Source organism: Lonchura striata, chromosome 15, assembly GCF_050655825.1.
Source record: "Lonchura striata isolate lonStrDom1 chromosome 15, ASM5065582v1, whole genome shotgun sequence".
In the NCBI taxonomy this organism is placed as follows: domain Eukaryota; kingdom Metazoa; phylum Chordata; class Aves; order Passeriformes; family Estrildidae; genus Lonchura; species Lonchura striata.
The window spans coordinates 3,560,236-3,630,975 of NC_140717.1; the positions used below are offsets into that span (position 1 = coordinate 3,560,236).

The 70,740-nt window shown below is 52.2% G+C and overlaps 1 long non-coding RNA gene across 1 annotated transcript; it reads left to right on the forward strand.

Moving 5' to 3' along the window:
* The first annotated feature begins 1,468 nt into the window (after window positions 1–1,468).
* On the forward strand, window positions 1,469–13,759 carry LOC146765983 (uncharacterized). The gene is made up of 2 exons (XR_014958627.1): window positions 1,469–2,476; window positions 7,648–13,759. It is a non-coding gene; the product is annotated as an uncharacterized LOC146765983 (long non-coding RNA).
* Window positions 13,760–70,740: the final 56,981 nt, after the last annotated feature.

Here is a 70,740-nt window from a genome sequence, read left to right on the forward strand (position 1 = left end):
TGGAATTGCATCCCAGGGTATCTATAAATAGGGATAACAGAGGCTGGGCAAAAAGAGGCACAATGAAAATAACGGTGCACCCTGCCCACTCACTGAAGGATGAGGCGCTTCCAATCGCAGAGTGACCCACCTTCCGTGCCGGAGGAGAGACTTGTTCTAGGTCAGCAGGTACCAAAACGGCCCAACTGTCACCGAGCACAAAAACAGGGCCGTTTTTTGGGATGAAATCATCGCTTTTGATAGCCTGCTGCACTCCACATGGCAGCGACACGGGCGCTGCTCGCATGACTCACGGGCTGGGCTCCTTCGCAGCCTCTCGCGGGTGGGCGGCTCCATCTGCAGGGATTTACTGGAGTCAGGGTCCTCCTGCATGGATTTACTGGTGTCAGGGTCCATCTGCAGGGCTTTACTGGTGTCAGGGTCCTCCTGCAGGGCCTTACTGGTGTCAGGGTCCTCCTGCATGGATTTACTGGTGTCAGGGTCCATCTGCAGGGATTTACTGGTGTCAGGGTTCTCCTGCAGGGTGGACCTTGCTCCAGGTTCCACCCTCAGGGGTTTATTTGCTCCAGGTTCCACCCTCAGTGGTTTATTTGTGCCAGGTTCCACCCTCAGTGGTTTATTTGTGCCAGGTTCCACCCTCAGGGGTTTATTTGCTCCAGGTTCCACCCTCAGAGGTTTATTTGGGCCAGGTTCCACCGTCAGGGGTTTATTTGCTCCAGGTTCCACCCTCAGGGGTTTATTTGTGCCAGGTTCCACCCTCAGTGGTTTATTTGCTCCAGGTTCCACCCTCAGGGGTTTATTTGTGCCATGTTCCACCTTCAAGGGTTTATTTGGGCCAGGTTCCACCCTCAGGGGTTTATTTGCTCCAGGTTCCACCGTCAGGGGTTTATTTGCTCCAGGTTCCACCCTCAGAGGTTTATTTGGGCCAGGTTCCACCGTCAGGGGTTTATTTGCTCCAGGTTCCACCCTCAGGGGTTAGCTCTGGGTCGGGGCTGTGGGCAGGGCTTTGCTGACTGCTCAGCTCCTCTCTGCTGCTGTGGGTGCCATCTGCATTTGTTGTTCTGTGGCTGGTCTGGAGTGTTATCCCTGGAATTTCAACTAGGAAGGGAACAACTGCAGGGCCTGGTGTGAGGAGGGAGTGCTGGACTTCTCCGTGGGAGTGCGTAGCTCACGTTTTTGAAGCAGTGAGGCTGCACCTCTCGGGTGGTGGTGGTTGCTGGGGTTTAAACTGGAATTCCTGCTGAGCCGGGACATCCTGCTCTGCTTTCTGCCCCAGCCTGTGCAGTGCAGGCTAACCCAGCAGCTCTGGAGGAGGAGCAGGAGTTTCCTGGCATGGCAGTGGTACAGGGAACCTTTCTGCGTGACAGGAGCACCTTTCACCGCCCTGACGGGCTGGGGAGCCCCTGGGCCCAGGGGCTGTGCTGGGCTCTCCTGGACCTGTGGCTGCCAGAAGGGGCCCAGCACCTTCCTTCACAGCACCCCAGCCCCTCAGCCATCATCCCCAGGAGCTCTGTTTGAGCCCTGGGGGATGCTGCAGCCCGCAGCAGTGTCACAGCCCACGGTGACACCACGGGTGTGCCCTTCAGCCCCTTCCCAGGGCCCGGCTGGCTGCGTGGCTGGCTCTCCACACATCCCAGCCTGTCCTGCAGCAGGAGAAGGGCAGGACACTGAGCTGCTGCCACAGGAGCCCAGCCCTGGAGTGGCTGCCTGAGGACTCGGATTGAGCTGCAAGCTGCTAAATAAGGGCAGAGCCGCTCTTTCCTCCCCGGTGTTTCCATTCAAACCACAACAACAATGGAATATTTATGAGCTGTTTGCAGAAATGTCAAGAAGAGGCAGCAGTTGTACCAACACCCTCTCGGAGCAGCGGGCTGGGAGGGTTATCCTGAGTGATTCTCGCTGCGTGTGATGGTTACAAGGGCTTTACAAACCCCTGTGACATTCCCGTGTCCTCACACTGGGCAGGAATCGATCACCATCGCTCCAGCAGCAGCATCCCCACGCTCTCCCCAGCCAGCGCAGGGCTGGGGTCTCTGCCTGCCCTGGAGGTGCAGCAGGCTGGGCAGCAGCAGCTCCTCACCCCCGCCAGGCGCTCGCACCAATTCCAGGCTCACTTCAGGACTCCGGGACTAAATGTTCCCGTTGGCTTTGGGCAGTAAAAGCTGGAATTCTAACGAGGTTTCCGAGCCAGACTGTTACACTCTGTATTGCACTAAATGCCTTTTCTTTGCTCTTTTCCTGCCTTGCTGCCAGACTGACCTTGCTGGGATGTGGGGACGGAGAAGAAGCAACTTGAAGTCTGGGAATGCATAGCCACACACACCCAATCCCTGTGAATTAGCTGTGGGAGTGGAAAAAACCCAGGACATTTAGCTTTTCTCTGTATGTTTTAATTTGCCTATCACTTTTAGGAATTTTCCAACAATTCCAGCTTACCAGAGGTGTTGAATCCCAGCTTTCTCCACGCTTCGTGTGGGTAAGTTCTAAACTGTTTCTTTTTTTAGGACCTGAGAGGTGCTTTGGACTTTGAGCCATGTTGCTCTTGGCCAGCTCTTGTCAGCTGGAGGGGTCGGGAATATTTAGGTGACATCAGAGGACCCTTCAGTTTTTGATTAGTTCTCTCCCTTGGAATATATTCTTAATTTCCAGCAGATTTGAGGGCTCTATACAACCTAAGAGATGATTTCCAGCCACTGGGGGAAGCAGAGCCATCCCAGAAGGAATGGGGGCTTTGTAGAATCACGGAATATCCTGAGTTGAAAGGGGCCCACAAGGATCATCAGTCCAACTCCTGGTCCTGCACAGACACCCCAACAACCCCAGCCTGGGCTTGGCTTTCTGGGAGAAAATATTTGGGAGAAAGAGTGGCCTGGGAGCTGAGGGCAGGAGCACAGTGACCCTCAGCAGCCCTGTTTTCTGTTGTGTGGTGGTGCAGCTCCCACCTTGCCGGGGCCCTGCTCTAACTCTGGGTGCTCCTGGTCCTGGCCAGCCTTGTTTGGTGTCTCCCAGGAGCTCCAGTTTTGTCCAGCCTGGTGCCTCCAGGCCATACTGGGGAGTGCTGCTCTTCACTGGCCATTGTCATGTCCCTCCTGGCTTCTGCATGGACAGATTTTGTGGCTTCCCCTTGGAGCTCTGTGGGCTCCTGGCTGGACCTGGCCAGCAGCCCTTGATTTGCTCCCTCACCCAGGTCCTGTGGGGAAAGCTGTGTCTGGAGGGGCCTTTTCCAATCATGGCATTCTATTCCTGGCCTTCCCTGAGGGAGCAGCCGTGCTCTGACACATCCCAAACCTCACAGACTCCAGCTCAGAATGGGTGAGCAGAACAAAAAGCCACCTAGGTGGCCGAAAACTGGTCTGAAGCAGCCTTAGCCTTCTCCAGAGCTGCTAAATTCTGCTGCTTGCAAAACCTTTTGTGGTGCTGGAACAATGCATGTGTATATAAGGAGAATCTAGGCAAGATTTCTATTTTCCAGGTTATTTTTGGTTTGCTTGGGGAAAAAATGAGGAGGAGAGTGGGCTCCAAACCACGTTCCAAAGGATGGAAAAGAAGCATCTGGTGTGCCCAGGGGTTGTCATAGTGAAGATGAGTGACACATAATAATGATGAATCCAGAAACTTTCACCTTGATTTCCCTGCCTGGTGGAGCTTTGAAGTGAGCCTCTCATATTATGTTAGCAGTTTATTGTGTGTGCTTCATTAAAAATACATCACAGGCCTCTCGGAGCTGGAAGGGACGCAAATTAGGTCAGCGAGTCCAGGCTCCTGCTGCTCTGCCAGGGCTCTGATCCTGCTAATGACTCCAGCCCAGCCCTGGCAGGTGCTCGTGTGCTGCCAATTCCAGCTCTGGGCTGACAGGGAAAACACGATTTCACTCTTTAAAACGTTCAGTTCTTGTTAAAAGGGGTTTCTTTCATGTTCCCTGCCTGGCTGGTGTTTGAGTGTGAGGGGGCAGCTCAGCCCCAGCCCTGAAAGCTCCTCAGCCCTGTGCTGAGCCCCAGCCTGGGCAGCAGGGCAGGGGGGTTTCTGCTCCTCTGCCCCACCTGCAGAGCTGCCCCAGCCCTGGGCCCAGCACAGGGAGGAACTGGAGCTGCTGGAGAGAGTCCAGAGGAGGCCACAGAGATGCTGCAAGGGCTGGAGCCCCTCTGCTCTGGAGCCAGGCTGGGAGAGCTGGGGGTGCTCACCTGGAGAGGAGAAGCTCCAGGGAGAGCTGAGATGTCTTGCAGCTCCTTCTGTGCTTTCAGCCAGGCCGGAGCAGGCTCTGCATTCAGCCCTGGAGCAGTGCAGGTGTTGGGGGTGTCACATGGAGCTGCTCTCCTCTGGGACATCGCCTCCAGTGGAGGAGTGAATCCAGGAATGTGGCCATGGTAGTGTTCCCTCATGGCTTGTCCCCAGCCCTGCTGCTCCCTTGGCCACTCCTTTGGGATATAGTGCAGCTTTAGGTGCCGCAGCACAAGAATCCTTTTGTTCTGAGTCCTGTCATATCGGAGATAAGGGGTTTGCCTCCAACTCTTTGTCCCTCTGAGCTGGAGGACATGAGGGCCTGAGAAACCCCAGGGCTTGCTGCGACCCCATTGTGCTTCTGGGCTGACTCTGGAGGGGTGAAGCCCTTGGGGTCGGTGGCCCCACAGCATCACCCACTTGGTGTCTGGCCTGGGCTGCTGGTGCTATGACTGAGCCCGGGGTTAGGTGGGGTGTTGGGAAGGAATTGTTCCCTGGGAGGCTGGAGAGGCCCAAGCAGAGGTTCCCAGGGCAGCTGTGGGTGCCCCTGGATCCCTGGCAGTGCCCAAGGCCAGGTTGGACAGGGCTTGGAGCAGCCTGGGACCATGGGAGGTGTCCCTGCCATGGCAGTGGGTGTGACACAATGGGCTTCAGGGTCCCTTCCAACCCAAACCATTACTTGATTCTGTGATTCTGTGACCCACCAATTCCATCAGCTCTCCTGTGGGCATCCCAGGGAGTCCGGGCACCAAGGCCTGCACCTGGAGCTGTGGGTACCCTGATGTGGGTCTGGATCTCAGCAGCCTTGGAGGTGCATCTGAGACGTGACCCAGGGCAGAACAGTCTGAGACAGAGTTCTCTGCTCCCGGCCGGGCTCAGCGTGGGGCTGGCACCTCTGGGTCTGCAGGCAGGGCACCAGCGGGGTTTGCCCTGAGGGACCCTCACACCCCAGAGTGCTGTGCTCTGCACTGAGGCCATGGCCAGGGACTGATCCTGTGGATGCTCAGAGCCCCAGGGAGCTCAGGGACCCCTCATTCTCCATGCCTGGCAAGCCCGAGCAGCCTGAGGTGTCCAGCCTGGCCTCTGAGGCACAGGACACCTATTCCAGCATGAAGATGCTGCTGTTTTCCACCCTGGCTCCCCGGGGGAAGGACAGCACAGCCCTTCATTAGCTGTAATGAGTGTCTGTCTTGGGCTGGGGCCACGGGCTCTGCCAGAGCTGTGCTGAGCCCAGCCTGACCTAGAAAAACCCCTTAATGTGGTGTTCGTTCTGCAAGGGGCAAGGCTCTTATCGAATCACCAGCCCCATCCTTCAGCAGCACAGCCACTGCAGCCCAGTTAACTCAATTAGGAAATCGCCACGCCGAGCTATTTACAGGCTGGGTTGAATGGCTGTAGCACCAGGAGGACAATAACACGCAAAGACGGGCTGTGATGGGATAACCAGCATCCCCCCTGCATCCCCCCTGCATCCCCCTGCACCCCCGGGCCGTGGCCAAGCCCTGCTGGGCTCTCTCCTTCCCACCGAGCCTCTCTCTCTGGGGCTCTTTCTTTGTCATCAGCCTCAGAGAAACTCTCACATTTCCAAAGCACTTCAGTTGGAGAGGGGGCGTGGTGGGTTGGTTTATTTTTTTCCTTTTTTTTTCTTTCCCCAAGAATCTTATTTTAAGGCTGTTCTCCCCGCTCTCCCCAGCTCCAGGTCTGCTTTGCCCACTGGAGATGTCACAGGTGCCCCGGGGTGCTGTCTCCTGCCCGGGGGATGGAGCCCAGGTGCTGTGCTGGCCACGGGAGGGTCCCCAGGGAACGGGCTCAGCCCCTGGAAGGTGCCTGCACCCTGGGAAGCTGCTCCTTTAGGGCTCCTGGGACTTCTGCTTCCCCTGTGCTAGAGCTAAACGCAGCCAAGGCAGAGTCACCAGAGCCCTGTGTGCCAGGAGTGCCACAGAGACAGGCAGAGCCGCTCTCCCACGCCCCATTCCCTCCAGGAAGGGCTCAGCCTGTGCTGTCACTGCTCACAGGGCAACGGAGGGACTGGGGGCCTGAAATGCCCCAGGTGGCCTCAGAAGTGGGATTCTCCTTCTCCTCAGGAGTGGGATTCTCCTTCTCCTCAGAAGTGGGATTTGGGCACAAACTGTTGTGTTTTCATCCAGGGCTCACAAAATCGTCAGAATTTAAATCCCGAACTGAGCAACAGTCAGCATCTTTCCCAAATATATAAGCTCACTTACGTATGTTTTCTCCTTTGCGTTTCCTCTCATGTCTCACCACCAGAGGAATATATCAGGTCTGAGTGGATTTCGGAGACCTTTCCCCGCTGGGGATAGGCAGCTGGAGCTGGAAAGCCTGGCCCGGGGAGCGGCTTGTGGTGGGATGAGGCAGGAATTCCAGGGCTGCCCCCCGTGGGGTCAGAGTCCTGGCAAACATTCCTTCGCATGAGGAACGAAATGGTCGCATCGTTTTCCCCGTGGCCTCACCTCGCTCAACCTCGAGAGCACCGGGGGTGGAAGAGCAGCTCTGTTCTGCTTCCCACAGGCACCATTCCATGTGTGCCCTCTTCCCCCCAGCCTTGCTCTGGATACAGCACTAAAAATGGGCTGCTGCTCATCGCCGTGGTGCCCAGGCGCTTCCCAGCATCCGGGAAGGTTTGTAAACCCTGGGAAATAGGGAAGGTATTTTATCAGCATTGTTTTTTTCCAGGTGCTTGGAGAGCAGGTTGGGGTTGGTGACCTCTCATCTGCCCAAAATGCACCTGGGTTGTTGGGTTATTAGAGCAGCAAAGAGCCAGGAAGCTGCTCCCAAACTCCTCCTTTCCAGCAAACAAAATACGCGCGATTGGACTGCTCTGAGGATGACACACAAGTTAAAAAAAACCCAAACAAAAGCCACAAGAATAACGAAAAAAAACTTCAAAATTGTGGCATTTCTATTCTTTCCATCCCAAGCATTCAGCTAACAGGCAGCATTTATAAAATCATAGAATGGTTTGTGTTGGGAGAGGCCTTTAAAGGACATCTACTCCCACCCCTGCCATGGCAGGGACACCTCCCACTGTCCAGGCTGCTCCAAGCCCTGTCCAGCCTGGCCTTGGGCACTGCCAGGGATCCAGGGGCAGCCACAGCTGCTCTGGGCAAATCTCCCTGTGTGTCTGATTGAAAGTGTTTTGGGGTGCAAGTTCATTCCCTGAATTTGGACCCCACACCAACCCTCAGCATTTCCATGGCCACATCAGTGTCTTGAAGCTTTTCCAGCATTTTTTTGCTCCCAGTGCCACCGCCCAGGGCAGTTTGGAAGTCTCAGTGCTCCTGCCTCAGTCTCAGCAGGGAGCTGAGCCACCCAACATCCCGGTAATCCTTGAGGCCAGAAGAGTCGACCCAGTGAAAATATCAGCATTTTTCTAATTTTTTTTTTTTTTTTTTTTTTTTTTTGCCTCAGGAGGACTGGAAAGACAAAAACTGTGTGTTCAACAGAAAAAAAATAAAAAAAGCTGTGGGATCGATTCTATTTCAGTTTTGACACTGGAAGCAGAAGCTCAGTAACAGCAGCCTGCAGTGAGGTGCCAGTCTCTGAGAGAGGTGGGTGGAAGCCACCTCCTGTCCCCCAGGCCAGCCCTGCGAGCTCTGCCCAGGGTGAGGAGCACAGGCTGGTCCCTGCTCTGCTTCTGCCCCTCTGAGAGCGATCCCAGCAGTGCCAGGCAGCAGAGAGGGCACTGGAGGCCAGTGCAGGTCCCAGGGCGTCCCTTTGTTCTTCTCACGGTGCGCGGTGGGCTCGGTGTGAAATCCCAGCTCCCTCCTCCTCTGGGGTCATTTCCTCACTGCAGCGCCGTGCCAGGCCCTTCCCACGGCCATGCAGGTGGGCAATCCCACCTGTCCCTGCAGCCTGGGCAGCACCTCGGCCTTCCCTCCCCTCTGTCCAGAGCCCTGCTTTCCCACTTGGAGCAAAGGTGGCGTTTGTGCCTCAGTGTCCCCGTGGTGCCACATCCCACACCGGACTGGTGCTGAGGGGCAAACTCACCCCTCCTCAGCACCACCCTCAGCATTCCCATGGCCACACAGTGCCCACGTGTGTTGCAGAATCATGGAAAAAACAATCCCAGAGTCACCCAGTTCGGAAAAGACCTCCAAGACCATCAAGTCCAACCTTCGACCACGCCCGGTAGTCCCCAGGTACCACCTCTGCTCATTTTTTGAACGCTCCACCACTGCCTGACCATCCTTTCAGGGAAGAAATTTTCCAAATATCCAACCTGAACCTCCCTTGAAAGACGGAAGCTTTCCAAACATTTTTGTGCCCAGTGTCACCACACATGGAAGTTTGGAAGGCTCAGCGCTCCCACATCAGTCTCAGGGAACTGAGTCACACAAAGACTAAAATGTCTCCAAAACTTCTCAGTTCCTTTCAGGAGCTCCTTTTTTTTCAGCCTCAAGAAATGCTTTGCATGTTGAGAACAGCCTGGGTGCCTCCTGCCTGAAATCAATGGGCTTTTGGTCAAGATGGAGCTGAGGGAAGAAAATCCCCCCCCAAAAACCAGGCTTTTGCCCAAAATGCCTGTGGACATCTGTGAATCTGCTAAGAGTCTGGATTCCTTTTCCTCAAGTTTTTGCAGGAAACATTTGCAACAGGAACATGCTGATGGATTTCTCACAGGAGCACAGAGTGACAGGACATAGGGAATGGCTTTAAGCTGGAGGAGAAGATATTTAAATTGGATACTGGGAGGAAATTCTTGCCTGGGAGAGTGGGCAGGCCCTGGCACAGCTGTGGCTGCCCCTGGATCCCTGGCAGTGCCCAAGGCCAGGCTGGATGGGGTTTGGAGCAGCCTGGGACAGTGGAAGTGTCTCTGCCATGGCAGGGGTGGAGCTGGATGGGGTTTAAGGCCTTTTCCAACTCAAACCATGCCATGATTCCATGAATCCGCAGCACTGTAACTGTCACTGAAAAAACCAAAAGACAACAGCTTTAAAAAAATGAAAATTTTAGTGGAAAACTGCAATCCCTGGGTGATTTCCTTTCCCAACACTAAGGGGAAATGTTGAAAAAAAGTGGAATTTTGCTGCGAAGGAGTGGGAGCTGTTGCTGTTCCTCAGGCAGCTGGAGCATGAGCTCATAGAGGCAAAATAGAAGTGGAGCCTGTGCTCTGGGGGCGAAGGCGTCTGGGGAACAGGAGCAGATTGTTGCACCAGGGAAAGGCATTAGGATTCAACAAGTGCAAACTGACAATCACGAGGAAGGAGCAGGGAGGGAGAAGATCAGGTTAATTAGCAGCCCGGAGGAATTGGAGGCCACGAGCTCAGCAGAACTTTGTGGAGGAATTAATTGAAGGTTTGTTTGGAGCTGAGCTCGACGATAAAGAAAAAAACCTAAAAATCCCCTGTTGCATCCTGACACTGGGAGCTGGTCCTGGAGCGCTGCCAGGCGCTGGCACAGCCCCTGTTTACACCTCCAGGAGCCGGTGGACAGGAGGGAGAATTAATTGCAGAGAGGCAGACGAGGCTGTCAGAGGCAGCCCGGCAGAGCTGCCTCATCCCTGCTCCCTGCTGGGTGGGCAGGATGGGGAGAGGGAGGATGGCAGGATGGCTCCAGGGAGGCTGGGATGTGCCAGGCAGTGCTGCAGCACCACCAGGGACAGGGACAGGGACGGGGACAGGGACAGGGACAGGGACAGGGACAGGGACAGGGACAGGGCCAGGGCCAGGGACAGGGACAGGGACAGCCCGCCTTTGGGGACAGGGCAGGAGCTCCACTCCCTGTTCCCCATGGATAATCCACTGGCCGTGCTGGAAAAAGCACAGGGGCACGGCAGGGACTTGCAGAACGGCTGTGCTGCTGCTGGGGCACCAGGAGATTTCCCTCAGGAGGAGCAGTGGGAATAGAGCTCCAATCTTCAGGGCAGAGGGAATTCCTGACTGGACGTGGATGAGAGAATCCCAAAGTGGTTTGGGTCGGAAGGGGACGTGAATCTCATCCAGTTCCAAGCCTGTCTCAGGGCAGGGACACCTTCCACTGTCCCAGGTTGCTCCAAGCCCTGTCCAGCCTGGCCTAGGACACTTCCAGGAGCTCAATTTTTGCTCTGAGCTGCTGTGAGGTTCCAAGACCTTTGTGTGTGGTGTGACAAAAGCAGGACAGTGACACAATACTCGACTCCAGGCCACTGAGGGCCCTCTCAGCTTGGAGCTGACAGATATAACCATGAAAGAGACCTGACATCATCCTCTGTTTTTAAACATTAGCATTGGCCATTACCTAATCCATGTGAAATAGGTTGGGAAGTGACAACAAACTCCTGAACACGAGTAATCAACACAAAACTGTCACTGAATGGGGACATTTCTGCTGGCATCGCAAGGAAACACTGAAGCCTCTGTACTTTTCAACTTTTCTATCAATTATCTAAAAATAAATGCGAATTTGCAGATAACACCAGGCCTAGCAGGATGGATGTGCAGATAAAAGCAGGCAGCTCGGCAGCCTGAGATAATTCCCGGGAGCAGAGCGGGGCTGCTCCATTAAAATGTGTTTTCTCACCAGCAGATGAGTGTGGGATGGTTTGGGGCAGGGCACCTGGAGCGGCTGGAGGCTCCAGCCCTGGCAGGGAGCAGGGGAAGGGGACAGTGACAGCTGGGTGTCACTGCCAGGCCAGCACCTTGGCGTGGGATTTCACAGCATCCAGGGCAGGGGAGCAAAGCTGATTTTGGCTTTATACGAGCCACTAGTGGGACTGGTAGAAAGCTGCTTTTCCTCTGACACTCTGCTTAGTGAGTTCCAAGGAATATTGATGCTGTGGGGTTAACAGCTGGTGTTACTGGTGTTACTGGTGTAACTGGTGGGCAGCGTGCTGTCAGCTCGCAGCCAGACTGGGGCACTGCTTTGGACAGCTCCCCGTGCCCTCGGGGTGATGCAGCTCCCCTCAGGCAGGAATCACAGGGAGATTCCATCCCCGAATTCCTGCAGGATATCCCTGCAGGGGTGCTGGGTGCTGGGCTGTGTGCCAGGGAACACTCAGGGTGCCCTGCATGGATCACTGGAGGCATTTCCACCAGGCTTGGATGCACCAGGACAGCTGTCCAGGTGTGACACAGAGCCCTCAGTGGGACCCAGCCCTGGGGTCCCTCTGCACCTCCTGGGCCAACAGAGGAACGAGTCAAACACAACTTTGCAGCTCCTTCTCTCTTCCCAGGGGATTTATGCCAGATTGGACCCCGGTGGACACTGCTCTGGGGTCCCTGAGGAGCAGCAGGAGTTGGGAATGCTCCAGCCTGGTTGTCTGGATGCAGATGACTTTAAAAATGTCCCTCAGCGCATCACAGAATCACAGAAAGGCTTCGGGGTCCAAGGGACCTGAACAAGGCTTTGGGAGGATCTATTTTGTCTCGGCTCTGTTGCATTTAAATCATTTCAATTTTACACCTGAGTAGGAACAGCCCTGGCTGAAGCTGTGTCCCAGGGGCTCCTGTAATTCTGCATTTCAAACCTGTTCCTGCTCCGTGGCAGGTTACAAATGTCCTGTGAGGGCATTTATGTGACATCAGGCACAGCTTGTCCAGCTCTGAGGCCAGAGCTGGACCTTCCCTCTTGCCTGACCAGCAGAGGGATGGAAGGAAACTGCCATTTCCATGGATGCAGGGCTCCAGCACAAGCAGGTGCCTGGAAAAGAAACAGCAAAGTTCCTCTGGAAGAGGAATTTTAGTAGGAATATCACGTTTTGCAGGCTCTGTCCATGCAGCCTTAGAGGTTACAGAGGAGGGGCAGGGTCTGGCTGCAGCCACTGCTGCAGAGAGAGCTGCTCCATCAAACCTGGGTGGGAATCCTTCCCCAGCCTGTCCAGAAACATAAATAAAGGGAGCTGAGGCCAGAGGAGAGGAAGGTGGGGATGCTCTGGGATGCTGGGCTGGTTTCAGCTCTGCAAGGAGGCTTTTGTCAGTCATCTGTGGAGAACTAATGATACATGTAAAGAGGGAGCTGGAATGTTACAGCAATCCTGAGATCAGAGGGAAGATAAGCAGATGTAAACATCTCCAATACCTACAATAGGGAGATACTTTTTCTGGAGGTGCTGAAGAGAAAAGAAGAATTTTACCAGCAGCCCCGGAGCTGATTGGGGGTGACACAGCAGCCCCGAGCCTCCTGAGAGAGGGGGATTTATTTAGAAGACAACCAGAGGCAAATATGTTCTTTTTTCTTCCCTTGCTTTTTGATGAGGAATATTGCTGGAATCAGCTCAGGGGAGGGAGGCTTTGATCATCCTTTCGGAGAGTGAAAAAGCTGCTTTGAATTCTGCTGCAAGGCAGGTCCCAGGAGGGGCTGTGGGAGGGATGCTCACCCTGGGGCACAGCCCTGGGTAGGTGTGAGGCTCTCTGGGGACAGGGAGCAGCCCCTGTCCCCATCCTGCCCTTCAGACAGACCTGCAGGGGCAGAGGAGCCTTGAGAGCACAGAATTAGGGAATTGTTTGGAATGGGAGGGACCTTAAAGCCCATCCAGTGCCACCCTGCCATGGCAGGGACACCTTCCATTATCCCAGGCTGCTCCCAGCCCCAGCCAGACTGGCCTTGGCTGTTTCACACCTTGCAGATGAGGAGTGAGTTTTTATGGAATCATGGAATAGTTTGGGTGGGAAGGGACCTTAAAGCTCATCCTGTTCCACCCCTGCCATGGCAGGGACACCTTCCCCTGTCCCAGGCTGCTCCAAGCCCTGTCCAGCCTGGCCTTGGACACTGCCAGGGATCCAGGGGCAGCCACAGCTGCTCTGGGCACCCTGTGCCAGGGCCTGCCCACCCTCCCAGGGAACAATTCCCAATTCCCAATATCCTATCCATCCCTGCCCCTGGCACTGGGAGCCATTCCCTGTGTCCTGTCCCTCCATCCCTTGTCCCCAGTCCCTCTCCAGCTCTCCTGGAGCCCCTTTAGGCCCTGGAAGGGCTCTGAGCTCTCCCTGGAGCTTCTCCTCTCCAGGGGAGCACCCCCAGCTCTCCCAGCCTGGCTCACCCTCAAAGGGCTGCAAACCAGGTGAGGAGCTGAAGGTGCCACACAAACCTGAGCTGCTCCTTGAGAGGAGCCCAGAGCTCTGGGCACCTCCAGAAGACAACACAGAGCAACCATTTTGAAAGGTTGGTCTCTATTTTAAGCTGAAACCATCCAGAATCCAATCCTGGTGTGGAGGAACCCAAGGCTTCCTTGGTGCTAAAGCCAGTGCCCAGATGAGCTACTCAAAATGAGAGGGAAGGGAAGAAAAAAAAAAACAAAAATCTGTCAAGAGCAGATTCCTGGCAGGAGCTGTTACATCCATCCCTGCTCTGCATGGAAAATCACCAGGAAATGTCCCAGGGGAACAGAACTTTGGTTTGAAGTGGGTCAATGGAAAATGCCCTTGGGGTTTTTAGAGAGTGGCTGAGGACAGAGAGGAACCAGTTCCAATGCTGTGGGAATGTAAAAAACCCAATGTTTGTGGATTTGCCTGCTTTGTCCTGCTCTCAGAAACAAGTGTTTGTTTAGATGGTGCTAATCGGAGGAGCATGGAAAAAATCCCAAAATAAATGTCTTTCTTAATTGAAGAGCCAGTGTTTCTCTGAAGGAAATTGCTTTGAGAGACTGACACTAATTTTCAATATTTTTTTCATTCTCTGGTCCTATTTTAAGCAAACAAAAAGAAAACTTCACAAGACTTTGAAAGTGCACTTTGTTGAGTGTGGGTTTTTTTCTTCTCTTTGGCTACTTAAAACCCCATGAAAATGAAGACAACTCAGCATCTCCCATGTGGATATTGGCTTCCACCTGATAAAATCAGCTTTTTTCCAAAGTTAGCTTTATGAAATCATGAATATTTCAAACCAAGACTTCACTTGTTAAACATGAGGAGCTCTCCTCTGCTTGCCCGTGTTCTTGAAGAGGACAAAGTTCAAACAAGAGGGAAACTCCACATGTGAAAATGAAATCCTCCTGTGAAAGGAACTGTAAGGAGATTTCTTTGCTTCCTGAAAATGCTGTAATTGAAAAAAAACCAATCAGACACCACCTCAGTTCTCTTATCAGTTTTAGTGTTATTATTTATCTGAGCCATTTTCCAAGATTTTTCTCTGACTGCTGGTGGAGACAAACCAAGGAAAATTTATTCCCAAGACCTGCACATTGTGGCAAATGGATCCTGCTAGGGATCCCAGATAATTGCTAAGGAATTGTTTCTTTTTGGGAAAAGCCTGCTCTGGCACCATAGGTGTGGGCATTAAATCACATTTATCTCCCTCCATGGGATTCAACCCTGGGAAGGGTGGTCTGAGAATAAGCCTGGGATAGGAGCTGGGCAATTCCACAGCTCAGCCTGGAGAAAAGGAGGCTCAGGAGGGACCCTGTGGCTCTGCACAGCTCCTGACAGGAGGGGACAGCCGGGGGGTCGGACTCTGCTCCAGGGAACAGGGACAGGAGGAGAGGGAACGGCCTCAGGCTGGGCCAGGGCAGGCTCAGGGTGGATTTTGGGAAAATTCCTTCTCTGAATGAGTGGTTAAACCTTGGCAGGGGCTGCCCAGGGGGATGGCAGAGTCCCCATCCCCAGAGGTGTCCAAGGAAGGAGCAGATGTGGCACCTGGGGACAGGGCTCAGTGGTTGAAGATCAGGCTTGGTGACCTTGGAGATCCTTCCCAGCCTGAATGACTCCGTCATCCTGTGGTTCCATTCCTTGTGGGCTCAGAACCAGCTGGGCTGGGCCACCAAGCTCTTCCTCATCTTCCCACAGCCTGTGCTGGAGCTGATCCCGGAGCTGCTGCTCGGAGAAGCCAAGGCCACGGTGGGAGCCCAGAGCCGCAGCCCCGGGGGGGCTTTGGGGGCAGCCCCGCTGGCTGAGCCAAAGCCAGCCCTTCCCCGGCACCACCGGGCTGCCTGCGCTGCCACGAGCTGCTGTGACACGGCTCTGTCCCCTGGCTGTGTCCCCTGGCTGTGTCCCCTGGCTGTGTCCCAGCTGCGTCCTGGCTCTGTTCCCATCCCTGTCCCTGGTTCTGTCCCCATCCCTGTCCCCATCCCTGTTCCCATCCCTGTCCCCATCCCTGTCCCCAGCTGTCCCAAGCCCTGTCCCCATCCCTGTCCCCATCCCCGTCCCCATCCCTGTTCCCATTCCCTGTCCCCATCCCTGTTCCCAGCCCTGTTCCATTCCCTGTCCCATTCCCTGTCCCCATCCCTGTCCCATCCCCGTCCCCATTCCCTGTCCCCATCCCTGTTCCATTCCCTGTCCCATTCCCTGTTCCCATCCTTGTCCCCATTCCCTGTTCCCATTCCCTGTTCCCATCCCTGTCCCCGTTCCCTGTTCCCATCCCCGTCCCCATCCCTGTCCCCATCCCTGTCCCCATCCCTGTCCCCATCCCTGCCCCCATTCCCTGTTCCTGTTCCCTGTCCCCATCCCTGTCCCCGTTCCCTGTCCCATCCCTGTCCTCATCCCTGTCCCCATTCCCTGCCCCCATTCCCTGTCCCATCCCTGTTCCCATCCCTGTCCCATCCCTGTCCCCAGCTGTCCCCACATCCCCGCCTTTGCCCTCTGCCGCTGCCTTTGTTCTCCTTTCATCTCGCCTTTATCTCGGCTGCCAGGCAGCGCTTCCAGCCCCGCAATTAACAGCGCAATTAAGCGCTGCCGAGGTAGGTGTTTCCCCTCCGAAGGGACCTGATGTTTTCCGTGCTGAGCAGGAGAGATTCCCACTGAGGGAGCTCATTTGTGCTGATGAGGAAGTGTTGTCCTCGCTGGAATCTGAGCTCAGGATAAAAGTTGCAAAGTATCAAATTGTTTTTTTTTTTTGTTGTTTTTTTTTGTTTTGTTTTGTTTTTTGTTTGTTTGTTTGTTTTTTTGTTTTTTTGGGTTTTTTTTTGTTTTTATCTACTGCCAGTCCCGATCCCCGTCAAAATATGAAAGCACAGAAATTTCAGGCGATTGCTGCCCAGCCTGTGCTTTTCAGAGCTCAGGAAATCAGGTGAGCAACGAGGAAAAGCAGCAGTTACCCACCAAGGCCCCTTTTCCCACATCCATGGCAAGGGAATGCTTGTTATGGATATTAGAGTCGGGCACAGAATGCAGCCACTGCTAAGTAAATGCTGCCTCAAAAGGTGTCTGTTGAGCCTCTCAAACCCTTTAGTGAATGATCGAATGGAAAAAGCTGGGAAATAATGGGAAAAGATAATCTGGACCCAAATGGAAAAACCCATCTGCAAAAACCTAATCAAGCTACCAGTGACACTGAGCATTTCCAGGGACTTTTAGCTCGGAATTCAAACACTCCTGGTGTCCAATAATGACGTTTTATGTCCTGTGCACTGAGTGCCAGTGTGGAATTAACCAGGAAAATATGGATTTTTATAAATAAGGCTGGCTTTCACGACCTGGAAAATAAGTTTAGGTCTCACCCTGCTTGTTCTCAAAGTGATCTAATGTTGAGAGGGAAACAAGAACAGGCTCCACCATTGTCTGGGTACTGATGAGAAATGATTAATCCAGTCCTTGCTGGAATAGCTTCTTTGGCATCCCCAGGACAGCTGGATGGATGGGGCACTCCACAGAGACAGAGCCCTGTGCAAATAAAACAATGAGGAAATAAGGGAATGTTATTGATGGAGATTATTTCTCCCCTTACTCCATCATAACAGTTTTATATCCGTGTAAAAATGAATTCTGCTTGGTAATGTGGTCTCTGGGAGTTGTATTTATCCTGTTTATTGCCATCAGGAACTTATTCCTTTGCATAAATTATTCATGGGAATTAGACGTGCTTGGGAGGCCTCATTTGTGTGGGGAGGGATGGGGAGCAGGGAGGCAGCAGGAAACTTCCTGGCCGGGGTTCTTTGGAGGAAGAGCACTGGGGATCCGTGGAAGTGAGGGGATGGATCCCAGCACCACGATCTCCTGGCACAGGAGCCCTGGGCTGCTGGGGTGCCTTTGCCACTGGGGCAGAGCTCTGAGGGGGCACAGAGAGGCTCTCAGAGCAGAAGAGGAGGAGCTGCCCCCCTTAAAGCGGCAAAAAGTTCATCCCTCAGCCTCCAAAGGTGCAGCATTCTGTGCAGACAGAGCATTTGGGGTGAATTTCAGGTGCTGGAACAGCTGGAACAGCTGTTCTCCCTCAGCCATAAAAAGGGGCTGGATGGCCACTGGGGAGAGAAGGGGATGGGAGAAGAGCAGCACTGGTGTCCCCTGTGTGTGACAGGGCACTGCCACCACAGGTGCCAGGCAGGAGCAGCCCTGGGATGAGGGATTTGTCCTTCCAGACCAGCTGTGGGTCTGCTGGCAGATAAAACCAGCACTGAGAGATAAAAGAAACAATGGGGAGGATTCCACCGACTGATGAATGGAATAAAGATATTTGCTTTTACAAACAAACTGTGGGTTGGCTGATAATGAAATTGGATATTGAAAGAGGAAAGAACGAATGGGGGGAAAGCATACATTCCAGAAGAATTAAAAATTAAAAGGGAGGTTATAGTTAGAGGGGAATCTTTGGTATGAGTTGTTTTGGGAAGTACCTCTCAAGTACCTCAGCCAGCTGGGAAAGAGAGAAGGGAAATGCAGTCAGGAATTAGGATAAAAAGGTGGCTGTGTCCCTCAAAAACTGGAGAGACCCCAGGGGAATGCCCCATGGCCTCTCCCTTTATTTGAATAAAATAAAAGGACTCCTCTGTCTCCTTTTTGGACACAAACGTCTGGAGTTTGTGGGTTAATTTTCCTGACAGGCACAAACTCCTGGGATTGTGCCTTCATCCCTGCCCACCTGCAGGCAAGGGGCTGCTCTGCAAACCAATTGCAAATCAATTCTCTTCTATTTTAAAGTGCATTATTATACTTAAAAGCAAATTTCTCCCCTAACATGATGGGATTATGATTTCAGTACTGTCCCAGTGTGGTGTTGGTGTCAGGAGCTGGGTTTGCAGGGCTGCTGCAGCTGGAGGGGATGGAGCTGCACCTCTGGCCACAGATCTCTCCTTCCCTTGGCTGCTCCTGCAAAATCCTCTCCCAGGTAGCTGCTGTTCCATGTCCTCTTGCCAGGTGGTAATTCAGGAGCCTGGGTGATATGCATTTTTGGGGAGAGCTCCTGGCACTGCTGGGGTGTTCTTGTGCCCTCCTGAGCCCCGTGTTGTCCTGCACGGCTGGGCCTGCATGGATCAAACCCCAGAGCCATGCTCAGCCTGGCTTGACATCCCACCTGGAGCAACGCTGGGAATTCCCCTGGATTTCTGCAGCTGCTGGGTGGATTTTCTGTGCAGCACTCCCAGGGCTGTGGTGCACACAGAGCTATGGCTGAGGAGCTGAGACTCCCATGGCTTTGTCCTTGGAAAAGAGCAGCTCCCTGTGAGCCCTACAAGCACCAGATTGCAGCTCCGGGGCCTGGGTGTCACTTCTGAGCTGTCAGGTGTCACTCCTGAGCTCCTCCAGGAGCCTGGGATGCTGTGAGGGAAGTGGCCAGCTGCTCTGGGACTTGCTCTTTTCCAACTGGCAAGGGAAGAATGGAATATCCTGGTAAAAGCCATGATGGAAAACACAGAGCAGGGCAGGAGAAAGGTGTGATATGAGTAACTGGCAGCTTCCTCTCAATGCACTTTAAATTCCTGCACAGGAATCACTTAGAATCCTCCTCTCACTGAGGAAGAGGGTGAGGAGTCACTTTTTTCCCCATGGTGTCATTCTGCATGGGAAGCAAATCCCCACGGAGCTGCCAAGCCCCAGCTGGCAGCTGCCCCCCACCCTCTGCTGCCCTGGGGACCTTTCCAGCCCCAAACCTTTCAACTCCTGCCTAGCTGAGCTGGGGGAAGCTACAGGAAAAACACTGAGAATTCCAGGTCAGCTGGGAAGGGTCAACTCCTTGTGGAGCAGCTGAGGGGACTTGGAATGTTCAGCTGGAGAAGACTGAGGGGTGATTTCACAGGAGCTGCAGCTCCTCCCCAGGCAGCTCCCATCTCTGCCCTGGGATAGGGAATGGCTGGAGCTGGGCCAGGGCAGCTCAGGCTGGAGATCAGGAAAGGTTCTTCCCCCAGAGGTGCTGGCACTGCCCAGGGAATGGGCACGGCCCCGAGGCTGCCAGAGCTCCAGGAGCCTTTGGACACCAGGGAAGGACAGGGTGGGGTTGTTGGGGGGTCTGGGCAGGGACAGGGGTGGGACTGGGTCATCCTGGGGGACCCAGCTCAGGATATTCCATCATTCTGTGATTGTGTGATCGATGTGCATCACCAGACACAAGAGCCTCAATCAAGGCACAGACAGCACAGATCAGATTGGTGATATGAGAAATGATGAAGCCATGACCCCACCAATGACTGCAAGATGAGCAGAGATAGCAACTTAATGGGAGCTCACTCCCAGATAAGGAAATGGGGATGGTGAACAGGAGCCAGGAATTTATTCATAGGGAAATGCCAAGTGGAGAGAAAGAGGTGCTGTGATTTCTGCATCCAACAATGGGTAGAGATAAACTGTGCCCCTAGAGTTGATATCCACATTGTTAAAACACGTTGTCATGCTGCAAAAGGCAGACAAAGCCTCACAAGGATGAGTCAAGGCTTGGGAAACCGAGTGTGCCAAACAGAAGCAGCTCCATCCTTCAGTTTATTAAAGTGAAGTTTGTGAATAATAGTACAGCACAAAAATCCCCCCGGAGGGTGCAGATTCCTGATAGCAAAACAATGTCTAATTTTGTAGATAAGCACAGATCAAGATCCAGGGGTAGGAAATTGCAGGCATGGGAGGCTGAGGCTGGGAATGACGCAGGGACTCCGCTCCTGATAACAGGAGCTCTTTAAAAAGCTCCGGATCCGTTGTTAGAACCTCTGAAAACCAGACACACTCTGCACCAGGGGGCCAGGCTGGAAGGGCTGGATCTTGCACAGAAATCCAGAGCCCTGGGGCTACAAAGAGCCCAAAGTGAGAGATTTTTAGGCAGCAATCCGAGATGACATTTTAGGAAATTTTGGATATTCCTGAACTATAGCCCGAGGCAGGGCCACCCACATGTTCCTGCGTGTTGCTTTGGTGGACCCCAATCCTTCAATTTTCTCAAGGAAGGAGGGAATTCTGCCATGCATTCCCATTTCAGGCAGAAGGAGCAAGGTCATTCTGTGTCTGATGCCAGGCTGCTTCCCTAACTCTGAATCCCAAATATTCTCTGCTCGCTGGGGGCATCCTGCTGCCAGCATTCCACAAACCATGAGGAATTAGCTCCTGATCATGGATATAAAAAAAAGAAAATGCTGGTGTCAGTCCCTCCTACCAAGGTGTGATTTGGTTCCTCCTTTCCATGGAGATGGAAATTAGACAAAAAACTCCAGGGGACACAGTGGAAACCACTGGAAATCAATCCAAGAATGAGCAATGAAAAGGAAAACCCACCTTCCATCCGTCCTGCCTGGAACCTGCATCCCCATCACCACTGCACAGGTGCCAGGGCTTGGGCAGACATGGAGCTTCCTCTGGAATCCCCCCATGGAGGGAGGGATGTGGGATTTGCTAGAAAAAAGATGGGATCTGGTGGAATTTGTGGTATTGGTGATTCTGAGATTGTAGAAAGTCTCTGTCTTTCTGCCCCGCTGCCAAAGCAGAAGCCATAATTGGTCTGTGCTGGTTTCCAGGTTGTTTATTCTGTTTATCTCTCACATGTTCTGCTGCCCTGCCCAGCTCTGTCCTGCAGGGCAGCGTGTGGGGCTCTGCCCTCAGTGGGATGTGACAAACATTCAATACCAGAAACTCCCTGGGCTGGATTTACAAGAACGTGCCAATATCTGTCACCTACGTTGGACAGTGTGTCCCCAGCCTGAACCAACAGAAAAATGCCAACACCACAGTGAGACATGGAGGGCATGAAGAAGGAGAAAAAGGACAAGGCACACCCAATTTCCTCCAGCTTGTCCCCTTTGGACCCCTCATCTAGAATCCTAAAATTTTACTTTTGCACCCCTGCCACACTTAATTATTACTGATATGAAACCCTCAGAGCTGGTAATTCATCCTGTAAGATTGAAAACTCTTTTCCATGGACAGAGATCACAGCCAGTGTCTCTGGGGCTCTGTCCAGGGGGGTTCCTGACCCCTGCCAGGGTCCCAGGGCAGCCAGAGGGAAGCTCTGGATTCCCACAGAGACCTGCAGCTGAAATCCTTGCGAAATGTTGTTCCTTTTGTTATGTTGAACTCACATGTAATTTCTCCCTGTTTTGTGAATTTCTCATATTTATGTGCCCTTGTTGGCTGAAAGCGATGGCAGCAACAAGCACAGAGCTGTCCTGCAGTGGAAAAAAATCCCCAGGATGTCGCTAAGAAACTGCAAATATTTAATTATCGATAGCTCTGGGCCAGGATCCGTCATGGCTGTAATCAGTCTAATTGGGAACAGCCCTGAATGGAGGTGCTGGGTTCTCATTGAGGGCTGCTCTGCCTTTCCTGGAAACATCAATGCTGCCTCTGACGTGGCATCTCATTTCCCTTCCCTAACCCCGGCTTTTCCGTGAATCTCCAAACCACATCCATTCTCTGAATCACAGCCCCACCCGCCCTCACCGCTCCGGGCGAAGGAACTCAGAGAATAATTCACTTTCCTGTCAAATCCCTTGTTTTTGTGGGCCCTGGGAGCTGGCAGCAGCTCAGGTGTGGTGGCGACAGCTCAGATCTTCCACCTCCTTCTGCTCCTTGCAGATGGGGGCAAGGCTGCCTCGTCGGAGTGTCAGGAGCAAGGATCTGCGAGGAGTTGTTCCCTGGATTTAGCCAGTGAGCCAGAAAAAAATAATAGCATGAGGTTGACCCAAAATTACAACTTTAAAGAGATTTTGGTGAAGTGAAACTGCTCCTTTTGGGGTTCAGTGCCAAATGAAACATTTTCTCTGACAAGAATTGGGTTATTTATGTTGGGGGTTCTTTTCTAATTATGATTTGTAGGAAAGGGGGAATATTAATCCCCAGCTGCTCACCTGGCTTGTGTTGGAGCTGGGATGGGAACCCAGAGGCTGCATGGACACAACCTACACTGAGATATGGGGAAGAGACACAGAATCCTGGAATGGTTTGGGTTGGAAAGGACCTTGAAGCCCATCCAGTGCCACCCCTGCCATGGCAGGGACACCTTCCACTGTCCCAGGCTCCAAACCACAATGACCAACCTGGCCTTGGGCACTGCCAGGGATCCAGGGGCAGCCCCAGCTGCTCTGGGAACAGGGACAGGGAGCAGGGGATCAGGAGGATGGGATGTGACCCTCAGAACAGGGGGAGCATGGGGCTCCCTCTGGATGTCCGTGGGTGCCAGAGGGATCAGGTGCCCGGCAGGATCTGTCTGCACAGACACTGGGGCAGAATGGAGAAGTCTCCATCCCAGGAATGATCCAGAGTCCCATCATGGTCAGCAGTGAGGGATCCTCCCTGCCAGGAATCCCTCAGGGAGATCTCTAAGTGACAGCAGTGATTTTCCTGCTGAAACGTGGATTTTTCTCCACTTGGCTCCATGTGCTGAGGCTGTCAAAGGATAAATTTGTGCTGATTAATTTCTCCTTTCTTGCTGCTCCCCCAGTCCCTGTGGGCTGCTCTACACAGGCAGAAGCTGCTCCTTACCCAGGTTCTCCCACTCCAGGGTTAGGGAGTTCCCACCTGAAGCCAGGGTTTGGGAATTTCCTCCTGGAGCCAGGGTTTCGGAATTCCCACCTGGAGCCAGGGTTTGGGAGTTCCCACCTGGAGCCTGGGTTTGGGAATTCCCTCCTGGAGCCAGGGTGTGGGGTTTCTTTGTCTTTCCCCACCCCTTGGTGGCTGATTCACTGAATCCCAGCCATGGCTGTTGGGTTTCCCAGCTGGAAATCCAGCTTTGTCAGGAGGGTAGGGAGCATGAATGAAGGTTGTCTGCTCCAGGAAAGAGAAATGTTTACTTTATTCCCACAATAAATGTAGAATAAGCCCCAAAAAGTTTTCTCACTCAATCAAGCATTGCACACTTCCTTCCCTCGTTTTTCCATAGTGGTTTGTTTTTTTTTTTTTCCTTCTTTCCCATTACTATCTGCCCAGGAAATGGAAACACTCTCCTGCCTTCCTGGGTGATGGAAATCTTCTATGAAGACATGGGAGGCACCTGCTGTGTTCCACAGCCTGGGATCTCTCCTTCCTTCCTGCCCAGGGCCTGAGGGATGCAGGGGAGCAGTGCCATGGTGCCCTTGGCCTTCTCCCATGGTTTGGCTGTGGCGTTTCCTCACTGAACAGCACATGGAAAAGTCCTCCTGGGAATTTTGGTACCCATCCCCTGGGCCCCCTCCTCCAAAACCTCTGATTTCTCCCATTTTCCACTGGGATTTCCCTTCCCACCTGTGGCTCTCCAAGGAAGGGGCTCCATGGAGGGGCTCCCAGTGGAGCTCTGGTCCATCCATGGGCAGCATTCCAAGCACAGGGAGATGCCGAGCACCTCTGCGGAGGGAGGACAACAGCATCCCCAGCAAATGCCAAAATGTCAAACACGACAATTTCCCAGGGCCTTTCTCAGGAAAATTAGCTGGGAATGGAGAACGTCCCTTCCCGTGTCCTTCAGTTCCCAGCCCTGATGCAGATCTCATCTGGGTTTTTGCAGATGAAAGGAAGAAGAAAGGAAGGAGAAGAGCCTCTGACTGATCTGCTGACTGAGTATTTATTAAAATAGACTGGAGCAATTAAAGAGAAAAGCTCCCTAAACTTGGGATGCAAATCGAGGAGCTGGGAAACACAAAAAGGAGAGGATTTGGTGGCAACTTGAATTGTGTACAAACCCAGATCTTTTACAGAATCACAGAACTCAATTCCAAGCTAAAGCCAAACTGAAATTTTTGGAAAAGCAGAAACTCAAAGAAGAATTTCTTATGGCTAAAGTGAAAATTAGTTTGACAAACCACATACATCTCAATTGAAAACTGGGACATCCTCTTTTCTCTCTCTCCTTTTTTAATTAACCTCAAACTCTCAAAAGCACAATGATGGGAACCCAAGGAATGTGACATTGCCCAAGTGTCTCTAATAAATGCACAAGCTGCAAAACAAATATGGATTTGCAAAACATTTTGTTTTCCCCACATTTACATTCTCCCTGACTAGAAGTATTCCTGCAAAATTTCAGGCAATTCCCTCTCTAATATTCGGCTGCCTTAATGCAATCTTTTAATCCTGATTTAAAGGCTGTGAAATGAAGGATGAAGAGCTGATATTTCTCTGTAACCTTTTGAATTTCTATATTCTGACTGTGGTCCATTGGATCCATAACATCCAGATTGCAGGAGCAGAAGGGATTTTTTACATTTATTTTCATAATTTAATGTTTGTTTTAGAAAAAGGAGGGGAGGCAAAGCTGCCAGGGCTTAATCATGCAGCAATCTTGAATCTTACCACGACTGGGGGAGGCAAAGAAGCTTTGGCATCTTTGCTGCAGTGCTAATTTGCATTGAGGAGGATCTTTCCCCTCCACAGCTAAAAAAGATGAAGTGCGAACTTCCAAAGTGACATTTTGGAATTTGTGTGGAGCTTCTCCTGCTGCTGGGGCTGCGCTCAGCGCTTCGACTGCTGCTTTTATTGGGGCAGATTTGTCCCGAGGAATAAATGCTGTGGGGGGAGATCTGGTCTGGGGGGATAACTCAGGAAGGGAGGTTGAGCCCACGAATAAATGGAGGTGGTAGGAAAAGCCAGAGTGTGGACACGCAGGAGGTGGAAGGCACAGATCTCCCAGCCATGGGATCCTCAGCAGAGATCCCCTCGTGCCCAGCCAAGGGCCCTTCTCTGGCCCAAAATCAAAAGGCAGAAAAAGTTCCGTACCTGCAGCTGAGGCTGCTCCACAGCCCTGTCCCCACTGGGAGGACTTGTCCTTCTGCTCTGCCACAGAGCAGATCCTGCCCCTGTCTGGGGCAGTCCACAAGGAGCCAGGAATGGCTGGGGAGCAGCTCTGGGAGAAGATTTGGGGAGCTGCTGGGTGAGGGCTGCACCTGCCCCAGCCCTGAAAGCCCCCAAGCCTGTGCTGAGCCCCAGCCTGGGCAGCAGGGCAGGGGGGTTTCTGCTCCTCTGCCCCACCTGCAGAGCTGCCCCAGCCCTGGGCCCAGCACAGGGAGGAACTGGAGCTGCTGGAGAGAGTCCAGAGGAGCCACAGAAAAGCTGCAAGGGCTGGAGCCCCTCTGCTCTGGAGCCAGGCTGGGAGAGCTGGGGGTGCTCACCTGGAGAGGAGAAGCTCCAGGGAGAGCTCAGAGCCCTTCCAGGGCCTAAAGGGGATCCAGGAGAGCTGGAGAGGGACTGGGGACAAGGGATGGAGGGACAACAGGACAAGGGGGAATGGCTTTATACTGAAAGAGCATAGATTTAGGTGGGATATTGGGCAGGAATTGTTCCCTGTGAGGGTGGGCAGGCCCTGGCACAGGTGCCCAGAGCAGCTGTGACTCTTCCTGGATCCCTGGCAGTGCCCAAGGTCAGGTTGGATGGGACTTGGAACAGCCTGGGACAGTGGGAGGTGTCCCTGCCATGGCAGGGGTGGGCTTCAAAAAGGTCCCTTCCCACCCAAACCATTCCATGATTTGATAGAGGCCACTACAGCACCCTGGTTCTTGCTCCCCACGTGATGCTGGGAGCAGCCGCTGTGTCACCACCACTTCCAGGAGCATCGGGCTCTGCTGGGAGCTGCATCCATAATGGATTGTGTGAATGGATGTGGACACATCCTCCCCTTGTGCTCCTCTGCAGCTTCATCCCCTCACCCTGGCAGCTCCCTGGAAATGGAGCATTGGAATGCCCAGGATGGAGTCTGCCAGTCCAGGTGGTGCCCTTCCAGTTCCAATTCCTCAGGCTTTCATTAGAGCTCTTCGTTAAGCACTAATGAGAAGCCTGAGGAATGGCTGCCATGGGGTGCCAGCGTGGAGCAGCCTTTGCAGCTCCCTGCTCATGACAATCAAACATTTATTCCAGGAATCTGGGCAGTGGGCAGGGGGACAGGGATTGTGTGGAGCAGAGCAGGAAATCACGGCTGTGGTGGGCAGGGAGCTCTGCTTGTCCCTCCTCAGAGCCCAGAAGCAGGCACAGAGCTCCTCTAAGGATATTTATTGGTGGGTCACGGAATTTTGGAACACCGATTACGCATGGGCCTGGTAAGGAGCTCAGAGTTTGGGGTTTTTAGTTGTGTTTTAAAGGCAGTCTGGTAGAGGAGAAAGGTTTTCCCAGTCTGGCAGATGGGAAAGGTTTTAAAGGTTTTCCCAGAGTGGTAGAGGGGAAAGGCTATCCCAGCATTTAAAGGACTTTGGCCATTTTTATGGTTGTTGTGATGGAGAAGAGGGTGGCATCCTGGATGTGGGGTTGTATATAATGGTTGGAAGCTGTATTCCCATTTCCCTCCCCTCTTCAGCGTCCCTCAGCCCAGCTGAGCCACATGTTCTGAGCACCTGGCCAGTGGAAGGTGTCCCTGTCCATGGCAGGGGCTTGGAATGGGATGGGCTTTGGGATCCCTTCCTACCCAAACCATTCCATGATTCCATGATTCTGCTTTGAGGAGGGCTGCTTTGGGTTTGTAGCAACTCCAGACCCTGCTGGAAGGGTTCCAGGAAGGTGCCAAGGGGAGTGGGGAGCAGTGGGTGAAGAATTCCATTTCATCCCCAATGTTTTTTAATTCATGGAGGGGAAAACGCCAAATTAAAAAGAAAATACCCAAGACTCCTTAAATCCTTCCCAAAGCTCTGCCACACGTTCCATTTCCAAGCAGTGGCAGGACATGCAGGCAGGTGCTGAGCTCTGCTGCTCCCAGGCGTGGCTGCAGAGGCCACACCAAGGGCTCCTCACTGGGACACCCCATCCCTTGGATGGACACTGGGGAAAAACCACCATGGAAAAAAAACAGGGAAGGGCAAAGCCTTGTCTCAGCTCTGCTCAGTCCTCCCCCAGCAAATCCTGGGGAGGAGAGGAGCTCAGGGAACCTGCTGAATCCCTCAGGAGCCAAAGGTGAGCCAAGGGTGGTGGAGGGTTTGTTATGGAGAAGTGATAGCAGAAAATCCCTGTTCCTGTTGGTTCTTTGCACTGGAACACGGGGACAATCCTTGGCCAAGGTCTTTGGGTGCTGGGAGAGACAAATCGGAGGAGCTGAGGAGCCAGAAGAGGGGATTTCAGACTGAATCCATCAAGGGAATAATGACAAACTGTCCATCCCATCTGGAGTCACAGCCTTTGTCAAGTGTCTTGGTTTGAAGAGACAGGAGTCTGTGAAGGAAGGCAAGAGCCTCCTGTGAAATGGAAAAGGTAAACCCCCTCCCTCCACATTACCACAATTTTAAAAAAGGCTCTCAGGAAAAGATATGGGAATGGGAATAACAGTTATTTACTAGGAGAAAAACGTAATAAAAATAATAATAATAAATGTAATTAGTACAAACAAAGCTAGTAATGGAGTCAGAAACCTGACACCCTGGGGAGTCAGGGTGTTGGTGATAGTCCAGTTAAACGGTGGCTGCTCCTCCTGGAGTGGCAGATAGAATGCTGCTGGAGCGGGGATCTGGAGAAGGGTGGAGTTTTCTCTGAAGGTCTGGGGATGGAGTAGATGGGCCTGGTCTTCCTCTGGGGATCCAGCAGGGAAGAAGCTGCTCCTCTGGGAATCCAGCAAAGAGGCTGCTCTGGTGTCCCAAAAATGCTGATTTTATGCAGGTAGGGGTGCTTGGCTCCTCCCTCTGGGTGGAGCATCTCACCATGGGATGATGGAACTTTCCCAGCCATGCAGTGAGTCATTAATGGCCCATTAACAGAAGATCTCTCCCCGGAGGGAGACATTGTTCTTGGGAGAGATAAGAAAGATACCTGCCCCACCTCCAACAGATGGCAAATAGAATGCTGATCTTACAAGCCAGGACATCAAGGAGCCCAGATATGGAATTGCTGAGCTTTCCCTGTGCTTGGGAACCCCTTGCTGGGGTTCTGGCCCCGGTGCCAGAGGGAAGGGAGGTGGCAGAGGAGATGCCAAGGTCTGAAAGGAGCTCCCAGGGAAGCTGGGAAGCACGGAGCAGTCTGACTGCTGCCCTGGCAGGACTGGGAAGAGCTGCAGTGCAGAATGGATGAGCAGCAGGGAGAAACGCCTCAGACACTTGAGCCCTTTGAAGGAGCTGGCAAACATGGAGAGGAGGCTGATCCTGGATTTCCCAGAGGCCTCCTGCATGTTGCCTCATTAGGAGCTCCTCAGGAACCTTGGCTTTGGTGGGAGCACATCATGGGTTAAGGAAGAAGAATAAAGAGCAGAAATAAATGGAAGTGGTTGCCACGCATGCTCACCAAAGGTCTCTGCTGGGATTTGGGATGTGTAATATTCCGAAACTACCTGAAAAGGAGCACATTAAAAGGTGGCAACATTTGCACAGGGTGTGTGTTTAGAGAGCAGCCAAATCTGAGGCTGCTGGTGGGAAAGGGAGCAGGAATCAACAGCATCCACAGGCTGGGAGTTTGTTGCTCAGAATGAAGATTGATAAAGGCAAAAGAAAATAGATGGGGAAATAATCATCAATCCTTCCCACCTGAGTACAGGAATGAGCTCCAAAAAAATCCCAGTTGGGAAGGGGAAGAGCTGGACAAGGCTGTGAGGGCTTCGGTGGGCTCTGACTAGCTGGAAGCAAAGGGAACTTGGAAGGGTGAGGAATGAGGAGCAGAGCAGCAGGAAGGGACCTGCAGCCTGCAGGCCAAGGGCTGTCTCATTCCAACAAGACTATATGGGAATTCAGTAAAAAATCAGTTAGAAAAGGCCAGTGGGGATGAACAGCGACACAAATCCACTCTTGGAGAGCAGACAGTGCTCCAGCTTCCCAAGGAAGGGATTTCATGTCTGGATGGAGCTGAACTGGGAATATTCACTGGCACCAAGGTTTCTTGGGACAGAGCTAGACCAGACTGCAAATAGTGATGTTGGAGTTTTCTTTTTAAATTTTTTTACAGAATCATTGAATGTTTTGGGTTGGAAGGGACCTTAAAACCCATTCCATTCCTATCCCCTGCCATGGCAGGGACACCTCCCACTGTCCCGGGCTGCTCCAAACCCTGTCCAGCCTGGCCTTGGGCACTGCCAGGGATCCAGGGGCAGCCACAGCTGCTCTGGGCACCCTGTGCCAGGACCTGCCCACACTCACAGGAAACAATTCCTGCCCAATATCCCACCCAACCATTGAGAGTCACTTTTGTTTGGTTTTTTTTTTCTTTTTTTTTTTTTTGTTCATTTGTTTGTTTGGTTTATTTTGTTGAGTTTTGGTGGTGTCTTTTTATTTGTTTGTTTTGGTTTTTTTTGGTTTTTTGGTTTTTGGTTTTGTTTGTTTGTTTGCTTGCTTGCTTCAGAGGGTTTTTGTATTTGGTTTTCCTTTGGCAGAGTTCCTGGGAGCTGTCCTACTTGCCAGTCTGGCAAATCCAAACCTTCCCTGAGAGAGAAGCACCAAAGTGGGATCCAGCTCCCTGCCTGGAGATGGCTCCAGTACAGACACCTGTGTGTGGATCATCCAGGGCCACCCCCAGAGCCAAGGAAAACCCTTGGGCTTGAGCCAAGGAGTCTCCAGCTCTTCCTCCAGGCAGGATGAGGACGCAGCCTTGGATTCCCTGGGGACTGGAGAACCTTTCCTGAGCCTTTCTCCAGCATGAATGTGCCTGTGCTGCTTGAAGGCAAATTCCAGTTTTTCTGGAATATTTTTCAGATGTGTTCTCCCTTCAGCTCCACCCCCAGCAGCTCTTCCAGGTGTTTTCACCTCCTGGGCCCGGTGCATCACCTGGAAGTGGCAGTTTTCCAAAGGCAGTTTCCCAAAGGCCATGGGCAATCCCTCAGCTCAGAGGAACAACTTTCCAAATGCTTTTTTCCAAGCCCCAAGGCAGCTCTGGGAGCCAAAACAATCCAAGCCTGAGGGCTTGGGCAGACCCACCATGGAGATGCTGAGGTGTCCTGGTTCACAGAATCACAGAATTCACAGAGTGACTGGGTTGGAAGAGACCTTAAAGATCGAGTCCAACCCAGCCCCAACACCTCAACTCAACCCTGGCACACAGAGCCACACCCAGGCTTGTTTTAAACACATCCAGGGATGGTGACTCCACCACCTCCCTGGGAAAACCATTCCAGTATTTTATCACTCTTTCAGTGAAAAACTTTTTCCTAATATCCAACCTATATTTCCCTTGGTGCAGCATCAGACTGTGTCCTCTGGTTCTGTCAGTGCTGCCTGGAGACAGAGCCCAGCCCCACCTGAGCACAGCCACCTTTCAGGAGCTGTGCAGAGTGATGAGGTTGTGCTGTTCCCACTGCCCCCATGCCCATGGGCACCACAACACATCCCTGCTCCATCTGGGACTCCTGCTCCTGGGAGGAGCCCGGCTCTGGCAGGAGCTGGCGCTCATTCCAAGCTCTCCCAGGCTGAGGGGATCCCCGGGAACCCCCAGCTGCAGGATCTCATAAGGAGCAGGGCACATTGCCCAGCCCAGCAGCTGCCCCGAGCCCCGGCAGTGCCACATCAGCTGCTCAGCTCTGTGACAAATATTCCATGGCTCATTATCCTTGAGAGGAATCTCCCTCTCCAGTGCTTTTAAGACCTGGAGAAATTGGCAGTGGCTGTTTGCTTTTTGCTCAGGCAGCACCGAATTCTCCAATTAGGGATTTGTTGGAAGCCCCCTCGTACACAGAGCCTGAGGCCAACCCCGGCTGTGCCAGCGAGGGGTTCCCAGCTGACCAAATCCTTGCCTTTGGCACAGCTTCCATGAAAAACCTTTCACTTCAGCGGGGAAGTGTCAGCACTTTCCTCGGCATCACCTGCCTGCCTTCTTATCAGAAAATGGGGATGGTTTTGCTCTTGGAAAAAGCCAAATTAGGAACAGAGCAAAGAGGCCCTTTGATGCTGAGGAAAGCTGGAATGCTGCATGTGGAGAATCCGTGGGCATTCTTCCCGCTGACTGCTGAGGGCTTCTCCATGTGCTGGGAATTCATCCTGGGTGCTCAGGATCAGGGAAAATGCAAGGACCAGGGAAAGCTCTGGAAAGCCTGAATGCCGCTCATGCAGATGTGCCAGCATGTCCATGATGTTGTTCAATTCCCAGGCATTCCTGGGAATGCCCAGCACCGCTCCTGTGTCCCCATGCACCATCCCAAAGCCACACCAGCCTGGAACTGATGAGGTGCCATCAGTTATTCCACAGTGCTCAGGGATTTATGGCAAACCCAGCTCCTTTGGGCCTCTCCCATGAATATGCAGCTCCTTGGATAAGGATCAGTATTTGAGGGAGACTGTTATGCTCATTATGGCCCCAAATCCCAACAAAAATGGGAAGTCCAGATGCCAGGTGAGACTTTCATCATACTCAGAGGAGAAAAAAGATCAAGCATAAAAAGAGGAAAACAGTGAGGAGGGAATCAAATCCAAGAAATGCTTAATGACCTCTTTGGGGACTGTGAGTGTTTCTGAACAAATTAACCAGCAATTCCTGGGATGTGCAGGAGAGGGGTCTGGGGGATGGGAACAGGGAGTCACTTGCAATGTAAAGAGATGGGCAAGGATTTCCTGACCAAATTTTTCTTGGATTCTTGACTAAACAAAATTGATTTCAGAAAGTTCCTGATTCCTGTAGGGATGCGAAATCATATTTTCAACTGAAATTCTGAGACCAAAGGAAAGGGAGAGCTTTGATGAAAAGTCAGCTCTGAGAAATGAGCTTCTGTCTGCAGCGATTTCCCTCCTGATCCAATATTGTTACAGCTGCTTAATATTTCCCCAGTTAAGTCCTATTTTGATAGAGAATTGAATATTTTTTCCTAAACTACTCCTTCTTTTTCCCCCAAGTTTTTCCTGTGCAGGCTGTTGAACTTCTCACAAAACCACTTCAGATAAACCCTTGACTTTAATTTTTTAATGAATAATAGAAAATGTGAGGGAAATACTAAAATAATTTTCTAGAGACATTTTCATTCTGACAAAACCCAGCCCTGAAAGCAAAATTTCCCTGGCTGCTGATGCTGCTTCAGGCTCTGTTTTTTTGTACAGCTGGTGGTCCCCAACCTCCCAAAATCCTGGGATCAGGTGAGCTCCGATGGACACACACATGGTGCTGGGTGTCCCAGGACTTTTCCTTAGGAGTGTGGAGGGAAAGGCTGTGCAGGGAAGGCTGGAGTCCCACGAACAGCACCTGGAAGGGGATGTCAGAGTCCAGCTGTGGGTTTGGGGATGCTGCACTTGGCTTGTTCCAGGAAATGTGGGATGACACCCTGGATAATCCTGCGGATGGCAGAGATGATGTTTAAGGATCCTTCCAACCCAACCCAAATCCCTCTGGGATTCTGGAATCCAGCACCTGTGCTGCTCCATCCCTGGGGAGCTTGTTTAATTCACAAGTCAGTGACCAAGGGAGAGACAAAATGAGGCATTTCAGGGCCATAGAGCTCAAAATAAACTGGATTTATGGGATACCAGACAATGATTTGGGTTATTGCCTTGCCTGTCTTACCTGCTCTTTGACCTGCCAGCGCTGTTAAACTCCCAATGCAGGGCAGCCAGGTCTGAGGGATTTATCTGATGTGCCAGGAAAAGGCTGGGAAGTCAAGGGGAGGGAAAACTCGTGGAGGGAAAAGTGGAAACTGCAGTGGAACGAGAGACTCGAGGCAGAGGTGGCACCTCAGGAGGGCAGTGGGGAAGGGCATGGGGGACACAGAACAGGGAAGAGAGGAACCAGCTGAGGAAGGGGCAGGGAGAAGGGGAGCAGGAGACACTCTAGGGTCTCAGGACAGAGCTTTTCTCCTTGGAAATGATGGCAAAATCCAGTGGGGATGCATCCTGCAAGGGAGGAAAAGGCAGTGAAGGATAACAAGGGAGCCCTGCAGCAGAATCAATTAATGAGCAAAGTCAGCTGCTGCTGAATGAGATTTGAAATTCACACCAGAGCTGGAAACCCCAAAATAAACCTTTCCCCTCCTCAGTGCGTCAGAAATTCTGCCTTTTAAGGCAGCATCGCCCGCTGGATGTTGGAGGGGCAGACAAGGGACAGAAAATAAACTCCAAAGCCCCTCCTCTTGTGTCTCTCCAGCCCTTTATTCTGCTCTAATCCTCAGATCCTGGCGGAGTTGGGAAGGGCTGTTTTCACCCAGGACGGAGGAGAATTCCCATGGGATGGAGAGCAACAGAATTCCAATTTCTGATTCAGTGCCTGCAGCTGTCCTGCAGCTTAGTGGGGGAAAAGGCACCTGGCAAGGTGTGCTCCCCTGGGGGCTGTCCCACATGTCCTGCTGGAATGCTCCTGGAAAATACAGCTGGGGGGCAGGGCAGGCTGGGGGCACCTCAGTTCCATGGACGGCCTGGGCAGGCTGAATTTCAGTGGGAGTCAGCTCCAGGCAGAGTAGGAACGGGTTTGTAATGGGATTTAGTGAGGCAAAGAATCCGTGCAGTCCTCAGCATCAAAGAGGCTTCCATTTCCAGGGGATGGCAAAGATTGCATTCCCAAATGAGCACGGAAATACATGAAAATCCTCAACACTTCCTGAGCCCTTCCTAACTCCAAAGAGCTCTGCCAGCCCCAGGGAAAAGCCTGCCCAGAGCCAGAGCACCTGGCTTTGCATTGGCACCTCAGTGACATCACAGGCCAGGGAATGTGCCGAGGAACACCCTGGATCACCCACTGATGCCAGTCCATGGAATCATGGAATGGTTTGGGTGTGAAAGGACCTTAAAGCTCATCCCATCCCACCCCTGCCCTGGCAGGGACACATCCCACTGTCCCAGGCTGCTCCCAGTCCCAGTGTCCAGCCTGGCCTTGGGCACTGCCAGGGATCCAGGGGCAGCCACAGCTGCTCTGGGCACCCTGTGCAGGGCCTGCCCACCCTCTCAGGGAACAATCTTTGGGGCCATGAGATGTTTTACCAGGAATTCTTCCTAGTATTGGGTGCCTTTGGAAGAGGGGCTGTCCGCTCAAACCTCTCTTCCTTTTGAAACAAGCATTACTTCCAATCCTCCTCCCTCTCACCTGCATTCATATCTCTTCTCATGGCAATCTGGGAGAAATTCATCCCTGTGGACATTTTTTCCTGAAGCTTCTGATTCCTAAAGTCTCCTCAACTCCTCATCCATCCTTTCTCTGTGGTGACAGAGCCAAAGACCTTCCCATCACATGGAACCTGCAGCAGCTCCACAGGCTTTTCTTCCTCTCCTCAGCTCCTGAGCCACCCACTTGTGCCATGTCCCAGCCTCCAAACCACTTTCTCTTCTTTCTACTGAGCCATTTTTCCACATTCAACTTGCCCAAGCCCTGACTCCTCTGGATCATTTAGGAAAAGCCTGAATTTGTGACCTGTGATCAGTTTTTGTTCCTTTAAGGCTTCTTTTTGGGGAAGACTGAGCTGGTAATTCTGTGCCACATGTAAATAAAGGTTTTTACCACGTCTAAGACATTGGAATTTTATGGGCGTGTGGAAAAGGTCCTTAAAGAGCTGAGAGAGTGAATTCATTTTGCCATAGATTATTTCTGGAATGTTTATTTCCAGTGCAGAGGGACTAAACCACTGCATTTATTCTCCCTCACAGGAATAAACATGAGTGGTCCCAGTCCCCCTGTACTTCACCACAACCCGCTGTGCCTGTTCTGGGAAGTCCCACGGTCTGGATTCCCCATCCTTTTTCGTAGGAAACCTGACTTGGTTCCCAGCACCAGCAGCCCCTTCAGCTGCTCCAGTGGGATCATTTCCTGGGGATGAAAAGCTGAAGTTCTGCTGTGTGCTGGAAAGAAACCAGCAGCTTCCCAGGACCTGCCTTTGGACTGGTAGGGACCTTCTACAGTGGGAATGCAGCAGGATCCATCTGGGAGGTCCCACAGTTAAGCACAAACCTCCTGTGTCCCACATCAGCTGCTCACTGCTGGCCAATCCATCCTCCCCTCCCTGGTGATTTATCTCCCAACACGCCAGCAGAGGCAATTTCCATACGGCACAGACTGCTGGAGTGGGCATTTCCCAGGATGTTTAGAAGCTAAGTCACTTCCATTTGCATAATATTTTTAAATGTTGCAAACAGTCCACAGGAGAAAAACAAAAGGGTGGCTCATCAATTCCTTTTCCTTTGCCTCTGGATACAGGGAGACTGATCAAGGTGCATCCTGAATCCGTGTTGGGAGGGCAGGGAGCAGCTTTGGAGTCGAACCTGGTGGGAAAAGGGAACTTTTGGAGAGGGAAATGAGCATCTGTCCAATGTGCAAAGCAAGGAGGGGGTGTCAGGTCACTGTTCCCTGTCAGAAAGGTTGTTTGGATCTGGGAATTCAGATTCCTTTCTGTTCTTCCCTGACTTGAAGGGCTTCCTAAGGGATTCTTCTCCCAGTGCTTCCTTGTCTGCACAGAGAGCCTCATCCATTTATTTCCCTGGTCTAGATAATTCCTCTGAGCTGAGGAGCTGGGAACATGGGACATGGGACACCTGGGAACGGGGACATGGAACAACTGGGAACAGGGACATGGGACACCTGGGAACGGGGACATGGGACACCAGGGAACGGGGACATGGGACACCTTGGGAACAGGGACATGGGACACCTGGGAACGGGGACATGGGACACCAGGGAACGGGGACATGGGACACCTTGGGAACAGGGACATGGGACACCTGGGAACGGGGACATGGGACACCAGGGAACGGGGACATGGGACACCTGGGAACGGGGACATGGAACAACTGGGAACAGGGACATGGGACACCTGGGAATGGAACATGGGACACCTGGGAATGGGGACATGGGACACCTGGGAACGGGACATGGGACACCTGGGAATGGGGACATGGGACACCTGGGAATGGGGACATGGGACACCAGGGAATGGGGACATGGGACACCAGGGAACAGGGACATGGGACACCAGGGAATGGGGACATGGGACACCTCCCACCACAGAGCTTTGCCCAGGTGAGCAACACCCCAGTGCCAGGACAGAGGATTCCATTGGTCTGACCAAGGGAAATAACACACAGCATTCCCATCAGGGCGGGACGCACTGGAGTAGATCCCAGCCTTGCTTCCAAGCTGATCCCTGCAGCAGCCTCCATTCCATGCTCCAGCCTGTTTTCCCTCTGAAGTTCATCCCAGGATGGCTCCTCGCTGTGTTTCATCCCAAGCAAACCTCTTCTCTTGTTTACCTTGGACAAATATTTGCAGATTCCAGAGCTCAGATCCTTGGGAGGGATTATGCAAAAATCCCTGTGGCCCCTCCACCTCTCAGACAAGATCTGGGATGTGCTTCCAAGCTGGGCCCTGCTCCCGAAATCCTTAAGCTGTGCTTTACCTGCCCACTACCTGCATACCTGCGTGCCTGTGCTTTCCCATGAAGGCTCTGGGAAACACTGGGAAGAATTTGTCCATGGATTTTGCTGAAATGGCATAAATAGAACAGTGAGCAAAACCACTGCAAATCCTTTTTATCCCATTGGCTTTGATAGAGATACAGGGTTTGTTCGCTGTTTAATTTTTCACTTTAAATATATAAATAAATATGGGATTCGAGCAGGATATTTTTCCCCATCCCTATCCATCTCCTCCCATGGATTTGAGGCACTCTGTACCTGGTGGAAGAGGCTGAGTGGCAATTTCGCTTCACTGGGCACCCAATTCTCAGCAGGGGCTGGGAACTGGGGCAAAGAAGTGGGTGGCAGGGAGAGGCTGTGGTTCATTATTGAGGGAATGGGAAGCATCTCCCAATCTCCTCTCGGCATCAGCTCTGCTCTCCAGGAGCATAAATAACCAGCTCATCCCTAATGACTCTACTCTCATTAAGGGAAAACTTTGTCTGGGAGCTGTGCAGCCACTCAGAACTCACCCTGCATCCTGCTGAGTGTGAGGCAGGGTGGCTTTGATCCCCGCCGTTCATGGGGATGGTGCTGAGTAGGAGAATCCGTGTCCAGCTCCTCCTGAGGGTCCCAGACCTGCTCTCCCCCTTGTCACGGGGCATATGGGGGTGATCTGCTCAGCCAAGCTCCTGGAAGCTCCAGGAAGGCTCCATCCCCACCTGGCTGAGGGAAAACGGGATGCTGACCATGGGTGAAGCTCCTGGAAGCTTCTGGAAGCCTCCTGCCTCACCTGGCTGATGGAAAAGGGGTTGCTGACCCTGTGTGAAGCTCCTGGAATCTGCTGGAAGCCTCTCTCCCCACTGATGGAAAAGGGGGCTGATAGAAAAGAGGGTACTGACCCAGCTGAGTCCATGCATCCCATGTCCTCCAGAGGAACATTTCTCTGAGCAGCCAGTTGGGCTTTCCATATGCCAGGATTCTGGGAATCACACAAAAGACACTTTTGGCATCCCACTGCCATGAAATGCCTCAGCACTTCCCCAAAATATGTTCAGGGCAGGATAACCCCTCCACACTCCATGGCTGGTTGACTGCAGTCAACTCTTTTCCAGACTTGGAGCTCTTTGGCGAAGGAAGAATCTTGTTTTGTTTGTTTGCTCCAACCTCAGCAGGGTGGGATTTTGGCCCGTGGTTGGGAAACTCATTTGTTCCGTGAATACAAATATAATTAATTAATGAGAAGTACCAGTGGGGAGGCAGAGCTCATGGCTGGAGGGGCTGATTCCAGTCAACAAGATTTCTTTTATTCATTCCAAGCTCTTCTGTGCAGGAAGCAGCTCCGGAGCTGGCATGGACCACCGAAAGTTCTTCCAGCTGTTCCCAGCATTAACCTTTGCAGCTCCAGCTTAGCTGAAGTGAGATCCCAACCCCCTGCCTGGCTGGGAGTGTCTTGAGCAGAGTCCCTCAGCAGCTCAGGAGGGTTGAAGGGTCCCTCTGGCATCTCGGAGCCAGGCAGGAAAGAGCTCAGGGCTCTCCATTAATCAGCCATCACATAGGGAAATTCCAGTGTCTTCCAGCAGGCTTTTTGCCCTGGATGAGGAAGCAGCTGCCTCTTAATTAGAGGCCAGCTAAGTGCTGCCGTGTGATCTGCGAGGCTGTGCATATTTAACAGCTCAGCTCCCAGCTGCTGCTGCTCGCTGCCGTGTTGGAGGGAGCGCAGGCTGCAAAGTCCCCTTTGATGTTTCCTCACGCGTGTCCCTGGAAACAGGGGGAGCACAGCGACTCAGGCACTCCAAAATCCGGGGAGCCACGGTGGGCAGGGAGGGGCTCCCTGGCTGCACTGATCTGGCTGCTTTGCCCAGGGTGGGGCAGGGGCAGCGGGGCAGGAGCTGTGGGTGCTCCTGGGGAGGAGAAGTGGGACACTGCTGCTGCCCTTCCTTCCCCAGACACATCCAGTCTGGACCGTGCCATGGATTCCTTCTCCTGCTGCTGCTGGGGACAAAGATGGATGTCAGTGTGACTGCTCCAGTTCCTCACACAGCGACCATCCAAAGGTGGCCACCACTGTGCTGTCCCCTGTGGGGAGCCGGCAGCAGCAGGAGGTGGCAGAAGGAGGTGTGGACGTTCTCCTGCCAGATATTGCAAGCCTAAGGATGCCCAGAGGAATTCTGCTCATCCCTGAGCACTGGAACCCAAATGTTTCCCAACCCTGCTCATGTTCCAGCCCTTGTTAACCATGTTTGAAGATTCTTCTGTCTGTATTTTCTGCTTTCCAGTCCATGTTCACCTTGTAGCTCCCTGGATATTTCCATGTCTACCTTCTCCTCCATTTCTTGATCTTCCCTGAGGCATTTTGCAATTTTAAATTGCAGTGCTTTGGCTGCTCACCCTTTCCAACCCAGTGCATCAAGGTGTCACCAAGTTGCTCTCAGTATCTTTATTTATCCTCTTTGGATGTCAGGAAAAGGCTACACAATATCCAGGTAAAATTTGTGTGCAGGGAGGATTAAATCAGCCTGGTACTCGTAGCTCCTTAAGGACTTACAGAATCCCAGAATCCCTGAGGCTGGAAAAGCCCTCCAAGGTCATTGAGTCCAGACTGTCCCAAATCCCCACCTTGTTCCCAGCCCAGAGCTCTGAGTGCCATGCCCAGTCCTTCCTTGGACACTTCCAGGGATGGGGACTCCACCACTGCCCTGGGCAGCCCCTTCCATGGGGAAACTCCTCCTGATGTCCAGCCTGAACATCACCTGGAGGCCGTTCCCTCTCCTCCTGTCCCTGTTCCCTGGAGCAGAGCCCGACCCCCCGGCTGTCCCCTCCTGTCAGGAGCTGTGCAGAGCCACAAGGTCCCCCCGAGGCTCCTTTTCTCCTCCTTTGTCCCCCTGTAGCAGCTGCTCCTGCGCCTGGTGCTGCTTTGTCCTGCCAGAGCCCTTCATCCCAGCGAGCAGCAGCTGCAGTCCGTGAGACCAGGGAGAGGAGAGCCTCTGGTTGCTGCTCCCCAGAATTTCCCCCAGGCAGGGGTTTGCTCCTTCTCCATCCCCTAAGTCCAAGACCAAGCTCAGGTCATTCCTCTGCAGAGACCCCAAATCTGCAGGAGCTGTGAGGCACTGGCAGCTGGGAAGAGCCAGATTCCCAAAGGCTGTGGCTCATCCATCTGGAAGGATGGCCAGGAGCAGCTCTGGATCCAGCCAAAACAGGCTTTATTTGCAGGAACAGAAGCAGATTTTGGGTTGGGATGGAGACAGCCAAGAGGCTGAGCAGGGAATTTGCTAAATACAATATTTTTTTGCCACTCTTCGCTTGTTTGCCCCTTTTTTTTTTTTTTTTTTTTTTTTTTTTTTTTGGTCAAAAGTGAAATGTCTTGCTGGAAAGTCTCCATTAAAGCTGAACTGGGAAAGCTGCCAAGATCTGGGATGGGATCTCAGGTCAAAAATGTGCTAGGGAGTCAACCTTAAAAACAAGGCTCTGGTGCAGGGGATTTGCCATGGAGTGGGAGCTCTGTGGTCCAGATCCTTCTGGAGGATTTGGATTTCCTTGGAGTTTGATGTCAGTGCCCCAAACACGGGGCAAAGTGTTCTTTTAGTCTGTCATTCACTTATTAAAAGTTTGCTCCTGGACCAGAGAAACAATTTCCCCATGAATATTTCATCAAAACCGATGTGTTTGGGTGGGAAAAAAAGAAAAAAAATTGATGAAATGGTGTTTTCTGCAAAACACACACTGCATCCAAAGCAATTCCGTGCTGCCCACCCCCATCCAGCAGTGTCCTCCTGGGTCCTGCAAAGCTCCTGGAGCTGAATCCAAGCAGAGCCTGGAACTAAACTGGACATGGGCTGGATTGATATCCCTGACCTTCCATTCCTGTCCATCGAAGGAGGAAGGGAATTCTGGCAGGAGGAGACTGAGGGGTGCATTCAGCAAGGGGCAGCTCCCATCTCTGCCCTGGGACAGGGACAGCACCCAGGGCACGGCTGGAGCTGGGCCAGGAGGATGGAGATCAGGAAAGGTTCTTCCCCCAGAGGTGCTGGCACTGCCCAGGGAATGGGCACGGCCCCGAGGCTGCCAGAGCTCCAGGAGCCTTTGGACACCAGGGATGGACAGGGTGGGGTTGTTGGGGGTCTGGGCAGGACAGGGGTTGGGCTGGATGATCCTGATGGTTCCTTTCCTACTCAGGAGATCACCTGATTGTAACACTTCACCTAGAGGAGAAAAACAAACAAACAAATAAAGAACAACAAAAAAGAGCACAAAAAAACCAAAACAAACAAACAAACAAAAAAACACAAAAAAACAACCCCACAAAACAACAAAAAAAAACCCAAACAAACAAACAAAAAAAACCCCAACAACCCCCCCCCCCCCACACCACCACCACCAAAAAAACCTACAAACAAACAAAAAAAGAAGCAGCTCTGTCGGAAGAAGAGACCTTCCTCTGTTGGAAGTTTCTCTCCCAGCCATGGAAGCAGCTGTTGGTGTAGGGGTGGGATGGAGGGGATGCTCCAGGAATGCTCCTGGTGCTGACGGACACGTCGTGGCTGGAGGTTCCTCAGTCCTCCAGCACAGCTCCTGCTCAGCCCACTCTGGGCAGGAACTGAGTTAATATTTCACTAACAAATCTCCTAAACTCAGGTTCCCTGTGGGGCTGGCATTGATCACTGATCCTCAGAGCTCCCCTCTTTCTTCCTTCAAACCTTCCCTGGGCTGGAAAGGCAGCTGCTGATTGATATTCCAAGGCAAACGTTGCAGTCTTTCAAATGCTGCCAGGCTTTATGAAGAGCTGTTAATAAAATGGATTCACCCTGCAGGAGAAGCAAAGGGAAGGGGAGAAAAAAAGGGTGGAAGGAGCAGAAGGGTCATTTCCTAACATTGGAGGGCTTTTCCCTACACTGCTTCCGAGGTCTCGACTTGGGATTGTTCAGGAACAAGAATTCCAAGGGCAAATTGTTGGGATTTTAGCTTTGGAGCAAAGAGATATTGTTGAATTTGTGAGAGGTTCTTGGCTTGAAGAATTTGGATTCAGCCATCCTCAGATCTTCAAGATTCCAAAGCATTGGATGATCTCTGGGGAGGAAGCTGTCAGCTATCCATGTTTTTCGTCACGGGGGCAGATGTTCCTTAAAGAAAAGGAAGGACTGGGACAGAGGATGTGGCACCTGAACCCCTCCCAGCAGGAGCCCTGTCCCTGGGGACTCAGCAGTTCTGTGTGCCACTTTCTGAGCTCTGCCTTTGCAGAAAGGATGTCCCATCCCCTGTGACACCCCTGTGCCACAGAGAAACCCTCAGAGCACCTTGGTCCCCTTCTTTCCAGCATCCCTGAGCTTTGTCTTCAGCAGTGGGGAGCCAAGAAAACCAAGTGATTTGAGAGTGATCAGCTTGCAAGAGCAAGTGACAGATAAAAAAGGCATCCCAGCACTGCCTGCAACCGAGGCATTTCCAAGGTGTTGACAGTGAGGAGGAGGAGGGAGGTATACTTGGCTCCCAGCAGCTGGAACAGAGAGCAGAATATGGTTTCTTTCCTCCCCCACAAGGAGAAGGGCTGGAGGTTCCCTTCTCTGGTCACAGCTTTACTTGGGGTCTGTGTGGAGAGGGAGGGGACCCGTCCTGAGCAGGGACTGACCCTCAGGGTGGGTCTGGGGTGGTCCCACACTCACTCCTCGCTGGGGACTGAGGGTGCCCTGCTCCTGAGACCTGCCACCACCTTGGGATGGCCCTGCCCATCAGCCACGGGTCCTCTGCTGCTCCTCACTCCCTGGGCTGGACAGGCTGAGTGGGTCACACACATCTGGGCTGGGAGGGGGAACAAGAACAGCCCCAATTGCAGAGCTCCAGGAGCGTTTGGACAGCGCTGCCAGGGGTGCACAGGGTGGGTTTGTGCAGGGCAGGGACCTGGACTGGATGATCCCTGTGGGTCCTTTCCAGCTCAGAATATTCCATGATTCATTGTCTTCTTGGTACCACACCACGCTGTCACCTTTGGTGATTTCTAAAGTATTTAAAAATCTCTTTAAAGGCCTTTTAAACCCACAGATTTTAAAGGATTCTGCAAAGCAGTGTCTGAAACCCAGGGCTCTGTGGTGGAGCTGGGGGTGTCAGTGAAGGCCCAGGCTGTGCAGTGCTTCCAGACCCTCTCCCCATCCCATTCCACTCTCCTTGACATTGGAATTACAGTGCATCCACTGCAGGGCTTTGTCTGGCAGCTGCTCCACTGCGGGATTTCCTTACTTGATTTCTCAATTTGGGAAGCCTTGGGGGACTCAGTGGCTGAATGTCCATTGTTTACTGCAGGCCTGGGAAGGACATCAGGACATGCCCACACCACTGGCCGGGGAGATTGCTCGGCACAAAGAGCCTGGGAAGCCACAAAACACAGAGTGACTCACCCGGCTTCAGGAGGACTTTCAGCCTCCTCAAGGTCACTGGTGTTTCTCTCACTGCTGCAAGGGCTGAGCTTGTTTACAGCAGGGCAAAATCCCACCCAAGAGTCCCAAGGAAGGCACTGGAGCCCTTCCTTAAGGTGACCATTTCTGGCTGTGCCTCCGGAGCTGCAGGGAGTGTGGAGGGGTCTCCACAGCTCAGCCACTCTGTCTTGGGAGGGCCAAGAGCTGCCACTGAAGAGAAAGAAGAGATGCAAGGGGTTTGCTGAAGCTTCCAACCCTTCACCAGCCCTGTATCCCATCTCTGCAGGGATGGGATCTGCAGCAGCCCCTGCTCCTGGCACCTTCCTGATGGACACTGCTGCGGGAGGGAGCGGAGCCAGGAGGAGCAGAGGAGCCAGGAGGGCCAAGTTGTTCTTCCAGCCCAGGACCTGCTCAATAGCAGAGGACACTGTTTTTAGTATCTGAGAGCTCAGGGCACGGCAGAGGTCAGGAATGCCTGGCAGAAAGTCGCTCCTGAGGCTGTCCTTCAGCCCAGCACACAGTACGGGGACTGAGCTCATCCACGGGAGTCACATCAGCCTGGCATAGACAGCTCCTGGGCCAAAGGCTGGGATCTGCCAGGGGCTGGGAAAGGCTGGGATCTGCCAGGGGCTGGGAAAGGCTGGGATCTGCCAGGGGCTGGGAAAAGTTGGGATCTGCCAGGGGCTGGGAAAAGCTGGGATCTGCCAGGGGCTGGGAAAAGCTGGGATCTGCCAGGGGCTGGGAAAAGCTGGGATCTGTCACGGGCTGGGAAAGGCTGGGATCTGTCACAGGCTGGGAAAACTGGGATCTGCCAGGGGCTCTGCTCTTGCGAGAGCACAAGGAGAGAGAGCAGATGAGGAGCAGGGCACTGACTGGGCAAGAATTCCGTGGTGCATCTCCTGCTCTGCCCTTGACCCTGCTCCTCTCAAACTCTGGGGACAATTCCCTGTGAAAGGGCATTTGTGTGGAGGCTGTTCCATGGCTGGGATGCTTGGAATGCTGGGATCAGGGGGCTGAGCACTCCGCAAAGTCCCACTCTGGCCTTTGGCAGTGAGGGAGAAGCACCCTACGAGAAACAGCTGCTTAATTATTTGTATCCCTTTCCTCATTAACAAAAGTTGGTCCTCCACCCGCTTTCTGAAGATCTCAGAGCATGTTTGTAAGTGACATTGAAGGTCTCAGAGCATGTCTGTCAGTGCCAGTTTAACTCAGCTGGTTTTATTGTCTGCAGGTCACATTTGGGGACCAGCAAGGAGGGGCTGGGGGTCGTGGACCGGCTGCTGCAGGCAGGAATAAAATGAGGGCCCTGGACAGAAGGAACAGCCCAGTTCCTGGGAGAATTCCAGCTTGTGCACAGTGGGAAGAAAGAAGAAACCAGGATGTGAACACCCCTCAGACCAGGGGTTTGTGGCACAGCACAGCATCCTATAGACTGGGTTTAGGTGCTGGGTTGGCAGCAGCACCAAAAATGAGAATTGCTCTGCAAGTTGTCCATCCATCTTGTGTCCCAGGATATTCTGCACAACCAGAGCTGTGGGAGCATTCCTCACCAGCCTTCCTTCTCCAGGAAGGGGCAATCCAGAGCCAGGAGGAGAAATGAGATGTGTACACCCCTCCGATGATGTTTTGCATCCTGGACACCTCCTTTCCTCACAACAAGCCTGTCATGCTTAGGAGCTGCTCCAGGAGTGCTTTGTCCCAAAGGTCTGTGCTGGAAGGGACTCCTGAAGGTTTGTTCCCACACTAGACCAGGTCTCTGCTTTTGGAATCTACAGTCCGAGAATATTCTGAGCTGGAAGGGACTCACAAGGATCACCAAAGTCCAGCTTGGTAGATCTTGGTCAATTCAGCTGTTCCAAGACTTTTCCCACCCCTCTGGTGTCCTGTCCCAGCTCTTCACCACCATCTCAGGGAGCAATATTTTACCAGTTCCCAACCCGAGCCTCCTCCACTTCAAGCTGTGGCAACTCTCCCTTGCCCTGCTGCCACAGAAGTTGGCTGCACCATCCCTTAAATCCTTGCCAAGCACAGGTGGCTCTCTGACCCCTCTTATCCTTCTGCTTTTTCCAGACCCAGCCACCTCCACTCTGTCCTCATGTGTCCATGTCCCTCTCCGTGGGGCCAGCACTTCTCCAGGGAGCTGGAAGGCTTGGCCAGACCCTCCACGGACACTGCAGCCACCTGGAGCGTGGCTGGAGCTCTTTGCAGCCACATCCAGAGCACTTCAGTGTCTCCAGCCCAGCACTGATCCAGGCAGACGTGGAAAGGGCCAGTGCTGCTGCAGGAGCCTCCCCTGCTCTGGATTTTCTCTGTTTTGACCCTCAGCTGGTTCTTTTCATCCTGGACCACAGAGCGTTCCAACAAAGTGAATAATCTTCTGCCTTTGGATCCCTGGGGAGCAGCAGGACAGGCCTGGCTGGCTTCTGTGTCCATCACCTCCTGGCTGGGCAGGAGGGGAAAGCTCTGTGCTCCTGCCAGCAATCCTCGGGAACCATCCCTCCCGCTGGGCGTGCAGCTTCCTCAGGCAGCTGAAGATGTGGTCACACAGAGCCAGGCACACTCTCAGCCCTTCAGAGGTGCTCTGGACACCCTCTGCAATCTGGTTTCTCTCCGCTCTGGCCATAATTCCCATTTGCACATTAAGCACGACCAGGACATTCCCTCTCCCGCGTTTCTCTGATCGCCGTGGCTCTTCCATCGCTCGCTGTGACTCTCCTGGCGCTCGGGGCATCCTCCTGCTCCTGCTGCCTCTACCTGCCCCGGGGCCACCGCAGCAGTTCAGGCAGCAGCCACCAGGCTGCTGTATTTCCCTGGAAATACCAGAACAGGTTCTGCATATGTAAAAGCCTGGGATCGGCGCCTCTGTGTGAAGGGGATGGATATTCCGGAGCCGGCAGCGGCTCCAGGCACAGCCTGACCACACAGAGCTCCTCCTGCTCTGATCTCCTCCTTGCCAGCCGCTCCAGGGGCTGATCCTGCAGGATCTGATCTTCGGGCTGCACCAGGGGACGTAGCGCCCGCCTGCCCTCAGAAGAGCTTTGTTCGTCCCACATCCCATCAGAAGTATCAAGAAGGAAATTTCACAGAATTCCAGCCTGATTCAGGCTGGAGGGAGCCCAGCGTGTCCCTGGGGCACCTCCCTGCTCCAGCAGGGCCATCCCAGAGCTCAGGGCACTCAGGCTGTGCTCACAGCTCTGCCATGGCCCCAGGAGGAGACCCCACAGCCTCTCTGGGCTCTGTCAGGGCTGGCACTGCCCAGGGCAGCAGTTCTGCCTCCTGGGCAGGGGCAGCTCCTGGGCTCAGCCCTGCCCGGGGCTCTGGGGCAGCGCTGGGGCTGGAGCAGAGCCCAGGGGCTGCTCTGAGTGCTGCACACAGGGACAGACTGGGGGACACGGGGACAGACAGACTGGGACAGACTGGGACAGACTGGGGGACACGGGACAGACTGGGACAGACTGGGGGACACGGGGACAGACAGACTGGGACAGACTGGGACAGACTGGGACAGACTGGGGGACACGGGGACAGACAGACTGGGACAGACTGGGACAGGCTGGGACAGACTGGGACAGACTGGGGGACACAGGACAGACTGGGACAGACTAGGGGACATGGGGACAGACAGACTGGGACAGACTGGGACAGACTGGGACAGACTGGAACAGACAGACTGGGACAGACTGGGACAGACAGACTGGGACAGACTGGGGGACAGACTGGGACAGACAGACTGGGACAGACTGGGACAGACTGGGACAGACTGGGACAGACTGGGACAGACTGGGACAGACAGACAGGGACAGACTGGGGGACACGGGGACAGACAGACTGGGACAGACTGGGACAGACTGGGACAGACAGACTGGGACAGACTGGGGGACACGGGGACAGACAGACAGGGACAGACTGGGACAGACTCGGGCAGACTGGGACAGACAGACTGGGACAGACAGGAACAGACTGGGTCAGACTGACAGGGACAGACTGGGGGACACGGGGACGGACTGGGACAGACTGGGACAGACAGACAGACAGACAGGTTCACCCAGGTTCACCCAGGTTCAGCCAGGTTCACCCAGGGCTGGGGCCCCTCTCTCTGGGCTCTCTCCAGGCTGAGCAGCCCCAGCTCCCTCAGCCTTTCCTGGGCACGGAGATGCTCCAGGCCCTTGCCCAGCTCCAGGAGCTCCTGGCCCTGCTGTGCTGAGGGTCCAGAGCTGGGCACAGCACCCAGAGGTGTCCCCAGGGCTGGGCACAGGGGCAGATCACCCCTGACCTGCTGGGAATGCTCTTCCTGCTACCCCGATCCTGTTGTGTCGGAATCTGAGCTATTGATGAGCCCGAGGTTGTAGAAAGTCTCTGTCTGTCTGCCCCGCTGCCAAAGCAGAAGCCATCATTGGTCTGTGCTGGTTTCCAGGCTGTTTATTCTGTTTATCTCTCACATGTTCTGCTGCCCTGCCCAGCTCTGTCCTGCAGGGCAGCGTGTGGGGCTCTGCCCTCAGTGGGATGTGACAAACATTAAATACCAGAAACTCCCTGGGCTGGATTTACAAGAACGTGCCAATATCTGTCACCTACGTTGGACAGTGTGTGCCCAGCCTGAACCAACAGAAAAATGCCAACACCACAGTGAGACATGGAGGGCATGAAGAAGGAGAAAAAGGACAAGGCACACCCAATTTCCTCCATCTTGTCCCCTTTGGACCCCTCATCTAGACTCCTAAAATTTTACTTTTGCACCCGTGCCACACTTAATTATTACTGATATCAAACACTCAGAGCTGGTAATTCATCCTGTAAGATTGAAAACTCTTTTCCCTGGCCAGAGATCACAGCCAGTGTCTCTGGGGGCTCTGTCCAGGGGGTTCCTGACCCCTGCCAGGGTCTCAGGGCAGCCAGAGTGAAGCTCTGGATTCCCACACTGTTGAGCCCCAGGTCACTCTCGTGGCCCAGGGACACCTCACTGTCCCCAGCTCCTTCCTCACAGAGCTGCTCCAGCAGCTTCCTGCATCCTACATTTCCTTCCAGCATCTCTCCAGATGCTCCCAGATGAGCACAGCTGGGTTGGGTTGTCCCATCCGTAGTTTCCCACCCAGCCTGGAACCTTGGGAAGCCCTGAGGAGCAGCAGCAGCAGCGCTGCATCCTGGAACACTCCATCTAAATTCAGCCCAGATCCAGCACAACACAGACATGGAAAACCTCCAGAGGAGTGGCTTGAGCATTAACAATGCTTTTGATAAGAAACAAACATTGGGCAACTTTGTGATTAAACTTTTATATGTTAAACATTTAAAAATACCAACAGCTCGAGTGAGCTGCATGTGTGAGTGGTGCTCAGAGATAAGCCAGGAATCTGCCATGAATATGGATCAAAGAGCCTTCATGGAAGAGCTCTAGCCTAAAATTCTGTTTGTGGAGGGGGTGACAAAATATCCACAGAAGGCAAAAGGAAAAAATAAAAAAGGCAAGGAAAATAATGAGAATTCACTGTGCTTCCTCAGCTGAGGATCTCCAATGGAGAGGGCTGGGGTGGAGTCCTGGGAGAAGGGCACTCTCTGGGAAGCTGGATGGGAAATATCCACAGTAGGAACGACTTTGGGGCCTTGGAGGTTGATGCAGCTGCTGCTGTTCCGAACAATGTCTGCTTCCCTTGGGAATGCTGGGACTTGGATAATCTTGCTCTGGAAGGAACAAGCTCTGGGCCAGCCCCTGTGGAGTGTCTGCAAAGGGAGAATGGGGCTGAGAATTCCTGTCTAAGGGCATTTCATGGAAATTTGGGCTCTCCAAAAGGTTTCCAGAGAATGGTGTGTAATGGAGCCAGGCTGGGAGAGCTGGGGGTGCTCACCTGGAGAGGAGAAGCTCCAGGGAGAGCTCAGAGCCCTTCCAGGGCCTAAAGGGGATCCAGGAGAGCTGGAGAGGGACTGGGGACAAGGGATGGAGGGACAGGACACAGGGAATGGCTCCCAGTGCCAGAGGCAGGGATGGATGGGACATTGGGAATTGGGAATTGTTCCCTGGGAGGGTGGGCAGGCCCTGGCACAGGGTGCCCAGAGCAGCTGTGGCTGCCCCTGGATCCCTGACAGTGCCCAAGGCCAGGCTGGACATTGGGGCTGGAGCAGCCTGGGACAGTGAGAGGTGTCCCTGCCATGGCAGGGGTGGCACTGGATGGGCTTAAAGTCCCTTCCCACCCAAACCATTCCATGATCCCATGACATTTCATCACTTCCTGCAGTTTCCAGGATCACAATCCCTGCACTGGCCAGGGAGCTGGGAAAGGTTTTTGTGCCCTGTCCTTCCTGAACATCCTGCTGGGAGCCACCCCTTTGGAGACAACACTCAGGAGTTTGGTAAGGCTGATCCATTTCCAGGAAAATGCTTTTTCTTCCTGAATGGGTTTCCCAGACTCCCTTGGAGTCCGTGGTCCTGCAGGGGCTCAAAGGGATGCTTGGAGCTGGGCACAACAACTCTCCCCAAACACCTCAACTCCAAATCCTAGTGGCTGAATTCCTCGTTAACCACTTTATCCATCCATAAACAGCTCCTTGATTTATTCACCAGCTCTGCTGTTCACTACCACCTTTGCCTATGTGAAAATATGCTCGGTTTCTAGCAGGTTTAGTTGTTTTTCCTGATTTCCCACCTAAAGTAGGGCACTTGTTTTATCCCTGAACTGGCTGCTGCTCTCTATGTAGGTTAATAAGGTTTGCCTTCATTATTTACACAAGGTTTTGTTTGTTTGTTTGCACTTCTCCAGGAAATTTAACATAAAATGCTACCAGAAGTAAAAAAAAAGAATAATTTTGTTAATTTTTGGGTTCTTATGGGAAAAAGACAACAAAAGAACAACACAGAAAAGATGTTCCCAACTAAAACATCAGAATTTAGTCTTCAGGGAGCCCTTGGTCACTCTGAGAAGCAAAAGAAAGATTTGACATTATTTTGAAATGTTTTTGATGTTTGAAAGTGAGAAAATTGGATCACTTCCTATATTTTCTTTAAATGTGAGTTGCAGGATGAACCCCATCCTAGGAACCTGAACTCTGCAAATGCTTGCCATAAAGCCAAGGGATCAAAAGCAACATTTAACCCTACTAATAATCAGTGATATTCTGTTATTGTTAATAACCACTATCAAACACAAAGAAGGGAGCTGGGGAAAGTGTGAGTGTGGGAATCCAGGGCTTCCCTCTGGCTGCCCTGGGACCCTGGCAGGGGTCAGGAACCCCCTGGACAGAGCCCCCAGAGACACTGGCTGTGATCTCTGGCCAGGGAAAAGAGTTTTCAATCTCACAGGATGAATTACAATCTCTGAGTATTTGATATAAGTAATAGTTAAGTGTGGCACAGGTGCAAAAGTAAAATTTTAGGATTCTAGATGAGGGGTCCAAAGGGGACAAGATGGAGGAAATTGGGTGTGCCTTGTCCTTTTTCTCCTTCTTCATGCCCTCCATGTCTCACTGTGGTGTTGGCATTTTTCTGTTGGTTCAGGCTGGGCACACACTGTCCAACGTAGGTGACAGATATTGGCACGTTCTTGTAAATGCAGCCCAGGGAGTTTCTGGTATTTAATGTTTGTCACATCCCACTGAGGGCAGAGCCCCACACGCTGCCCTGCAGGACAGAGCTGGGCAGGGCAGCAGAACATGTGAGAGATAAACAGAATAAACAGCCTTGAAACAGCACAGACCAATGGTGGCTTCTGCTTTGGCAGCGGAGCTGACAGACAGAGACTTACTACTATCTCAGGATCATTTAAATACCACAGATTCCGACATGTAAGCAATAAAGATGCAGGATCTGGCTCTAAGGATGGTTGTCAGGTAGCAGGTGCTCCGAGGCTGACAACCCAAGGAAGATTAAAAATGTCTCAGGACCAAAGTAGGTCTGGCAATGAACCAACCCCTGCAGCAGCAGCGGGGATGGAGCCAGCAGAGAAAAGCAGAAGGTGGCAGAGATGGAGAGAGGGGTGGCTGGGAGGGGATGTCACCCTGCCCCGCAGCACCGGGAAAGGGGGAACCTTCCTGGGGGCCAGGTCAGCTGCACCAGGAGCTGCTGAGACCTCAGAGGCAGCCTTGGCACTGCTGATGGTCACCTTCATTGTCATTTTAATGAGATTATGTTAATGGGAATGGGATGCTCCAGGGGGATGGCATGGCATGGCATGGCATGGCATGGCCCTGGCTGCCAGGAAAATAACAGGAATGTTGGTACAAATCACCCGCAGCACAGGGATAAAATAACCACCCCTGGATAGCTTCCAGCCATGGCAAACCATGCCAGGTGGGATTCCAAAGCCCGAAGGAGCTGGGCAGGAGATCAGGATCAAATTGCTGTCCCTCCAGGATGGGGTAGATGATGGGAAATCCAGGATGGCAGTGCTGGCCTCCTCCCTGCCTAGGCCATGACACAGATTTGGCTTCCCATGGGCAGCCTCAGACTTTCTCCTCATCTGCTGCCCTCATGTTATTAATATTCATAATCAAAATCATCCCTTTCCTGCTCAGGAAATTGAAAGCTCAAATAAAATGTATTAATGTGTCCATTTTCCTGCACATATTTCTGAGCCTGATTTCCCAGAAGTTTATCCAGGGCACATTCCCTGTCACAGAGCTTTCCGTGCTGAAGAAACAGCCAAGACAACAAAAGCCTGGAAGGGGCAGAGCTCCACTGGGATCATTCCACCTTCCCAGTCCCCTGCTATTGGCACCTGGAGATGGTTCCAGGAGGGAATCAGGAATGGGGAAAATCTCCTGAAAAGGTGAGCACCGAGTGCCAGGGTCAGTGTGACATGGAATGTTCCAGGGACAGAGGGATGGGCACGAGCAGAGGAGCCTGTGGCGATGGGCAGGGCAGCAAGGGTGGGAGATCCTGGGGCGTCCTGGAGAGGATGAAGAAGAGCATTCCCAGCAGGTCAGGGGTGATCTGCCCCTGTGCCCAGCCCTGGGGACACCTCTGGGTGCTGTGCCCAGCTCTGGACCCTCAGCACAGCAGGGCCAGGAGCTCCTGGAGCTGGGCAAGGGCCTGGAGCATCTCCGTGCCCAGGAAAGGCTGAGGGAGCTGGGGCTGCTCAGCCTGGAGAGAGCCCAGAGAGAGGGGCCCCAGCCCTGGGTGAACCTGGCTGAACCTGGGTGTCTGTCCCAGTCTGTCCCAGTCTGTCCCTGTCTGTCCCAGTCTGTCTGTCCCAGTCTGTCCCAGTCTGTCCCAGTCTGTCCCTGTCTGTCTGTCCCCGTGTCCCCCAGTCTGTCCCAGTCTGTCCCAGTCTGTCTGTCCCAGTCTGTCCCAGTCTGTCTCAGTCTGTCCCAGTCTGTCCCAGTCTGTCTGTCCCCGTGTCCCCCAGTCTGTCCCAGTCTGTCCCAGTCTGTCCCAGTCTGTCCCAGTCTGTCTGTCCCGTGTCCCCCAGTCTGTCCCAGTCTGTCCCAGTCTGTCTGTCCCGTGTCCCCCAGTCTGTCCCAGTCTGTCCCAGTCTGTCTGTCTGTCCCAGTCTGTCCCAGTCTGTCTGTCCCAGTCTCTCCAGTCTGTCCCAGTCTGTCCCAGTCTGTCTGTCCCAGTCTGCCCCAGTCTGTCCCAGTCTGTCTGTCCCCGTGTCCCCCAGTCTGTCCCAGTCTGTCCCAGTCTGTCTGTCCCCGTGTCCCCCAGTCTGTCCCTGTGTGCAGCACTCAGAGCAGCCCCAGGCTCTGCTCCAGCCCCAGCGCTGCCCCAGAGCCCCGGGCAGGGCTGAGCCCAGGAGCTGCCCCTGCCCAGGAGGCAGAACTGCTGCCCTGGGCAGTGCCAGCCCTGACAGAGCCCAGAGAGGCTGTGGGGTCTCCTCCTGGGGCCATGGCAGAGCTGTGAGCACAGCCTGAGTGCCCTGAGCTCTGGGATGGCCCTGCTGGAGCAGGGAGCTGCCCCAGGGACACGCTGGGCTCCCTCCAGCCTGAATCAGGCTGGAATTCCGTCATGTGGAGATGCAGCAGGGAATGGTCTCCTCAGGTGTGACAGACCAAGTGCTTCAAGCTGATCCTCAGGAGAGGAGCTGCTAAAGCCAGACACAACATTCTGGCTCAGGTTGGGATTCCCAGTCCAGTCTGAGCCATGAGAGCTCAGGGATGGAGTCCCTGCTCCAGGGGCTGCTAAAGGGCTGCTCCCAGAACTGCTCCCTCGGTCCCAGGTAAGGGAACCTTCCAAACTGACCTGAAAGAGCAGAGCTGAGTCTCAGCCCGGGGCCAGGATCAAGGCAGAGGCTTCAGTTCCCCCAGTGTGGCCACTGGGATTTGTGCCAGTCCCTCACACGGGGATGAGTTCCCACATCAATCCGGAATGGGATCTGATCCCTGGCACACACTGGGGATGCAGCTCAGCGTGTCCTGCCTGCAGCTCCTGGGGACACTTCCAGGGAAATCTTCCCATGCTCTAATCAGATCTTCAGAGCCAAAATATTCAAAAAAAGTCTACTAATTGGCTGCACAGCTCCAAGGAGTTTATCCCACACCAGCTGAACCAGATCAACCATTGGCACGAGCACTTTGAGCCCACAACAAGTGCCCTGAACTCAGCCCTGGCTTTAGGAGCTTTGCCTAAGCTTCATCACTTTGCACCTCTCACCAGCTGAAAGCACAAACCCGGATAACTCTGCGCTCAGAAAATGCTTTTTGATCTCTTAATTTCGTAAATGGAGCAGGATCGGGTATGAAATGCAGCTTTTGTAGAACTCTGGAATCACCAAGAACTGGAATCACCAGATCCAAGTCCAGCTTAGTCAAAAAATGAGTGAGTTGAAACATTGTAGGAAAAATCCCGTTTCTCTGGGACATCCTGCAGACAGCTGGGCTTGGATGTGGAGCTCTGTGTGGGTTGGGAGCAGAGCCATTCTCATGTCCAGGTGTTGCTGCTGCCTCCTAGCTGGACCCAGAATTCCCAGGAATTTTATGAGAAAGGAATGTGTGACCCTGCCCAGGTGCTCACACTCAGGAGGGAGGGACATGCGCTACGCTGTCTGGGGACAGTGACAGAATATCAGTAGGACAAACACAGATCACAAGGCTGGGGGAAGCTCCCAGGAGGTGAAGCAGCTTCCAGGGAACTTCTCCAGCTCCTTGAATGCCTCCCCTCTTAGCATAAAACTGTGGAAATAATAGCTGCAGTCAAATCCAACACTGAGTTATTTGCCCAAATTCCAGGGAAAACACCAAGCTGGCTGTTATATAAAAATCAGAAGTGGTGAAGCCAGTGGCATTGAAAAGGTTATTTAATTCACAGCACTGAAATCACAGGTTCTGCAGAGTTCAGAGGTATTTCCTGGGCAATTTTCAGATTGCCCAGCACAGCCCTGGCTGGGATTTGATTCTCCTTTGATTCCAAGCATTGCAATGAGAGATGGAATTTTCCATAAGAATGGGTTTGGGCAGAGGGGTCTAACAGACAAATGAGGGAGCATCAGATAGAAATAACATCATAACATCCCTGGGAAGAGTGAGGAGGCAGTGCCCTGCTGGGAAAATGGCAGAGGGATCAATTCCAACAGGAACATCACTGGGATTGAAGGGGAATGAGCAGGACAGGATGGGCAGGGGGAGCCCTTTGGGGAGCAAGACCTGAGTGAGGAGAAACCCTTTAAAGCTGAACAATTATTGAGCTCCATCACTGAGAATGAAAGGAAACCTTTTCTGGTAAACCACTCTCAGGCTAGGCAGAAACTACTGCTGGGTGAAAGTCCCGCAGAGCAAGGATGGTGCCAAAGGCTCTGGGATTCCACCGGAAACAAAAAGCAAACAGGGAAGACAACACCCATGGATGCTGCTTTTCCCCATTTGCATCTCTGAGGCACTGTCTCACTGTCCCTGTGCTTCTCACCACTCCAAGCACGGCAGAGCCAACAGGAAATGTGAGTACTCCCATCTCTGACAGCCTTCAGTGCCTCCCAGTTTCATCTTCAGGCGAGTCCAGGCCTGAGTCCTCAGCTCAGGGATGTGGCTGGGCAAGAACTCCCTGCTGTCTGCTGGGGAGTCACTCACCAACAGGGCAAGGGCTGAACGAGGCCAGCAGGGTTTTCTGACAAATAACTGGCCAGTTCCAATTAGAAACCAGGAAAAGGGGCAAAGTGGTTCATTTCAGAGAATCATGGAATGTTCTGAGCTGGAAGGACCCACAGGATCATCCACTCCCACCCCTGTCCCTGCCCAGACCCCCCACAACCCCACCCTGTCCATCCCTGGTGTCCAAAGGCTCCTGGAGCTCTGGCAGCCTCGGGGCCGTGCCCATTCCCTGGGCAGTGCCAGCACCTCTGGGGGAAGAACCTTTCCTGATCTCCAGCCTGACCTGCCCTGGCCCAGCTCCAGCTGTTCCTTGGCTGCTGTCCCTGTCCCAGGGCAGGGATGGGAGCTGCCCTCGGGAGGATGTTGCAGACCCCAATGCATCTCCCCTGTCTTCTCTTCTTCAGCTGGAAAAAATCAAGTGATCTCATATTTTTAGATCTGAAATATGAGATTATGATGGTCACAGGATCACAAGATGATGGAATGGTTTGGGTGGGAAGGGGCCTTAAAGCCCATCCATGGCCACCCCTGCCATGGCAGGGACACCTTCCCTATCCCAGGCTGCTCCAAGCCCTGTCCAGCCTGGCCTTGGGCACTGCCAGGGATCCAGGGGCAGCCCCAGCTGCTCTGGGCACCCTGTGCCAGGGCCTGCCCACCCTCCCAGGGAACAATTCCTCACCCATATCCAACGTGGCTGATATTAGAGCATGAGGGGAGAGAGAGGTTGTCCCTGGATGACAGCCAGGGATTGAGAGCTGCCCAGGCAGCCAGACCGAGCTCAGGCTGAGCTGGACTCTGTGAAGCAGCAAGGTGCTGTTTCATTCAAGGAGAAAGCCAAGAAGAAATTAAATTCTGAGCACTGGAATGCACTTAATCATTGGCCCATGAACTTCTCAGTGCTTTCTGATGAATGAGGAGAGTGTTCCCTAATTCCCTGGGCACAGGAAAGCTGGGATGTGCCGGGCACAGCCACCGAGTTCACAACTTCACAGGCAGCACTTCCACCACAAGCAGCTCGTAAAAGCAATTGACTGGAAAGCACATTTAAAACTTCTCCTCTCACTCAGTCCTGTCAGGGCCAGGAAGAAGCAGCTCTGGAATGCCAGGAAGAATGGGAACGCAGGTACTCTGGATAAAGAAGAAAAGGCATTCAGAGCGGAGCTGAATTCATGTGTGAGCAGGGGGACAGCTCAGGACTTGAGTGCAACTCAAGCTGTTGTGCAGATGAGCTGGAAAAGATCCAAACCCAGAAGGAAAGATCCAAACTTAGGAGAAAAGATCCAGACCCAGGAGATAAAGCCTGGTAAATCTGGGATTCTGGGGACCAGGGCACTTCAGCTCAGGTGAGGAAGGTTCTGAACTCACAAAGCTTTGCCCGCACTGCAGTTTCAGCCCCTGCAGGAACCCAGGGATAACGTGATGCTCCTTCAACGGAACCTTCCCATCTTTGTCAGGCTGGGCTTGTGTAGGTGGGCAGGATGCAGCACTTGGAGCCCTCCTGCCAACTCCTCCGTTTGGGTGAGAAAGCATCACTTTTAGCACTCACCTCCCATTCTTCTCCTTGGAGTGGCAGCCCCTGGAACTGGGGCCAGGCGCTGGCCCTTGGCTCACACCTCCAGCCGGAGGAGTCGGGGTGCTGACACGCTGGGAACTCAGCTTCAGCTCTGCAGCTCTGGCATTTGGTGCTGACGCGCTCACAAGTAATGCAGGAAACGAGCACCAGAAGCTGGGTCAGATGGAGATGCTCGAGCCAGCCCTGAGTGAGAAGAGAGCTCCAAGGGAGCTGAGCTGGGAGCTCTCGGCACACAGCTACGTGGGATGCTCCAGTTTTGGTTTTGACATCTCTGTGCAGCTCCCAGTTCTGGGTTTGATGCATTGGGCCTCAAGCCTTCTGAGATTTGACCCCCTTTTTTTAGGTGTTTCTCTGTTTCCCTGCTCTGTGGAGGCATCACGGAGCTGTGATCTCAGCTGAGAACATTTGGAGGGAAGTGTTGGGGAGGGTGTGTGGAGCTGAAGCCAAAGCTCTGCCCACCTGCCATCAGGTGATTCCTGCCACAGGTTGTCAGGGAGGTTTTTAGCCCTTGCTGGCTCCAGCCCCAGCTCTGCTCCTGCAGAGCGGCTGAGACAGCTGAGGAGCCAAAGGGAAAATGCTGGATCTTGGAGCAGATCAGTGTGCCCAGACACTCACCCTGAGAAGTGACAGCTTGGACAATTACCTGTGTAAAACCAAGAAATCCAGAGATAAGCAAGGCCTGAGCAGAGACAGCGACATTGGGAAGGTCAGGACAGAGCCTGGGGAGATGGAGCTGCTGGGGAGAGGACTCCCCTGAGAGAAGGGCTAAAACTGAAAGGCTGTTAGAGGGGCTTGCAGCTCTGTGGGAACCCAGAGCTTCCCTCTGGCTGCCCTGGCAGGTCTGGGACCCTGGCAGGGGTCAGGAACCCCCCTGGACAGAGCCCCCAGAGACACTGGCTGTGATCTCTGTCCATGGAAAACAGTTTTCAATCTTAAAGGATGAATTACCAGCTCTGAGGGTTTCATATCAGTAATAATTGTGGCACAGGTGCAAAAGTAAAATTTTAGGATTCTAGATGAGGGGTCCAAAGGGGACAAGATGGAGGAAATTGGGTGTGTCTTGTCCTTTTTCTCCTTCTTCATGCCCTCCATGTCTCACTGTGGTGTTGGCATTTTTCTGTTGGTTCAGGCTGGGCACACACTGTCCAACGTAGGTGACAGATATTGGCACGTTCTTGTAAATGCAGCCCAGGGAGTTTCTGGTATTTAATGTTTGTCACATCCCACTGAGGGCAGAGCCCCACACGCTGCCCTGCAGGACAGAGCTGGGCAGGGCAGCAGAACATGTGAGAGATAAACAGAATAAACAACCTGGAACCAGCACAGACCAATTATGGCTTCTGCTTTGGTAACGGGGCTGAAAGACAGAGATTTTTACAATCTCAGAATCATCAATACCACAGATTCCGACACAGCTCTATTTCCTCTGGTGACTAACAGCCTCTCCCGCTGCCTGCAGCTACTCCTCCCTGCACACACAGCAAAGCAGCTGCCATTTGGCTCCTGCACAGAGCCAGGGCAGTGCCATGGCCCCTGTGCCCCTCTCCCAAAAAACCACATCACAAGTGCTCCTAAGGAATCACCTTCCCAGATTATTGCCCTTCCTCCCGAGGCTGATGTGGCATTGGGAAATGCTAATGGCGTAGCAAGGAAACTGCTTTTGATAATGAAAACCATGAGAACTCAGGGAAGGAAAGTACTGGAATTTTCTGAGCTCACTCAACTTCTGTCATTCAAATTATGAGAGAATATTTTGCCTTCTTTATTCAGGTTCTTTAAAATAAAAGGTTCACAAACAGGGAAAATCTCTGTCAATTTGAAGCAACAAAACCCTGTCATTTAGAGAGAAAGGAGTCTGAGTGCTGTCACATGGGGAATATTGACACAGAGCATTTTCTCATTTCCAAAGCAAAATATTTCCTTCTAGAAAATGTGAAAATGAGGTATTTTGACATGTTCAAAAAATTCTCTTTTACTGCCTTGTTTGCTGAAAGCATTTGGCAAATTCAGGCAGCAGCAATGTAGAAAGGTTTCAGTCCCTAAAACTTCCAGCCTATGGATAATTGTGTTCAGCTCAGAGCCTGACTCAGTTCTGGCAGCTGTGCAGCTACAGGTGCCTGGATCTAGGTGATGATGGATCTGCTCTGCTCCATCTTATAAATCCCATCCTTCTCCTTGTGCTGAAATGCCTGGCAGTCTTTGCATCATACCTGGGAGGAGTCAGAAAGAAGTGTAAGAGCTTCCACTGACAAAAGAATTCATGGAATCCCAGGGTACTTTGGGTGGAAGGGACCTTAAAGCCCATCCATGTCACCCCTGCCATGGCAGGGACACCTTCCATTATCCCAGGCTCCTCCCAGCCCTGTCCAGCCTGGCCTTGGACACTGCCAGGGATCCAGGGGCAGCCACAGCTGCTCTGGGCACCCTGTGCCAGGGCCTGCCCACCCTCCCAGGGGACTATTCCTTCCCAATATCCCACCTAAATCTACTCTTTCTAGTTTAAAGTCATTTGTGTTATCCTCCTTGACAAGGCTATTGCAATTTTAAATGTGTATTTCCTGTTCCATCCAGGAACAAGGATAATTTTCACAGACTGAGAAGTGTTGGGCCCTGGCTCTACAGACAAATTATTTTCTTGGGAATTATCTCCTCCATTAGGCTTCTTTACCTGGGGCAAAGTTCAGCATGGTCCAGCTGTACTCCCAGGTATCCCCCAGAATCTGTTCTTACACCCTTTGGAATTTTTCAAAGCTATGCATTCCTGCCCAATCTCCCATCCATCCCTGCCCTCTGGCAGTGGGAGCCATTCCCTGTCTCCTGTCCCTCCATTCCTTGTCCCCAGTCCCTCTCCAGCTCTCCTGGAGCCCCTTTAGGCCCTGGAAGGGCTCTGAGCTCTCCCTGGAGCTTCTCCTCTCCAGGTGAGCACCCCCAGCTCTCCCAGCCTGGCTCCAGAGCAGAGGGGCTCCAGCCCTTGCAGCATCTCTGTGGCTCCTCTGGACTCTCTCCAGCAGCTCCAGTTCTTCCCTGTGCTGAGCCCAGGGCTGGGGCAGCTCTGCAGGTGGGGCAGAGGAGCAGAAACCCCCCTGCCCCTGTCCCCAGCTCAGCTGTGCCCTGGGTCAGACCCCAGCTACCATCGCTCCCTGATCACTGATCCATGGAATCCCAATTGTTCCTTCATCCTTCTGCCACCTGGTCCCAGGGCAGCCCATCAGCACCCAGGGAAACACGGAATTGTGATGAGGAGGCCCTGGTTACCAAATGCCAAGCTGCATTTTTAGCTCTGAATGGAATTAATTTGCCGGTGTTCCCTCGTTAAATGTCAGGTCCTTATGACTTGTATACATTAAACAATTCACAAATTGGAAAGCACTTGTGTAATCAAGTTAAGCATGAGGTGGGCAGATTCCCCACACCTAAACAAACCTGAAACTTCTCTTTTCCAATTAATATTTCATTTTATAACAGCCGCCACATTAATTCTTAATTAAATGCTTATTTGAGACACTCTACTGATTAGTGTGAACTAATGAGGAACAATATGAATTGTTTATCCAGCTTCCACTTACTTTCCTTCACAAAAAGGAATTGGTGTTTGGATGACTCCTTTCATGTCTGGCTTTGTCCTAAAATGATTTATTTCCAGAAGAACTTCCACAGGATCAGGTGGGATATGAGGGAAAATTTCCTCACTGAAAGGGCTGGCAAACATTGGAATGGGATGTGGAGGATTCACCAAACCTGGAAATGCTCTGGGGACTGGTTTAGTGGTGACCACCACCATGATCTTAGAGGGCTTTTCCAACCTCATTGATGCTGGGATCCTGTGGTCAGAAATAGTGGAATGATCAGGCTTGGAAGGGACATAAAGGGACATTTACAGAAATGTTCTCATTGTGGCTGGTCTGCTTTGATCCAGACAACCACAGGATAAAAACCTCTGGATTTACAGTTTCATATCCATCTTCCCATATAATTCCCAAAAAATCTCCAGAAGGAGCTTGTCCAAATGCCTTTTCCACCCAAAACCAGAGGCAACACTGTTCTTAACTCGTGCTCAGAGCTTGGGCAGAGGCACCTGAGCTCCACCTGAGCCTCCCCTCTGTCTGCAGCCCTTCTCTGAGGCACGGGGGGCTCAGCCCCTCCAGCCTGAGCTCCCCCTGCCCTGGAATTGGAGGATTTCCCAACAAACCTGAGAACCTCTGGCACTGGGAGTGCTGAGCAGGCATTTCCATGGCCCCGTCCCCTCTCAGAGCTCTTGCATTCACACCCTGTGGCTCTTTGCATGCACTCAGAGCTGTTTGCACCTGCATTTATGACAGCATTTATTGACCATGAACTTGTCCTGGCGTTTTATCACTTTTTATCACCTCATCCTTCGGATTTGGGAGCTCTTCCCTCAGACAAGCACCTTCGGGCAGTCTTTGACTGTCCTGGAGGCTGTTGAAGCACAGAAAATTTGGGTGTTTGAGAACCACAGCTTACAAAACCAGCAAAAAGTTGCTGGTGAGAAAGTTAAAAGGCACAAGGTCAGGCCAGATTTTTGGGAAGCTGTACTGGCATTTTCCCTTCCTCCAAGAAGCTCATTGATTCTCTTGGTCACCCAGAGGCCCCTCCCCTCACTCAGGGCAGGTAATTTCCCTTCAAGTCTGTTAGTGAAGGGACTTTATGGAAGATTTTTTGAAAGACAAATCCATCATCTGGATTTTGTACCTATGAACTTCTTGGATATTAACCTATGAATCCTTTATTAACTCCTATTTATCACCTATTAACTCCTTCAAAGATTTATCAAATTTTTGAAGCAGGATTTATTATTTCTATCTAAACATCCTTTTTGACCACTTTTCCCAGGCTGTGATCCCTTGATGTTGTTCATGGGTTTCCTGCTGTCTTCAAGCACAATTCCAGAGGAGGGGAATTCCCATGGACATCAGCAGGTACTGTCAGAATTGTGACCTGACAGTCGTGGAATCACTGAGGTTGGAAAAGACCTCCAAGATCATCAACCCAAACTTCAACCAACACCTCCACGGCCACTAAAACATATCCCAAATTGCCACATCTGCTCCTTTTTTTGAACATTTCCAGGAAGGTGATGCCAGCGCTGCCCTGGGCAGTGGAGCCAGTGTTTCATCACTCTTCAGTGAAGAATTTTTTCCTGGTATCCCACCTGAACATCCCCTGGTGCAACTTGAGGCCGTTTCTCCTCGTTCCATGTCCTGGTGGATGCCCAGGAAGCGTCACTGCAGGGGAAGTGCAGGGAACACGGAGTCTCCAAGAAGCAGAGCATGCAGGAATGCTGCCCGTGCCAGGAAAACCACCCCAAACCCAACACCACTGCATGAAAGCATTTAAGGCTCTGCACAGGCTGAATTCACTGAAATACCAGGAGAGCAAGGACAGGGGAGGAATAAACACATAAACAGGAGCTTTCATTATGCCCACACAAGAACTTGCAATGAGCTCAGGTACAAAAATCACTTGCACGCACTCCAAATGACATTTCCTGGGAGCAAGAGCTCCGAGATGCCAGCAGGAAAGAAGAAATGCTCGATTTAATCCTGAGCATTGAACCAGTCCTGCTGCAGGTGCAGCCATCAGGGTGGCTCTGGAATGGTGATCACTGTGTTTGTGGCAGGGAGAGAGCCACAAGTGGAAATCCCCTTTATTAAAATCTTGCTTTAAAAGGCCATGAAGAAGTAATGACATAACAAACAGGAGAAGAAAAAGTAAAAGGAGCATCCGAAAGGGCAAAGTGTTTTTGGGTGGAATAAATTTATTTGGGTACAGGGTCAGCCGAACCTGGTGAGGGCATATCATCCACTGAAAAATACAGAAACAGCCCTAAAATGGTCAAATTGTGGGGTGAAGAGAATTATTAGAGTTAAATAGGATTATATTAAATGAGTAAGCAATTATTCATAACGAGAAATAGAGAGGGGCTCTCATGACTTAAACAAAACCAGAATTTAAGAGGAACAAACTTCTGAGAAACTGCAAATCTGCAGAACTGAAGCTTGAAATAGAAGATTTTTTTCCAAATACTTTAGAAGAAGCCCTGCCAGAACATTATGAAATAATGTTTTAAAGGAGATCTCCAGGAAGATGAGGGTTCCAGAAGAGAGGGCAGGTTTTATGGCTTTGCTTTGGGCTGCCATGGAGAGGTCAGGGAAGTGGATTTTTACAGGGGCTGAGCCTGACCAGCCATGGGCTCCTAAGAAGGAGCTTTGAAAGAATAAAAGGAATGGTGGGAAATGAGCAGGAACTGATGGCACCCACCCAAGAGGTTTCAAGGAATTCAGAGCTGGAATTTCTGTCAATGGGTTGTGCAAAGTATCTCTTACATCAATCCCAATATTCTAGCAAGGAAAGGCAACAAATGAGGAGCTGGCTTTTAAAGGAAGCTCAGGAGCAGCTGGAGAAATTCAGAGGTGATCACAGATTTCCACTTGTGGCTCTCTCCCTGCCACAAACACAGTGATCACCATTCCAGAGCCACCCTGATGGCTGCACCTGCAGCAGGACTGGTTCAATGCTCAGGATTAAATCGAGCATTTCTTCTTTCCTGCTGGCATCTCGGAGCTCTTGCTCCCAGGAAATGTCATTTGGAGTGCGTGCAAGTGATTTTTGTACCTGAACTCATTGCAAGCTCTTGTGTGGGCATAATGAAAGCTCCTGTTTATGTGTTTATTCCTCCCCTGTCCTTGCTCTCCTGGTATTTCAGTGAATTCAGCCTGTGCAGAGCCTTAAAGGCTTTCATGCAGTGGTGTTGGGTTTGGGGTGGTTTTCCTGGCACGGGCAGCATTCCTGCATGCTCTGCTTCTTGGAGACTCCGTGTTCCCTGCACTTCCCCTGCAGTGACGCTTCCTGGGCATCCACCAGGACATGGAACGAGGAGAAACAGCCTCAAGTTGCACCAGGGGATGTTCAGGTGGGATACCAGGAAAAAATTCTTCACTGAAGAGTGATGAAACACTGGCTCCACTGCCCAGGGCAGCGCTGGCATCACCTTCCTGGAAATGTTCAAAAAAGGAGCAGATGTGGCAATTTGGGATATGTTTTAGTGGCCGTGGAGGTGTTGGTTGAAGTTTGGGTTGATGATCTTGGAGGTCTTTTCCAACCTCAGTGATTCCACGACTGTCAGGTCACAATTCTGACAGTACCTGCTGATGTCCATGGGAATTCCCCTCCTCTGGAATTGTGCTTGAAGACAGCAGGAAACCCATGAACAGCAGCACCAGGTGACCAAACTCAGGAGTTATCTCCCCAAAATGGGGTTTATGAACTACTCTCACTTCTCTTTCCCAGGTGGAAAACTGGAGATTCCTTCTTCCAAAAGCTCCCTCAGCAATCCTGGCCTGGTTTCTCCTGATGAACCCTGAGCTCTGCAGGGAAGAGGTTCCCAGGGAATGGTGAAATGCTGAGACACCTTTCAGACTCCCAGTGAAATCCTGATCCCACCAAATTCGATGTTCAAATAAATCTCTTTGTGCCCTCAGAGGCTGTGACCTCTCTCCCATCTCAGTCCATGGGGACAGGCAGATCCCCATTTGGAGTTGGCCAGGCTTGTTGAATCATTATTTTCCCATCTTTCCTCAATTTCTCTTCCACCTGTGGATGGTTTCTCCTGCTGCCCTCTTCCATAATCAGTGAAAATACTCAGTTTGGGGAAATCTCCTTTTGCAAGAGCTCAAGGAAGCAGATGGAGCTCTGTCCCCGTTACTCTTTTTCCATAGTTAGGTCTGCTCTGGGGGGGTTAAGCTGCAAGCAAAGGTGCACAAAGGGGGAAAATCCCCTTTTTCCTGGAGCAGGTCCTGGAGACCAGCAGGGAGAGTCAACTGGGACCACCCCAAATGAGCTGAACGGTGAGAACAGCCCGAGCTGTGCTCGTGCACTATGGGGCATCTTGGATTTAACAGCAGAGAGCCACAGATTTGGGAGTGTGTGTGAGAAAATGATGGAAAATTGGGATTTCCTGACACCTGCTTTGGCCTCCCCACCAACACGAGGGTCCTGCAAGGCCAAGTGACTTAGAGAGGACACAGCCCCTGCAGGGAGGGCGCAGGGTCACCAGCCAGCTCCTCCTCCATGGACATCTTTGTGGTCTCTGACCCCATGGAAGCTCCTGGAGATCCGTCCCCAGGGAACAAACTTGGCAGCTGAGGCAGAAATTTCCCTTCAAGGCAGATCTTCAGCTAAAACTTTGCCAGAAAGAGAAATTTGTCCCTCCGAAGTCTCCAATTTCAGTGTGATTTTCCTCAACATTCCTTTTAAATACTGGGTTGTTAAATATGACGGTTTTAAGGATTTTTTTTTTTTTTTTTTTTTTTAATTCCCAGAGGCTTTGGAAAATTATTTTGTAAATCTAAGAGCTTTTGATTTTTTCTGTTGGAAATTTTCATGGGAGGGAGGAGGAAGCAGTTCCCAAGCACATGTCAAAAAAAGAATTCCTTGTCCTTTGCAGCTGATCCTGGTGGCCTCTGAAGGTCAAGAATTCCCCCTCCAGCTCCAGAATGGGTTCACCCTCAAACATTGTTTGGGATCATCCAGAAGTGAGAGCAGACATTGCTTTATTTCTTTTCCACAGGTAGCAGGGAACTGTCCCTGAAGATCTCCAAAGCATTCCTTCCTCCTGGGTGTGTGAAGTGAGTAGACACAATTCTGTGCTGGCCCAACCTGTGTCAGGTAGAATTTCTGTCCATCCAAAATCCCCATTAATTTTTTTTTGGGGGGGGAAGCTGCGTCAGCAGCTCTGTCCAAGGTCCCTGTTGTCAGCAGGATGAGCACTGGGAAATTTCCAGCATGAATGGGAGATGGTCTTGCTTCCTGCTCCATGGCACCAGACCCTTCCCAAGGTCAGGAAAAGCCCTCTCCAACTGTGGAAATTCCCACTCCTGTCAGCAAAGATGGGCCTGTCTAAAGGAAAGGGAAATAGAGACATTATGTCCATTCTCAGCTGGTGTTTCACTCTCCTAAAGAGCTTTTTCATGGCTAGGAGTTAGCAATTCCTATATTCCCTTTAGGTTCTGCTCAGCCTAAACAAATATTAAATAAGAAATGGGATTTAGGGGAGGTGGATCTATTCCTGCAGCCAGGCAGGGATTTTGAAAGGCAGGATCCAACCTCCTTGCATGGACTGTGCAGCTGAGGGCACTCTGGATAAATTCATCCTGAGGTAAAGATTCCTCTCAAAAATTCAGGTTTTACCTGCACCAGAACAAGAGAGGCACAGCCAGAGGGGTTTATCAGTGGAGCAGTGGAAAAACAGCCCCAGGCACATCCAAGGAATATTGATTTATTGCTAATCAAGGCCAGGATGTGTGGGGGTCATTTCTGTGCCAGGAGATGATCCAAGGTGCTGCAGCTGGGAATTGCCCACTGAAGCATGAGATCCATGTCCTGGGGGAGTCAGGGCATCTTGGAAGGGAGGGAGAGAAAGATCTGCTGAGAGGCTTTGCACTGCTGGTGACCCTCAGGAAGGGGCTGTTCCCCAAGGCAGAGGATCTTACCCAGGTTAATTTGTACCTTCCATCACCCTGCCTTACATATCCTCATCCTCATCTTCGTCCAAGCACAGATATCTCAGGAATGCCAGGGGGAATGGTGAGTTCAGGAGGCAGAGCTGGTCCTGGTGCCTCCCCCAGTCCTGCCACCGTCACAGGGCCCTCCTGCTGCAGAACAGCTCTTCCTTTCACACAGATTCACGTCCCAATTTGGACATGAAGTGTTACGGACAAATTCAATTGGGGAGGCCAATTATAGATAAATCAATTAACAAGAATTTATTAAGCAAGAGGTATTAAACAAAAGAACAGCGCTGGGTGGTTGGGGAACCTCTGCTCTGCCTCTTTGCCCTTTTTGTTTTTATAGCACTTTTTTTTCTTTCCAGTTGACTTGTTTTCTCTCAATGCACTCTATGCTCGTACAATTGGTTGCTAGGGGGTCTTTTTTCTGCCCTCGATGGTCATAGGGATGAAGGCTCCTCATCTTCCTTGCAGATTGTCCTTGGCCTAAAAGTTAACTTGTATATATTTAGTTACACAGTCTTCTATGCTAGTTGCATCTGCACAATTCTTAAGCAGGAAAATCGCTGTTCCCCCAGGCCCTCCCTTCTCCTTCTCCTCCCACATCTTGAAATTCCCTACTCAGTTCAAATTCTTACCTCTTTCAATGCTCGTTTTGATGAACAAAGACATTTTTATTTATTACATGAAGGACCCCACTTTAATCTTTCCCTCCTCCAGGCCATGCACCTTCTATCCAGTTCCCCAGTGGTTTCCCAAAATGCTGCTGCTGCTTTTCCCAGTTGTGCTGGCAGGAAGCTGGAAGGGTCGATCAGGGCAATCCCTGGTGATCCAGAGCTGTCCACACCTGGGATCTGGCAGGAATCTGGCTCCTGTCCACCAGGAGCTGCTTTCCTTGGCTCCTCACACCTTCACACCAGGAGGAGCCAATCCCAGGGACAAACACAGGGCCAAATCCCTCAGCTCAGGAGCCTGCCTGGAAAACTGAGGTTCAGGACAATGCTAATTTTCTGTCATTAATTTGGGGAGTAGATTTATCATAACCACGGGTTCTGGTATGATTCCAGCTCTAATCCCCCTAACAAGATGAGCTGCCCAGCTGGTACTTAATGTGGCTGGAAGTGGGAATTCTCCTGCTGGGAAAAGCAGCCGTGTGGAACAGGAGCAGGGCTGGCTAACGAGGCTTAAACTGCAGCAGGGACCTCTGAGGAGAGGCTGTGACACTGCTGGGCCAGCAGAGAAAGGGGATTTAGGTTCAAGGGATCACGTCTAATGGTGATGAAGAGAATGTTTTATTCCATTAAATAAAGACGAGGGAATTTAAAGCTACCTAACTATCCCAGATTAACAGGGGGGAAAAATTCCCTGGGAAGCACCCAGATGGAAGCTCAGCCTTGGAAAGGTCACCACAAAGAAAGTGCCAGGAGCATCACTGTGTCTCTCTTGTGTCTCCCCAGTCTGCCAAGCCCTGCTTAGTCACAGGTTTAGACCATTCCCAAGTATTGTGTGCCCTGCCTAGGACTTACTCACTTTTTATGGTGGTCAAGGAAAGCTCCCTCCTGCCCACTCTGCTCTCCTCGGGAGCCTCACTGACCACAGATCCCCTTTTCCTGCCCAGCCTTCAGTGTCCCAAATTCTTTAGACTTTCTGGGAATGATCTCAGAGCCCAAAGCTACGTTTAGCTGCCACACAGAGGCACAGCCCCACAACTGATGTTCCCAGAACCTCCCTAGCTCCTCCCTCATTCTCTTGTGCCTCACCTGGTTATAATTCAAACTTAAAACACCAAAACGCAAAAAAGCAGTTCCTCCAAGGGCAAAGAGTGGAACAAGAGCAAGAGGAAGGGAAGAAGTCACTTTTGTGACCTCCTCATCACCTACTGCAGCCTAGGAGAGGGTGGGAACCCCTCTGCTCTGGAGCCAGGCTGGGAGAGCTGGGGGTGCTCACCTGGAGAGGAGAAGCTCCAGGGAGAGCTCAGAGCCCTTCCAGGGCCTAAAGGGGCTCCAGGAGAGCTGGAGAGGGACTGGGGACAAGGGATGGAGGGACAGGATACAGGGAATGGCTCCCAGTGCCAGAGGGCAGGGATGGATGGGATATTGGGAATTAGGAATTGTTCCCTGGCAGGGTGGGCAGGCCCTGGTTCTGCAGCTGCTGCACAGCCAAATTGCCATTTCCATCACATCATCTTTATTCACTCCCTGTACTCTGAGGAAGCTTTAAAGGTTCAGGTGAAGGCTGAGCCTGCAAATTCTGGCAAGACAAGTTGGTGTTACTCAGAAACAATCCCCATCAGAACAGGCCAAACAAATGTGACCCTCCTTGTCTCCAGCCTCAGATGCCCTATTGCATTGTTGCCTTTCTCCCTCTCAGCTGAATCATTTGGCTTTGTGCAGGATTCACCCATCCTGCTGCAGCAAGGGCTCAGCCAGACAGGGGCTGACACCACATGTTGGGGGCAGCAGCAAAGTTCCCTCAGCAGTTCCCTAAAAACAGGGGCAGCTTGAAGGAAAAAAGGCCAAAGGCTACAAAATACAAAATACAGAAATCCCAGACTGGTTTGGGTTGGAAGGGACCTTAAATCCCATCCAGTGCCACCCCTGCCGTGGCAGGGACACCTCCCACTGTCCCAGGTTGCTCCAAGCCCAGTGTCCAGCCTGGCCTTGGGCACTGCCAGGGATCCAGGGGCAGCCACAGCTGCTCTGGGCACCTGTGCCAGGGCCTGCCCACCCTCACAGGGAACAATTCCTGTCCAATATCTGATCTCAACCTGCTCTTTTTCAGTTTAAAGCCATTGACTTTATGCCCCTTTGTTGTGGCACACCCCTTGTCGAGGATATTGTATTTTAATTGTGTATTTCCTGTTCCATCCAGGAGCAGGGATAAATTTCACAGCCTTAGGGATGCTGGGCCCTGGATCTTCAGCCAAACAATTTTCCTGGGAATTATCTCCCCACTGAACTTCTGTACCTGAAAAACTGTCCAGCTGTACTCCCACAGAGTCTGTCCGTGCAACCCTTGAGATTTCTCACAGATGGGCACCTCTGTACTTAACCAAGGTGACTTAAATGATGATTTAAAGGACAAGGCATAGTTTAAAGTGCAGAAACCTTGGTTTACCAAGGTAGTCCCAAAATATTCTGCTGGACAGCCCCAGGTAGGTGAACTCCTCCTTTGTCACCCCTTCAGGACACGGCCAGTGTCACTTCTCATGAGGAACAGGCTTTGAAGGGGGGTTTTAAGGACTCTCAGCTTATAAATATTTCATCTTTCTTTAACAGGCGCTGTGGATGCGCAGCCACTCGTGCACATCACATTTACCTCGGCGTGAGTGAAACCAGGAGCTGGCAGCTTGCAGAGCCAGGTCAGCACTTTATCCTCTGAGCCAGCACCTCTTGGCCCCACTTCCATCCTCAGATGCCTGATCCAAGCTTTCGGCAGCTTTGCAAAGAGGGAATATCACTCCAAGAGGAAGCACAGTAAACAAAGGGCTGATAGAATACTGGAAACCCTGGAATTAGCAAAAAACTGTAAAAAACCCAAATTATTTTCTGTTCCACCATCAGGTGGAAAATCCTACATGTTTTATTAGAGTTTTTATGACAAATTAAAATGTTCTGGGAACAATGATTTTCCTGGAGCATGGTAAAGCTTCTTCCCTACAGGAAAATCATTCAAAGGAGAGGTGGGAGAGGAGAGAACTGATGAAGTATCCTCTTGAGCAAAGAGAAGTTCACTGCAGACAGAGCCCAAACTCCAAAAGACTTGAGAAAGAAATGAGCCTCTACTGAGATTAAAAAAAAAGAATGTAAAAGAAAGAATTGATCCAGAGAAAACGTCACAATCTGAGGGAATTACAGATTAAATTACTCCAATTTTTAATTCTTAAACTCTCCGTGCAATTCCTAACACTGGCAGTGCTGAGATGCCCCCTGCCCTGAGAACCCCTCCAAATTGTCCTCTTTCTCTAAAAGCTCTTTTCTGGCATTTTGTGAAGTGGGGATTTTCAGTTTGGAGTTAAAAATTCAAGTCCAGGACATGCCCTTTGGGAAGGCCACCCTGAGGATATTGTGGATCCCCAGTGCCTGCCTGGGATGCAGGTGCCAAGCTGGGAGATCCTGCTGAACATTGCATTAAGGAAGGGTCCACAGAGCCAAGAAAGGCCACTTAAATGTTGAATTTTCTCATGTGGAGAGCTCTGCAGGAGCCAGGAGCCTGTCTGCCACCAGGAAACTTCCCTGAGGCGGCAGCAGCAGTGACGTGTGAGGACGTGAAGGAAGCACCGGGATGCCTGAGCAGGCATCAATTAGTTTGGAGCTGAATGGGAGTCCTGGGAACATCAGAGACAGGATTCAATCTGTTGGAAGTGGGTGGCAGCTCCTCTGCCATGCTGAGACAGGTTTGTAAAGAGGAAGTGTAAAAGTAATAATAGGAAAGAAAAAAAAAATCAGCAGCATTTCATGTGCAGGGGCTGAGGAGCATTTTCAGCTTGGTCTGCAGATCCTAGGAGCAGTTTGGGTGCTGGAAAATCTTCTCTGCTGAGCTCTGCAGGTCCTGCAGGACATTCAGGGCCAGGTTTTACTGAAGGGTCAGTTTGAGGGACGGCACTTTGCAGGAGATGCTGCTCAAGGGATGTTGCCAAGGTTGTGATGTTGGATCCGTGAGTCAGAGTTTGAGAGAAGCTGGGTGAGAAAATTCCACCAGAACAACACCCTGGAGTAGTGGGAGGTGTCCCTGCCTGTGGCAGGGCTGGAATGAGATGAACTTGAAGGTCCCTGCTAAGCCAAGCCATCCGAGGGTTCCATGGTTTCCCTC